The sequence below is a fragment of the Henckelia pumila genome, chromosome 1, assembly GCF_033568475.1.
Source record: "Henckelia pumila isolate YLH828 chromosome 1, ASM3356847v2, whole genome shotgun sequence".
Lineage (NCBI taxonomy): Eukaryota > Viridiplantae > Streptophyta > Magnoliopsida > Lamiales > Gesneriaceae > Henckelia > Henckelia pumila.
In genome coordinates this window covers 60,710,002-60,782,090 of record NC_133120.1, presented here as the reverse complement: position 1 = coordinate 60,782,090, position 72,089 = coordinate 60,710,002, and the positions used below count along the sequence as shown (strand labels likewise).

At 34.9% G+C, this 72,089-nt stretch overlaps 4 protein-coding genes and 1 long non-coding RNA gene across 5 annotated transcripts; 1 reads left to right on the top strand and 4 right to left on the bottom strand.

Annotated features, from left to right (window-relative positions):
- Window positions 1-3,366: 3,366 nt before the first annotated feature.
- Window positions 3,367-8,956, bottom strand: LOC140876320 (uncharacterized). The gene is made up of 2 exons (XM_073280258.1): window positions 8,446-8,956; window positions 3,367-3,505 (listed from the first exon to the last, which is right to left on the bottom strand). Exons 1-2 carry the CDS (start codon window positions 8,896-8,898, stop codon window positions 3,482-3,484), a joined length of 477 nt encoding a protein of 158 aa, XP_073136359.1. The 5' UTR covers window positions 8,899-8,956; the 3' UTR covers window positions 3,367-3,481.
- Window positions 8,957-9,864: 908 nt separating this feature from the next.
- LOC140875196 (haloacid dehalogenase-like hydrolase domain-containing protein At2g33255) lies at window positions 9,865-12,345 on the bottom strand. The gene is made up of 5 exons (XM_073278794.1): window positions 11,910-12,345; window positions 10,944-10,986; window positions 10,550-10,610; window positions 10,257-10,391; window positions 9,865-10,153 (listed from the first exon to the last, which is right to left on the bottom strand). Exons 1-5 carry the CDS (start codon window positions 12,259-12,261, stop codon window positions 9,989-9,991), a joined length of 756 nt encoding a protein of 251 aa, XP_073134895.1. The 5' UTR covers window positions 12,262-12,345; the 3' UTR covers window positions 9,865-9,988.
- A 21,228-nt stretch (window positions 12,346-33,573) lies between these two features.
- On the bottom strand, window positions 33,574-35,872 carry LOC140875936 (uncharacterized). The gene is made up of 2 exons (XR_012148615.1): window positions 35,642-35,872; window positions 33,574-33,865 (listed from the first exon to the last, which is right to left on the bottom strand). It is a non-coding gene; the product is annotated as an uncharacterized lncRNA (long non-coding RNA).
- Window positions 35,873-41,581: 5,709 nt separating this feature from the next.
- On the top strand, window positions 41,582-44,317 carry LOC140875269 (stemmadenine O-acetyltransferase-like). Its single transcript, XM_073278922.1, has 2 exons — window positions 41,582-42,077; window positions 43,276-44,317. The coding sequence occupies exons 1-2, from the start codon at window positions 41,634-41,636 to the stop codon at window positions 44,134-44,136; spliced, it is 1,305 nt and encodes a 434-aa protein (XP_073135023.1). The 5' UTR covers window positions 41,582-41,633; the 3' UTR covers window positions 44,137-44,317.
- Window positions 44,318-65,106: 20,789 nt separating this feature from the next.
- On the bottom strand, window positions 65,107-67,452 carry LOC140875603 (pentatricopeptide repeat-containing protein At3g57430, chloroplastic-like). The gene has a single exon (XM_073279329.1). It carries the CDS (start codon window positions 67,398-67,400, stop codon window positions 65,430-65,432), a length of 1,971 nt encoding a protein of 656 aa, XP_073135430.1. The 5' UTR covers window positions 67,401-67,452; the 3' UTR covers window positions 65,107-65,429.
- Window positions 67,453-72,089: the final 4,637 nt, after the last annotated feature.

Here is a 72,089-nt window from a genome sequence, read left to right as displayed (position 1 = left end):
ATTCAAATTTATCCAAAATTAATTTTAAAATTTACGGACTCGAACAATTCGATCCGAAATCTCGTGAACCAATCAAAAACAATTTTTGACCGGACCAAAAATAAAATTTTAAATATTAAAATTAATAAAAATATAATTTTTCCCGCGGGCCGCCCGGGACACTCCCGGGCCGGCCCGCACCCGGGCGCGGGCCGGGGCAGCCCGGCTGCCCCCTTAGGGCAGCAACGTTTGCTGCCCTGGCGGCGCCTGGCGCCGCCGCTGGGCGGCGCCGTGCGTCGCCCTGGGCGGCGCCGAGCGCCGCCCCTGGGCGGCGCTGTGCGCCGCCCTGGGCAGCGCCGAGCGCTGCCCTGCGCAGCGCCCAGCGCTGCGCTGGGCAGCGCACAGCGCTGCCCTGGGCAGCGCCGTGCGCCGCCCTGGGCGGCGACGGTCGCCGCCCTGGGCGGCGCCGTGCGCCCCCTTTGGGCGGCGCCGTGCGCCGCCCCTGGGGGCAGCGACCATCGCTGCCCCCTCCGGGCAGCGATCCAATCGCTGCCCGGGTTTCGCCCCCGGAAAAAAAAATTTTTTTATTAAAAATATTTATTTTGTTTCAAAAACCGAGACTCAAAAATTTTGTACAATTGATTAATTCAATCGATTGATCTGAGCAACCTGGCTCTGATACCACTGTTGTAAAACTGGCGAGTTCCCAGACCAATTACGATTGATACCCGGTGCAGCGGAAGTTTAAAAATTTTCTCATGGAACGATTCCATGGTGTGGGTATCAACCATACAACGATTGAATTATTGTGTGTAAAATTTAAATAACAATTAAATAAATTTTACCTCAAATCTCGCAACGAGATTAATGGACACCAACAGAACAATTCTGCTCTTGTTGTCTCTCCCTGGAACCGATGAACGCCTTCAATCAGGTCCACGAACAGAGGTTTAATCCCTCTGATAGATTGCACTAGAAAATCTATCAGAAGTTTTCTGCGAAGAGATTACACGAATCTGATTCGTTATTCCTGACCGCGATTCAAAATCACAGACCGGAATTTTCTCGGGCAGAGCAAAGGGAGGGGTTCGGCCGAAAACTAGAGAGAGAGGCTAGGGTTTCGTTTTCTGTCTCTCAAAAATTATGACCTGTTGTGTGTAATTTCTGTACTGAAATAACTTATTTATAATGCAGGCCACTAACACCTTAGGGCCCATTAGTCATAAGCTGGGGCCCGACAAGCAAAGCCCGCTCGTTCAGAAATTAATATAAAATTCATCGTGACTCCGATTGATGAAACGATTTCACCAATGTGCACAAAAACCATTTCTGCACATTTTAAAGTCAAAATAAATTTTCCTGAATCCGAATTCAGTGGTTTCCAAAAATGTCCATCCCTATGTCATTTTAGGAAATCCTACTCCCTTACTCTTATTTTAAGAAGTCCAACTCCTTAGTTCATTAAATTTAACTCTTTAAATTTAACTATCTCAACGGGGATTAAAACTCCATTACACTGTGTGACCCTCAATGGTTCAGGGATACAGCTAGCCGTGGGCTCACAACTCCTTGTGACTCGGAACAACACTTTCCGACTTGCCCAACGAATCATGGTAAAGCGCCTAGCAACATCGCCCCATGATTCCCTAGGTATCACTGATAGTGCCTACAAGAACCAGTAGATTTTGGTTAACGTACAGTACGGTCCCTTCATCCATATATCCCGATCGAATCAACAACCATTGGTATATCGAGAGTCGCTCAAGATTCGATAACTATGCAATGCATCTTGAAGATCAAATTAGTGACATCGCATGTGCTACTAAGAAACCATTTCTTAAATCACATCAAGTACTCTGGCCAGAGATTTGTCACACTAATATCTCCTCAGATCGCATAGGATATCCACACTCGCAAGTATGTGGTGAATCCTTGACAACAATGCATTGACTCCTATATGTGTCGTAACTGTACCCAATCTCGACACCTGATGACCCCCTCAGAGTCGGTAAACGAGTCAAAGCACAGTACTAGCATATAGAGTCTCCATGATGTTTCAAGTCGTAAGGACTAATGGTGTACAACCAAAACCGCGGACTTTATCCACTCGATAAGTGATAACCACTTGGAAAGTCCGGATAGGGTAGTTCGACTATTCATCCTATGAATATCCATTTGCATGCTTTGAACATCTCCATGTTCCCTACCAATGAAACGTGGTACTCCGCATCGCAAATGCTAGTCTCAAACTCGAGCGATCCTTATCCTTATTATCGGACGGCTCAATCGACTAGGAACGGTTTTAGAATATACAGTGACTATAAGATGTATTTCATGATAGACATCTCCATGTTCTACCACATCTTACATACACTATAGTATATTCAAGGTCTTTATCAAAACAACAATAGTATATCACAATATAACAATATGAAGTAATATAAAGTCATTGCCATAAAAGTGTAAATAATATTAAACAAAAGATTGTTTATACAAAGAGTCAACAAAGCCCATAGCCACACAGTTGGCTCACTGGGCACCCACTCTTACACAGAGAAGGGGCTACCATTATTCAAACTGTTGAGGAGTGGAAAAGGTTTTCGATGGACAGAAGAGTGCCAGCAAGCATTTGACGAGTTGAAAAGACATCTGACCTCTCCGCCGTTGTTAGTAAAACCAAAGGAGGGTGACACCCTGCTGATTTATCTAGCAATATCTGCGGAGGCGGTAAGTGCAGTATTGGTCTCTGAAGTAGGACGTGAGCACAAACCAGTTTACTATATCAGCAGAACTTTACACGGAGCAGAATTAAGATATACAAAGATCGAGAAACTGGCACTGGCTTTGGTAACTGCAGCAAGAAAACTACGTCCCTACTTTCAGTCTCATCCAATAATTGTACTCACCAATCATCCTCTCAAACAAATTATCTCGAGTCCTGAAGCATCAGGAAGAATGGTTAAGTGGGTTGTCGAATTGAGCCAATATGGAATTGAATATCGCCCGCGTCCAGCGATTAAAGCACAAATTCTGGCAGATTTTCTTGTAGAGATGACAATAACTCAAGAAGAAAGATCCACCCAGACAAGGATGGTTTATGTCGACAGGTCATCAATCTCTACAGGAAGCGGTGCAGGTATAGTTGTGAAGATCCCACAGGGAGATAATGAAACATCTACTACTAATAAATGCGGAAAAACTTTTTTTTTTATTTTATTTTAATATACTAAAAATAATACTATACATATACGCCCATACATATATGTATATAAAAATAACATACTTTTCTTAAGTAACCTAAAAAAAATATTAAATAAATAAATCCTTAAAAATATTTCATGCATCAATTTAAAATGATAAACAATACTGCTGAAAAATCTCATACGCGAAAACAATAGTAAAATAAATCATGTTTCAAAACTCAATGCAATAATCTAAATAACTGCGACGGTCACGGGGTCCACTGCCACGCTCGCTCATACGTCCTCGCCACCGGTAGGAGCTACATAGACATCATCATACTCACCTGCACCATATAAGCGTAGTGAGCCTAGAGGCTCAACATGTCTAATCCTTGATAACGAGGTTTAAAATAATGCATCACATAATTATACTAATACATATAACTTACGTGGACATGCATGCATGATCTTAAAATAAATGCATCATAAAAATTATTCATCATCAGTCGTACATACATCATAACTAATCATACATAACATAATTGAGCATGTCATAATCATAAAAACTGAGTATGGTCATATCCATGAATGTGACTAATAAATGTGCCGACTGATCAGTCTAAGAACCATCGTACGTGGCGGTGGATAAATCCACCTCTATGCTGGTAGTAAACTACCTTTGTGTCAGTGGTAAAACCACTTCTATGCCGGTAGTAAAACTACCTCTGTGCCGGTGGTAAACCACCTCTGTGCTGTCACACCACTTCAATTTCCATAAAAATATTTTTCATGCTCAATTCTTAATCATAAACACATCATAAAATATTTCATGTATGCATGCACTTAAAATATGTCCGTAATATATATTTAATTAATTTTAATAATAAATATACTTATACTTAAAATAAACTTCATGCATAAAAAAAGAATTAAATATATATTCCGGATTTAGTTAATTTTCATGGGTTGGTCCAGACTGCTGATCACTCACTCTAAGCCCATTAAACTTAAATAAAATCCAATAATCATATTTTAGCCCAAATATCTTAATTAAACTTAACTTGATCCGGCCGCCTCTGGCCGGAGCACCACCGCCCATGGATAGCCCACATCCAGGGGGTTCTAACACAATAAGAATCAGACCAAACCATGGCCCGAGGAGTGAGAACGAAGCTCTGCACCAGACGCCTTCCTCCTCCTCGCGCGCAGACTGAGCAGTAGCCAAACTTTCGTTCGTGCGGCTTCCTTCGACAACCAAAGACCGTGAAACCACTTCTCAATTTTAGCCAACATCTAAATCTTTTAAACCCAACAAACCACGCACAAATCCATGGCCTGAGGAAGGAGAACGACCCCTCTCTTCCCAAAGCCCTAACCTGCGCGTCTATGTGCATCAGAAGTGAATAGCTTCGTTTCCAGCCTATGACACCTTAAAACTCTGAACAAACTCAACCCTAAGGCACCCTGGGACCCCTCTGACTCGAGCCCTCAGCCCTGGACCGTACCATGCTTGGCAAAAACGTGAATCATGACCCAAACAAGCAAGAACATGCATCAATACAAAGCATACATGCATAAACTCTAAATTTCCATGAAAAGTCTGATATAAAACACGTCATGCATGATTAATAGCTTATATGGTGGCCAAATAAAAGTTTTAGACATGCCTTTTAAATTAAACACGAGGACTATTGCGTATTCGGGGCTCCGGGACGACGAACGAATGAAAAACCACCAAAAATCCTTGAAGAATCGGCTATGGAGGTTGAAGAAATTCTGAAAATCTGATGGTGAGGGTAGGAGAGGGTTGAAGGTGGCTAAGGGAGACAACGTAGGGTAAGGAGTGTTTTATTTTGGGTAGATATAGGTCAATAATTGGTATAAATTTATTAGGTAGATAATATAATCATAAAATATAACATTTTAAACTCCTAAAATACTTACCAATCTGATAATAAATTAAAATCCCGAAATACTAATTTATAGTATTTTTAAAAATTAATAAAAGTCATTAAAATGACTTATTTTGGTTAAAAATCAACTCTTAAATAAATATATAAATAAATACTAAAATTTTCTTGACAAAATACATTAAAATAATATTTTAAGCCTCATAAAACTCATAAAATATTTTTGGCTAAAAAATATTGGTATCTCGTCCGTCCACGGTCCTGTCTACGCGATCAACTCAATAAAATTCTTAAAAATCTAAAAATACAATAACTGTGGGTTAAATGATAAAATAAATTTAAATCATGCATATAATTCACATAATAACACATAAATGTCATTTAACCCAAATATAAATTTTTAAATAATTAATTTTCCTAATTATGCATGCGAATTTACGTATTAAAATTTTCGGGTGTTACATATAAATTTCAATATGTCATCAAATTTCTATTCCCAGCAACGAATAATGAGGCAGAATATGAAGCTTTCATCATGGGAATTAAATTGGCTCTGTCGGTAGGAGCAAAGAGACTAACGATACACAGCGACTCCCAACTTATCGTCAGTCAAGTTAATGGAAATTATGAAGCGAAGGAAGATAAAATGCTTGGGTACCTGACTCAAGTGAATGAGCTTCTCTCACGTTTGGACAGCTACGATGTGAAGCAGATACCTAGAATGGAAAATGAGTCAGCGGACCGTCTCGCCAAGTTTGCAAGCTCCTTGGCCAACATTGATAATAGGAAAATTACATTCCTAACATATGGCAAGGAAGAAACTGATGGAAGTGATGTTACAATCTTCTGTGCTGACAGCGAAGAACCTAGTTGAAAAGATGAAATAATCAACTATTTGATGCAGGGTAACCTACCTACTAACCAATTCGAAGCTCAAAAACTTAGAGTGAGAGCTGCTCGGTTCATGGTCATTGACGGAGAACTGTATAAAAGAGGTTTCTTATCACCTTACCTGAAGTGTCTAACGCCAGCCAAAGGAAACTATGTGCTCCGGTAAATTCATGAAGGAATATGTGGAAATCACTTAGCCGGCAGAGCTCTCGCAGGAAAAGCATTACGCCAAGGATACTTCTAGCCAACGATGAAGCAAGACATTATAGAGCTAGTGAAGCATTGTCATTCATGTCAGGAGCATGCTAACTTCCATCACCAGCCGGCTACAATCTTGCAGCCCCTAGAAAGTCCTTTACCCTTTGCTCAATGGGGAATGGATTTGGTCGGTCTGTTTCCTCCTGCTACCGGACATAGAAAATTTTTTATAGTAGCTGTGGATTATTTCACCAAATGGTTCGAAGCTGAACCATTGGCCAAAATATCTGAAAGAGAAGTAATCAATTTCTTATGGAAGAATATAGTATGCAGATTTGAAATTCCTCAAACCTTGGTTTCGGAAAATGGAACTCAATTCTCTGGAGCGAAGATAAAAGACTGGTGCAAAGGACTCTCTATCAAGCAGTTCTTCACTTCTGTTGGAAATTCTCAAGCAAATGGGCAAACCGAGGTCACCAACCGGATCATTCTACAACACCTCAAAACACGCCTAGGCAATGCCAAAGGAAAATGGGTGGATGAGTTGCCAAGTGTTCTATGGGCATATCGAACCACTCCACGCTCTTCAACTGGAGAATCTCCTTTCAACCTGGCCTACGGAGCGGAAGCTGTGGTTCCTGCCGAAATTGGAGCGCAATCATGGCGAGTGAAACGGTACAATTCATCTGGGAATGACCAAGCCCTCCGAATTTCATTGGACTTGATGGATGAACTGAGAGATGAAGCTTCGACACGAGCCGAGAGATATCGAGCTTGTATGACTAAAGCATACAATGACAGAGTCAAACCAAGATCTTTTCAAGTAGGAGACCTGGTTTTGAGAAAATCTGACATCTTGAAGTCTGTGGGTAAATTGGACCCAAAATGGGAAGGCCCGTACAAAGTAATTGAGATTGTGAAGATGGGAACATATCTCCTCCAACATTCAGATGGAAGAGTACTTCCCAAACCTTGGAACGTGGCCAACCTGAAGAAGTTTATGCATAAATTGCAACTCTCTCCAACATTAGGCTATATTTATCTTTTTTTTGTTATTAGCATATTTTCCTTATGTTTTCATATTATAATTTTGTGATACATTTTTCAACTAATTTGATTATTTTTGTTATATAAATAGATTAATTTGTCGAAAGCATATCATATCGCCTCTCCAATAGTAATGCTTACTTACGACATAAATGTCATAGACCCTAGCAGTCATAAAAAATTCCCAACAATAAGAGGCTTGGCCAACCCCATGGGATATTTGAACTTATGACGCTGTAAGAGGTCAAGACGAAATAATAATATTATAAGTCCCGGGATACCTCACCACGCACCAAGTGGGTTTAGGATTTTTTCATGAGACAAAATCTTGGGAGATTGATCCCCTCCCAAGTACTCCAATATTAAAGCGATAGTATTTTATTCATCAAACAAGTATGCAATAGCGACTTCAAAATGCAAAGAGATGTAATAATTGAAAAAATTGAATATATATATATAAAAGGAATAATTGTTCTTCCTTTGTTCCTCCACCAACTGCTTACGCACTCAAAAAGAACAAACAAAGTCTAAGACTTCAAAATCTTTATTATAAAAAAAAATTGCCCAAAAGTGGTAAGAAATAATAAAACTAAACAGTTCCACGGCTCCAAAAAGTAGTCTCCATTCAGTTTCGACACGCACCCTTCGGCGTTATTGATTGTATAAGCTAGAAATTGGAGCGCAAAGCTTCGATCATCTCCTCGTCACCCAGACCTCCCAATAAATCTCCTAAGGGTAGGTCCGAGTCATTCTCGATTCTTGCAGACGCAGTTCTGGGCTCCGGAATTTTAAGGTGAATCATCATAATAATTTCCTTCGGAACTAATTTAGTTTTCCGTAGTTCTTTGCGGCAATCCACTACAACTTCATCATGAATAACGATCGCCCGCTGAATCACTTCGTCCCTAAAAGCTATGGACTCTCGATAGCCTTCAATTGTTTTTTCTCTAGTACTTCGCAAAAGATTCTTGCCTACTGACGAGTTGAGAAAAGTCTCTCTAGTCTCCGATTCACGGGTATATTTTCCCCTAAGTTGCTCCATCTTCTCGCACATTGCATCATATTTTTTGGATTTTTCTTCAAGCTCCTTTTGTGACTTGAGAAAATCATATCGAGACCTCTCTTCTCGAAATGGAAAAGTGTGAGCAAGAGATAAAATTTGTAAACACCCATAGATAAAGAAAATTATTTACTACGTAAAAATCATAATAAATAACTACAAGCAAGTAATAATATACCTGGAAGGCGGACGAAGCAAGAGTCCGAGTCAACACTTCGGTAGGTTGAGGCAGTAGATGCAACCTATCATGATCTCCAATCAGGTCCGCTTCCGTTCTCCAACCAATCTCTAGATCTTTCAAATCCCAAAAAGATCCAGCATTATTTTTCTGATTCACTCCTTCCACGAATAAGTGGCGACCTTTGAGAGCATCAAGATGGACTACTCGTTCTTCATCACGTTTTCTCTTTGCATTTCTCATATCATCAACCTCCCTATCACGTGCATCGACATTGGGTCCGGCTACAACATTTTTCCTTTTGCCACCAATCTTTTTATCATGCGCGTCAGATTTTTTAGGCGGAGGGCCAGAGCGACGAGTAAGATCGAATGGCCCGGGAGACTTCCTCCTCCGAGGAAGTTCTTGAGAACCAGTGATAGCTCGATCCTTTGTTGAGTCTTTTCTTAGCATTTTTTACGCATCCTTCTCATTTTTCTCTATGCATGCCCGCATCTCCGCCAAATTTATTTTTTCGCCTGCAAAGTAAAAAATAAGAACAATACATAAATAAATTGTATAAATCCCAAAAAACACCGACCAAGGTATATTCAAGGGAAGATAAATACAATAGCATGCAAGAGAATGAAAAAAAAATACCGTCAGAAAGCAAACTTTTTGGATCAATCATCTTTTTGAAAAGACCTAAAGAGCGGCATTCAAGCTGCAATTCACGGTGATTTTTGCTAAAAATAATTCTCCTATGGCCCGGACTCCATATTATGGGAACCCCCCAACCATAATCCCAAACATAAACAAACTTTAATAATAATTCTCCTATGCTAAAGTGTTTGCTAAATATTTTATAATTACATTTTAATAAAAATTGTGTATTATGGGATGAATAGATTTAAAATTATTTTCACAGGGGTCAAATATGCATTTTTAATATTTCACAGGGGTATTTGGTGCAAAAAAAATATCAAAATCTTTGCCCAGTCGCATGAGGGGCGCGTGCGCAACAATCACTCATCCGAAGGAGCAAGTGTGCTAATTTTTTAAAAGATTAGGGTTGAAGATGCCTATTAAAATTTCACATGGGAGATGTGTGCATTTTTAATATTTCACAGGGGTGTTTGGTGCAAATAACTCAATTTTTTTCACGCGATATATGCTTATATAAATGAAATATTTAAATTTTTATTATTTTCAAATTAATAATTTTTTCATATTTTTTATTAGGATTAATTAACTGTAGAAAATTTTAAAATATAGACAAATATATTATTAAATTTTCAAATATAAATAAAGATAACATTAAAAATATAAAAATAAATATTTTTTTGAGATAATAAGGTTAAAATTTCTCATAAACGTAACTTTTTTTCAAAAAGAAAAAAATAATGAATATTACTCTAATTACATTATGAGTTTCATCAAATTAATTAAGAATCCGCGGTTTTTTAAAGAGATATCTTTTTAATTAAATAGTAAAATTACATTTGAAACACATACACATGGATGAGAGAACGTATCTTAACGTGGTAGCATGGCCACTAAAGATTTAAGGAGTAAGGTCAAAATTTGTTTCCAAAAGGGAATGAACTTCCACGAGAGACGACACACGGTAATCTGGTTCGAGTCCCATATTGTGGTATTCTGGAGAGCTGCACTGATCGGTTTCATCGAGCAAGCACGTGAACGCACCGGCTCGTTTTCCGCACGCCACCTTCAAAAACCAAAAGGAATCATATACAGATAATACTGAATGTTATATATGTGTGCATGCGTGTGTAGAGCACCATAGAAACATGTTTAAAGAATGAACTTGCATCATCTTTCAAGCTATCTCCGATCATCATGACTTCATCCGGTTGCACTCCCCAATTCGAACATATATGAAGCAAGGGAGCGGGGTCAGGTTTGTAAGGTCGAAACTCCCTGCTTAATGCAGGAGAAAATGTCATCTGCAGATATGGAAAGTTCTTCAACTTAAATTTCTTTTGATGGGATTCAATATGAAGATTAAATGTTCGATTTAAACGTGAACCCACCGAACAGAAGAACAAGTTTTTTTTGGCCGTGCATCGGTATGTTAAAAAAACATGAAGAAAGTAAAACTCACCCCAAACCGATTATGAAATAAGACAACTGAGTCCTTGACATTTCTTGTGATCAATCCTCTTCTGAAAATGGAATTAATAGGAAAAATTCAACACTTTCTGATACTTACTCTATATGTTAATAAATATATCAACAAACACGAGAATCATTTGATCATTCAAATATGTTCTCAAGATATCAACAAGATACAGATGTAAAAGTTTAAAAGGGTACTACAAGATGATGAAAGGCACTACAGGCAAATGAGTGAAGTCGTTTGTCGACCGTCGTATATGTTCAATAATGGTGCGATTCTTCAATATTTAATGACAAAATAAAAAAAGGAGACATACCAGAGTAAAACCTAAGGACATAAGAGAAACATAAGGTTAGAGCTTGAATTGGGAGATCTTTACCTAATATTTCTCGAATCCAGAAACTTACAAAGTTCCGAAGCACCTGCAACAAAATGAAACCATTAAATCTATCTTGAAGACAACGGCACATACTGATTGCAAACCTATCACCGTTTACAAAACATCCAAACCTACAAGTTCCGAAACAGGTAGGTGAATCTTTCATTGGGCAAGAAGAGTCATACTTGCAAACAAAAGGCTCAACCAAAAATGAACAAAGAGAGAACAGATTACTAAATTTCAGAATCCCTTAAATACAGATTAAAAAAAAAAAAAATGTACTGCAGTATCCCTTCCAAGAAGCACACAAAAGAAATGGTTGGTAAGTTTGAACAATACACAGTACCAGTTAGCCCACAAACCATAATTTACACAGCTTGCAACACTGGGAATGAAAAAGCCACGCAAATGCACATGATTATAACAATTTTAATCCCAATTTCTGTTGTTAATTTTGACCATTCCAACAAGAAAATCACCAAACAATGATAATTCTTTACAAGCCAAACAAATTGCACTAAATATGTGTTTCACGGGAAAAGCTACTCCAATGGAAGCAGAGGATTTCAACGAGCAACACTCAGCCTTATTTTCCACAAAACCCAAATGATATTCAGATTTTACATGTGAAATATTCCAAATTAAAGGTCTGGTCTACGGCATTTTGCTCAAATTGCGATTTTTTCTCCTAAATACACATGCTCTGACACTCGAGCTCTTTTCATTAAACTCTCTCAATCTTGCAAAAGTAACATTAACTTGAAAAGGACCAGCTTTTTCCCAAATGGGCAATCACCAAAAAAAAAAATATATTGGAGAAGAATAAAGTAGCAAAGAAAGATTCGATTTACGTACTTTGATGGTGCATTTTACACCAATGCCTACTAAAAACATTCATTCATCCAAAAATGGAGCAATCTTCGTGAACGATTCAAAATTCAAGAAATTGAGGGAATATAATCCAACCAGGCATAATCTGCAGGCGATCCGAACCGTGTTTCTCAAACTCCGCGATGATCTCATAAGCCCGTCTCTGCTTATCGGGGCTCCATTTCTCAATCTGGTGCAGAACATCGATGCCCGAAGGGTTTTCCAGTTTGATCCTCACGTACTCTTCTTCCCCGAGCACTGCTCTGTACATGGCCGGGAAATCGATGACGGGGACCGTTAGGGTTCCGTCCATGTCGAACACCACGCCCCTCAGGCGGGGCTTTGTGGTCACGGCGGAGGCGACGGAGGTCGGGGTGAGGGTGGCCATTGTCGAGAATGCCCTTCTGGGGAGGAAGGAGAGGAGGGCTCTCAGTGTAAAGGGCGGCATTGTTATTTGAATGGATAACGGGGGTGTTTTGGGAATTACGGGGCAGTGAGTATGCCGCTAGTAAATGGGTGGTGGAGAGTTCAGTTTAACATTTTTATGGCCAGTTGGGTAGAAATCACTTTATTATTTTATTTTAAAAAATTATTGATTTGACTTTAAAATAAAAATAATAATTAAAAAAAACATTTCAAAAACAAGTTGAAGTAAAATATAAATATTATGGTTTCTTTTTGGACAAATATTTTTAAAAAAAATTTAGTGTTTTATAATGATAACCGCAATCTTGAATCTGTACATCTAACTTTAGCACGAAACCAACCATGACACATCATTATTACCTCAAAATTTTAAAAAATAAAATTTTTATAACTTTTCTCTGCTAAACCCAAAAAATAACTTTTTTATGGGTCTCACTCATTCTATACACATTATTTCATTCTTATTTATTATCTATATTAAAATTTTACTTTTTATAATATAATAAAAATTATTATCTTAAATAATGCTAAATACGTAAAGTAATTTTATAATTTAAATTTTAATATAATTATGTAATTAATTCATCATTAATCAAAATTTTCTAACGTAAAGTAAATTTATTAATTATTTTAAGGGCAACTTGTAGATAACTCCCTAAATCAAACATAAGTTTCAATTTATTCCCTATATTTGTTTTTTCGAAAATGCCCTTGTCTTTATTTTAATCATTATTATTTCTTGAATTATCAAATGTGGAATCAGATTCAAAATCTGATTCACTTGATTCATCAAGATAATAAATATTTTCATCGTCGGATGAAAATTCAATTGTTTCTACTGGATAGAATCCAATAGTATATATTTCTTCAAGAAGTTTAACTTTATTTTTTTTTTCGTTTCGTTTTGGACATTCATTTGCATAATGACCTTCTTCATTGCACAACCAACATATGCAGTTCTTTCCTTTACCTTTTGGGCAAGGTGGTTTTTTATTATCAAACTTTTTATAAAATTTTCTTTTATAAGGTTTTCTGAAGAAATTCCTTCTAAATTTCTTTTTCTTATAGGGAATAAATTTCCTATTAAAAGATTTATAAGGTTTATTTAATTTATTATGTTTCTGTCGTTTTAAATGTTTGTGTGACATGTTTGTTTTACAACCGTATTCTTTTACTGTAAATTCCATTTTGTCACAACAAAGTTTATTGTTTTGTTTGTAAGATTTGGATATTCTTTTATTTAATGTTACTTCATGACATTTCTTTGTTATAACGTCTTTAATAAATTTAATAGCTCCTCCTAGTGTTTTGGCATAAGCACTAGTTAAGAATTTATTTTTACTATTTATTAGTATATTAGGTATTTTATTAAAAATACTTAATTTATAATGCTCTTTTTTATCAGCATCTATTAACTGATAATAGTTTGTTTCATAATCACATATAAATTCTTCTAGATAACATAGATTACATAATTTTATATTATCCAAAATAAAAATTGCTCTATTTTGTTCTATATTTTTGGCTACTAAATTAGCGTCATTATTAGAAACTCCTAAAAATTCTTGGTACAAGGCATCAACAAATAGTTCGAAATATCGATGTCCTGTCATTCCTTGTGGTAGATTAGTAATTACTAGGTTTTCAGCCCAAGTTCTTACTGCTCCTACCAATGTCATTTTTATCATCACATGAGTTAAAACTTGAATATTCTGACTTTTGTCTAATAATATTGTTAATTGAATTTGTACTGATAGTTTATTTGCCCAATGATCAATATTTGATTTTTTTTCTTTGACTGTTGAACAAACTAAATCTAAGATATTCTGTTTCACAAATCCTGATGTTTTTTTATTCTCTAAGAATATCTCTAACATCTTTATAAGATCCAGAGTATTGGTCTCTGTTATATTTAAATTCTTCATCATCTCTTCCACCACTACCTTCTACATTCGTTCGTAGATTTAATCATGGTCTAGAATTATCTTCAGATTCTGATTCTGAAATATCCATATCTCTGTATTGTTCTGATTCCTGATGTGAATGATATAATTCTTCTGTATTTACTCCTATTTATTCAAAATCAGATGAGTCTGTTTCACTAAACATCTCCATACTTATGTTTGCCATAACTAAGGGGATTTCTATACCATGATTTAATTTTGAATGGTGGTTCTTCTTTCATTTTCCTTTTTCCATTATCTATTGGAAGAACTTCTTTAAGATAGTTTAATATTTCATTACTATGTCTTTCCTGTTCAATTATTAATCTAGTCGTTGCTAAATCAATATATTCTTTGAAATTCTTCTCTAATTCTTGTATTGATAGATCGATCTTATTGATATTATTTTCTAAATCTCCTAGATCTTTTTCTAATTTTATTAAGGACGTCATTGCGATGAGGTTGATTCATTAACAATAGCTTGTTTAATTTTAAGAATATTTTGATTCATGGTTCCAATCTTTTCAAGAATATCTTCATCATTTCTACTAAATGATAATGATCTTCTTGGTACAGACTGTTTTGTGATTTGGAGGTCATCTGAACTCCATCTTTTATAGGAATTTATTTCTTCAATAAATGCTTTTCGAGGGTGTTCAATTCTTGTAATATTTTCAAACATTCTTTCAACAGAAATAGTTAGTTTTGTTGAAATTATTCCTGTTTGAGAATTATTACTTATTGCTAAACCGAAAACATAGTTTATATTGATCGGATGGTTTCCTGTTAACATAAGATTATTTCTATAAAAGTAATAATCTAATGTTAAAACGTCATTTATGTTTTTATCAAAAAGAGATATATTGTATTGTGGATAAATATAAAATTTCATCTTTTTGTAACATAAGTTTCCTTCAATTTTTCCAAGGATAGAATCCTCAAAATTACGTATCCTTTTGTCACGAACTGTGATTTCAATTGGTGTATCTATTTTTTCTCGCTAGTGAGCTGATACTATTATTTCGATTCCTCTAATGTGAACATATTTCAGTTCAGATTGTTCTTTTTCACTGGCTTTTGCCATGATGGTATCAATATCTTGAGTTCTTAATAACTTCAGAGTATTAGACCTTGATTCGTTATTTATTTTACAAGATCGTTCTTTTGTACTAATCGAATAATAAATTAAATTTTTTCTAGGATTAATAAAATTTGAAATCTTGCTTAATATTCCTGGTTGGTCTATTAGATTTGTTTTTGAATTAGAAAACCCTGTTTTCTGTATCTAAGCAAACTTATTCTGATTAAATATAATATTCAAATTATACTTTTGGTTATCTTCAGATTCAACAATCTGACTATTTTGATTTGGAATTGTTACTTTTGTCATTTTAACAGATGATAGAACTTCTTAATTTTCTTAAGACTATTAAAAGCCTTTTTGTTGAATCTATCTGTTCTAATAAATTCTGAAAATCTTCGAAACTATCAATTGAAGATTGACAATTTTTAAGATGTTTCAAATTGTTTTCACAATTTTCTATATCAAAATTTATATTTTGAGAATATAAATTAAAGATATTCATTTTTGTATTTTCATACATTTTCCATTTAGTAAAAATTGTTACTTTTATTATTTTGTTTTTGTTGATCGGATTTCGATAACAAAGTTTGTTCTTATTCATAACATATTGTTATGTCTTCAATTTCATCGTTTTCAGAAATTTGAATTATCATTTTTCAGTTGCTCGAAAAATATTCTTTTTTATGATTTTTGAAATAAAAGGTTTGGAGATCTTTTATTTTATTCCATAATTGATCTATTTGACGTAAATCTTTTAGTAAGATTATTTTATCAAATAAATTTTTAATCTCAATATCTAAAGTTAATCCAGGCATTAATAATCTGCTTTATTTAACCGCTCTGATACCAGGTTGCGGAATTCTTCAAATTCTTATGAAGTTTCTCATTCATGGCTTTACAGATCTGATTCATTTATAACAAATAAATGTTTTCAGATTAGTTTGGTTCCATTCATAGGTTATAATTACAAATTTTAGTTGATAAATTGATTCGAATATGGTTAAATCATAAGTATTTAAATGATATTCATGAAATGTATCATATTCATGATCATCTTCTATTTTAAACCAGTTTTTTATTATCAATCTTCCATTTCTTATAAAGGATGATGACATGATTAATGTATTTTGACTATTTTTTTAAATTAAGGGCTGCAGGAGATTTAGGAAGGTTACCTTGTTTGAATGAATCTTGGTTTTGAGCAGAGGCCAAATCCTTGCTTTCCCTTAACGATCACTTGATCAACTGGTACTTGCTCTATGGATCTCCAGGTTTACTCTAACCATGAATCTTCAATGGTTGGTTTCCAACCTTATCCTCCTTATGCCCTGCTTGTTTAGTTATTAGCCATAAGACTTATTTTTGTTTCTGATTTTATGTTTCTTAGTTTATGATAGTTTTCATACGTCTTGTATGAACCAGATTGTAAGAAACTTAAGAAGAGAGAGATACTCAAACTTCACTTATTCATTTACAACACAAACATCTCCTTTTATAGGCGTGAAGAAACGCATACAGTAGTAAAAATAAAGGAAGAGGGGGACCATACTACATAATGGAAAAAAGCTCATTTTACATCTGAGTGGATGCCTTTCACATGTGGTGTGGTCCACGATTTCATTTGTTTTTACATTGTGTCACTTTCTGAATCACTGGTACATTCGGACAATTTCTTTATTGGTTTGTCTTCTTTGATAGCTGGTTTGTCCTCTTTGACAGATGTTTCTTCTGTCTGAATGGGTTGGCAATGTCCACATTTGTGAGTGGAAATCATTGTTCTTAGTTTTTAACATAGCATTTGTTGGGTTTCTCGGGTCATGTCAACTCTTGCTTCATAGATTGGAGCTTCGTATTGAGCTAAAGTGGCTTGTTCTATCTTTTGGATTGTCTCCTTGTGTCCAGTGGTTAATAAAATTTTACTGGTTGCAAAATTTATTTTAATCTTTGAGTTTCCATCAATCTTTCCTGTCTTTGAGATCATGTCAATCAATGTCTTTATTCTTATATCAGAAAGTGTTGAGATATCCATTACTGGTTTCTCTTCATTTGATCCTTCGAATAAGAACTTGTCTTTTTGTTTTCGACATATATACCATTGGTTGAAAGAATTTGTTATCATCCCAATCTGGAAGGGTTGAGTGAATACTCAATGTTAATACTGGATCGTCCTTAAAGATTGCTTTCTTGAACTGGATGATACTATTTCTCAACTGATATGGAAATAGTTCTATTTCTTGATTGTTGGGACTGACTTCCAATCCACTTAATAATCCATTTGAAAAGAATCTTACGACTTCATGCGCTGGAGTACCTTGCAGTGTTCTTGCTCTTGATATGCTCTGTGTGTCACAAGTTTGTAGCCAAGATTCTGCAGATGGTTTGGCTATTCTTAAATAGTTTAGTGTTTCAAAGAATTCAGTCTTGAGTTTTTCTGAAAAATTTGTTTTTTCAAAAATTGGTTTTTTGTGGTCGCAGATTGACCATATTTATTTCTCTTGTTTCAAGGGCGCTTTTAAACGTCCTTTCTTCTTTTTCATTTTTCTCGGTGTTGGCTGTGACCATCGGTTCTTTCTTATTTTCTTTTTCTTTTTCTTTTTCTTTTTCTTTGTTATCAGTGTTGGCTGTGACCACTGATTGTTTTTCATTCATCTCCATTATTTTGTCAAATGGAGTTGCTAACTTGATTGTTGTTCTTGGTGAGGATGATGATGACGAGGTTGTCATCTTTTCTTTTATCCTCTGAATTTTTCCATTTATATTCTTTTTCCTTTGTTGAAGAATCTGAATTTCTTCATCTATGTCAATCAATTGTTCTTTTAATTGATCTAAGTGCTCCATCCTGCACAAGAAACATATATATATATATATATAATGGTTAGAAATTTAACTCTTTATCGTGAGTAATTCGGATAGTTTTATTATGCATATCATTGCATTTATGAATTCTTTTGCAAGAATTGAACCAATCTTCATGAGATTGATTATTGTACTCATAGAGTAATTCATGTTTCTGAATATAAATCTCATTTCATCAATTTATATTCTCCATGCTTTCTAAGGCATGTTCGGATGACTCGCAGTCATTTTCTGGATCATTTAGGATCTCTTTTGTTTTTCCGTTACTACGGATAGTATAATTTGGATGAAGTTCTCTGGTTAATGCGTCGGGTAATGAATTATCCGTTCCTTTGACATGTTGGATCTCGAACTGATAATGGTTCAATTCCAATTGCCATCTAATTAGCCTTGCTGCATTTCTCCCTGCATTTCTTGATATTTTCCTTGTCTTGAAATATGTTAAATTCATATTATCTGTTCTTACTAAAAATGGTTTAGGAATAAGATAAATTTCATAAGTCCTAATTGTGAATATTAAAGCTAATAATTCTTTTTCATTTGAATGATAATTTAATTGTGCACCTTGAAAAGTTCCTGATGTATAATTGCATAATTATTTATTTTTTTCTAGTAGCTGTTTTAGTAAGTTCTTCTAAATTTCTTTCTCCTGTATAAGCTTTTAAACATGCTCTCAAGTATTCATCTGAAGCGTCTGTTTCAATTATTATTATATCTTTATTGAAAGGAAAATATAACTCAAGAAGATTACTAATTATTTTTTTTTAATAGTATCTATATAATTAGTATCTTCTTTAGACCATTTTCACTTGTAGTCTTGTTTAAGTTTTACCTGAAGAGGTTTTCTAATTTCTGTAAGTTTCTTAATGTAATTTCCAGAATAAGTTAATAATCCTAAAAATCTTCTTAATTGATCTTTATCCTTGATTTCACTAGGAAAATCGTGAATTTTCTTAAGTATATGTTGTTGTAAACAATGTTTTCCATCTTCTATTTGTAATCTTAAATAATTTATTTTGTTTTAAACAATTGTGCTTTTTTTTCAGAAAGTATAATTCCATCTTTATGACAAATATCTAATACTGTCATGAGGTCTTTATAATGTTGATCTAGTGTTTTTGAATAAATTAATATGTCATCTATATAAACACAACAAAAATCTACATATGATTTAAAAGATTCATCCATATATCTTTGAAAGATACCTGGTTCTTGTTTAAGTCCGAAAGGTAATACAGTCCATTGATATTGTCCTTTTGGACAACTGAATGATGTAAGTAATTGTGTTTGTAGTTCTAGTTGAATTTGCCAGAATCCTGATTTACAATCTAAACTGGAGAAATATTTCATTCCTCCTATATAAGATAGTAAATCATTCTTGTTTGGGATGTAATATCCATCCATAATTGTTGCATTATTCATTTTTCGATAATCAATTACCATTCTTTTCTTATCAGTGTCTTTCTTACTGACATAAAAGGCTGGTGAAGAGTGTGGACTCTTGATTGGGATGATTATCTTAAGTTTTAGTAATTCTTGAACCTCTTTTTCGAATATTTTTACATCATCCATGTTGCATATTCTTGGTGCTTCACGGATTGTGATATTAGGGTCTTTAAGTTTTATTGAAGCAATGAATTGTTTTCTTTTCTTAATTTTGTCCTGAGGATTTTCAGAACAAATATCATGAAATTTCTTCATGATTTCTTTTTCATGATTAATTGTTAAAATATTTTCTATTTTTAGTTCTATTGGATTTGTATTTTGTTTATGAAATTTTTTTGTAAATCCTTCATTTTCTACACGAAATGTTGTTCGTATTTTAGGAATATAAATCATTGATGATCCTTTGTTTAAAGTTATGTGATTTTCAAATTGTGTAAAAGGAAGATATTCTCTTAAAAAGTTATTTCCTATTATAATGTCAATTCCTGATTCTATTTGGTATATAATGGGTATTACAAATTTTGTTTTCTCAATTTCTATTTTTAATTTTTCTGCTACTGTATCAAGCATGATTATTGATCCATCTCCTATTCGAACTTTTAATCCTTTATCATATTTTTTCCAATAATGATTTGGAAGTATATGTTTGCTTCCTAAACACATACTTGCTTCTGTATCAACATAAACATGTATATGATATGGTTTATGTTCTTTGATTTTAATTTGAATTTTTATATATATACTATTTGGATTATTTTTGTTTTTATCATCCATTCTCTCATTTTTTTTAAGAATTTTAAGAGATAAGGGTATAATTGGTATTTATAAACAAAAGTTTCTCTCTCCAGGGAGTTGAAAGTAAGTTTTATTTATGTAGGGATTTATAAATAAGTTATAAATTGGTTTAGGGAGTGATTGGCAATTAACACTTATTTTAAATATTTTTATTTATTTAAATAATTTTAATGAAAATTTAATTATTAAAAATATTCATTAATGTATTAATTAAATAAGTCATATCTGAAATAAATTTATTAAATTTATATTTTTATTTTAATAATATTAACTCTAATAATATATTAAATTACAATTTCAAGTGTTATAATGAATATTTAATAAAATAAAAATGATATAATTAAAATATTCATAATTAAAATATAGCTTGAATTCAAGAATCGCAATCGTACACAAGAAATAAAGACCAACATAAATTAAAATTAAAAAACATAAACGTGCACAAATGACAAAGATCGAGATAAATTTAAAAAACATAAATATGCACAAACGAAATATTGAATGATATAGTTGTTTCTCACTAATTACCTCCGTACCGTGCCCATATGTTTTCAACCAAGTCGGCTCCAAGTTGGTGATGTGCTTCTCTGTCACGTAGCTCGCTATAATTCTGGAGGTAATCTCGGAATTCTTGGGTAGATCCCATGACAATTCGTGCTGGTAGAGGAGAGTCTTCATCCGACCAGTTGACTGATTCATCTCCCTCGTCCTCAATAATCATATTGTGCAAAATAATACATGTGTACATGATATTCCTCAAATCATTCTTGTAATAAGATCGCGAGCTTGGAGCACTCCAAATGCCCGCTCAACGTCATTTCTTGCAGACTTTTGTCTCTCCTTGAATTTCTTCCTCTTGGGATCCTCAAGACATGGAAATCTCTTGATAAAAGCAGCTCATTCTGGATAGATTTCATCTGTAATATAATATTATTTTGTATAAGATGTTTCGTTCACTGTCAAATGAACATTCGGAGAATTTTCTTGTAGGACGGCGTTGAATAACGGTGATTCAATAAGAACATTTATATCATTACATGATCCTGCAACCTAAAAAAAAGCATGTCATATCCACAAGTCTGTAGATTCCTCCACTCTCAATGCATGCAATCAAGGCTGCCCAACATTCCAGGGAAGCTGTGTGCTTCTCTTCATGCATTTGAAGTAATCGTTGAGTGTCTGCATCATTATGTCTTCTCAAATATCATGCCCCAAACACATCAATCACACATTTACATAAGTTGATCAAACAGTCCAATGCAGTTCTTTCACCCATCCGTACGTACTCATCGAGAGAGTCGGCTAAGGATGCATATGCCAATTGACGAATAGACGCTGTACATTTTTGAAGTAGCGACAAAATTTGTCTTCCTACAGCGTCTCTTCTCCATCGAAAGTAGTCTGAATGATTTGTAAGAACATTGACTATGCGAACGAATAACTCTCTACGCATTCGAAATCGCTTCCGGAGTACTTCAGCGTGGAATGTAGGATTTTCGGAGAAATAATCTTTGACAAGGCGAGAATGCCCATCCTCACGATCCCGATTCACGTATCTCCTTGAATTTCTAGATCGTGCATTCCTTTGGGTTTTTTGGAGTTTATGCTCTTCCTCTTCAAGCAACGTAATCATCATTCGATCTACATCATCTTCCCACATCTCATTTCGCCAAAACTCACGAATGAGACGTTATGTAGCACGACGTGGATCTTCAGACATTTTTATTATAAGTGTTGAAAATTTGAAAATATTGAATGAAAGAAATGAAAGTTTCACACCATATTTATAGAGTAAAAGTTTAAATTTTAAACTATTTGTTGCACGTAATTCAATGCATTAATATCTGTTGCACGCAATTCAAAGTAATAATATCCGTTGCATGCAATTCAACGATATATTATCTGTTACACAAAAACAATGTTATACTATCTTTTGCACTGTATTGGGTTATCTTAAATCTACTTTATAATTATTTAAAAAGTTTTGAGTTAAATCATTACAATGATGTAACAAAATAAAATACAATACAATAAGATTACTACTAGTTGATAATAAAGAACACCATAATCAATCGCATTCATACACAATCGACAAGGACCGACATAACATTTAAAAACATAAACGTACACAGACAACAAACACAAACGTAAATAACATATGAAAATAAACACACAACCGATGCATCTATTGAATATCACGTCTCTTTGCAATTGCTTCAACTATTTTCAAATGCCAATGAAGCTGGGTCTCCGTCATACCAAAGGTATCCTTCATAAGTAATTCATAATATTTTTGTTCCAATTCCAGTGCTTTCTGTTGCATCTCTGCATCCTTCTGCTTAATTTCAGCTTCCTTGTTTTTTTTATTTTTTTATCTCAGCTTCCTTATTTCTTAGCTCGTCTTCCTTTATCGCCAATTTTTCTATTTGATATTCCTGCATTTGTTCCCATTTCAATGAGAAATCTCCGTCATCCGTGACCTTGGATTTGTGCTTTATTTTGGCCTTCTGTTTCCTTTTGGAAGTGATCGAGTTTCAAATACGTCATCACTATCGGGATTGGTTGAAGATGTTTGTGCCCCTGACTCGGATGTTCTCGACTTCTTGTTAGCATGATGCCCAAGTGATTGGGGAGCCCATTTCTCACACTCCATTACAATATTCCACATATGTTCGTATTTGAATGTCTTATTCTTGTTTGACGTTTTCCACATATCATGTGCAGCAGCTAAAACATCAGCGTCACTTTGACCACTAGCCCGATTGTTGAGTAAATTGTTGTATCATCCTAAAAACTTATCAACAACAGGCATAACACGATAATAATGCGATTTTATCGCATTCCATTCTCTCATTGGTGTTCCCACGGGTCGATTATCATTATAGTATGTGGTGGTACTTTTCCAGAAATGCTTACTTTTTTGTGCGTTGCCAACTTTTGGATCGTTGGTAGTAGTACCCCAAGCTCTAGCAAGAAATTTCTCTTTCTCACTTGTCCACATCACCTTACCTTTATTACGAGGAACATTCTTTTCTTTCTCACCCGTATCATCATCATCGAGGTTAATATTTTCTATGACGAGTTGCGTCGAATTTTGTGGCATTTGAGAACTAAATCTTGAAATTGGTGTTGTTGGCTCTCTGTCGGATTCAGATCCTCCGAAACCGAAGTTTTGAGATTCACTAGGTGAGATATTCCATGGTAGTGGATGAGGAAATACATGAGAATGGTGTGACATCATATAAGCTGGGCCACCCCTTGGATTATAATAATCGGTTGGGAACATTGGGTGATAATATTGAGGGATAGGAACGACATTCGAACCAGTGGGAATATTTTTTTGAAAATAAGATGAGTAAGGAAATTCAGAAGGACGAGGGTTGAGACGAGAACGAGATTGAGAATTTTGAAAGTTTGAATTTCCTTATGTATTTGGAGAACCCAAATCATTGTTGAATGAACCAGAGAATTGATCTGTCATTTGATTTATGGAGTAAAATGTACGAACATGATTCAAGGAGAAATTGGAATTAAGACATGAAATCAGATTCATGTCTTTTATAGTTGATTTTATTTTCATTTTTTATTTTTTTAATAAAATTAAATTAATTTTTTAAATGCATATCTTATCTAATCTTATCTTGTACAGATTCCCAGATTTTCTTCTCAAATTGCATTCATATCAACTTTCTTTTAAGTTTTAATTAAAATAAATTTATATAAAAAAAATTTGCATGGGTCCCAACACAAAAAAAATTTAATTTTTTTAAATAAATAAACAAGACTTGTGGATGCCAGCTACAATCTTTGGGAGCTGTACATGCAGGCTGCAATGCAGGTCCTAATTTTTTTAAAACAAAAAACAAAAAAACCCACCGTTGCGGGTACCCTAATTGAAAAGACTTAAAATATGTTTTTATAGAATAGTTGTCAAAACATATATTTATTCTTAAAAAAAACTTTTAAAATATTTTATAAAAAAATTATAAAAAAAACTTTTATAAAAAAAACGTTTTATAAATATATGTCTAAACGGAACCTTAGTGTCCAAACCGAATTTTATATTAAAAATAATGTAACACTATTAAAATAAAAAACTAAAGTTAAAGAAGAATAATAATAAAAAAAATAGAGTAAATAAATGTTAGGTCAAGGTTTTGCCTGTTTTGGGAATTTTTTTTGAAATTTATGTTAGGTTTATGTTTTTCAGTATAAATGTCATATTAATCAAAAATTTATTGATGTAGTGATGTCACCTCGTATATATATTGTGTTGATCTTATGATGCAGCATGATGGAATATATATGATATAACAATAAAGGAGTCCTAAATAATGGTGAAAATTTAATATCTATATGTTTCAGGATCGAAACAAATAAATGATACTAGTATTAATCATAAATAAAAATCGAAAACAACAAGTCTCGTGATATATATTAATCAAACCATTATATTCATTGATAATTGTTTAATTTCCAAAAATAATAAATTATGAGTATGCTTCCAGCGGGTATAAAGCACATAGTCGTTAACAGATCTTTGAATTAATCTAGAAACAAATTCCTAGAACAAATACAATGGATAACATTTTGTTCCTTTGCGGTCGTTGAAATATCACGAGAATATTTTGATAACGTGCATATTTAAACCATTGGATTTAACTGGTGATTCTCCCTGAACTCTCACAGAGATAATATTTAGTTATGTGTATCGTATCTGGTGTATTTCGTGTGTTTCTGCCAATTAAAGACTACCTATATTTATATGGTTTCTAGTCTGGCCTAACCAAAAAAATTCTTCCACTTAGAAATATGTATGTGTGAGTTATTGAATATTATTATGCTTTTGTGCATTTGGTATTTTAGATTAGATATGAGATTAAGTATTCATATATGATATTCTTATTTATTCACAACTATAGCAGAATACCGAGAACATCTGATACTGGTATTGAAAACATTGAAGGATAAAACTTGTGCACAAAATAGAAGATATGTAAATTTTGGTTGGAACAAGTAGTGGCGCTCTTGGATCATATAATTTCGAAGGATGGTGTGTCTGTGCACCCAAGTAAGATTGAAGATGTTAATAACTGGCTAGACCAGCCAATGATTTAGATGTACGTAGTTTTTTGAGTTTAGTTGGTTATTATCCTTGGTTTATAGCCGGATTTCCAAAAAAATTGTTTCCAATGAACGTCTTAACAAGGAAAGATGCGAATTTTATTTGGGATGAGGCATGTTGTCATACCCCGCGACCGAGACATGTCATCGGCATTGTTTAAAATTTAACCAAATCATAAAAGCAACAAGCCTCGTAGTACATTCTAAATCAAACCATATTTCATAAATAAACTCCAAAATAATCGTCTTTACAACTTAAAACTCCCAAAAACGAATAAAACTTGTGGAAGCGTCTTACAACTTTAAAAAATTAGAATACTAACGATTAAACTAAAAATTAACAAAAAGGTATAAATCGAAATAATCTCTTCTCATCAGCATCTCAAAAAATGTCGTGTTCTTTCTCTTCTACTTATTCCTCAGTATCATCTAGGAGGAAAGTAAGAGGTGAGTGATATAGTCGTCACTCAGCAAGTGGGAACCGATCGATCATACAAACATTAAAATATACATACATATATTCTCTTGACAGAATTCAAATTTGGCTTTAAAATATAATATAATTCATAGACATATTCATAGCATACCATATTGTATCGTGACATGGCATAAGTTATCATAACGTAACTTGACTTATCGTAACATGACTTGACATACGTGACGTGACTTGACATAACACTAAAATTCATCTCTTTATTCATGGTTAACTGATCGGTCCCCTATATGTAATCTCTCTAAGAGGTGAGATCATAGAATGATTATTATTACCCACTGCATCAGCGCCTTAACTTATCATGGTTTGAAATTTTTGTTCCACTTGCAAATCATAACAGTGCCATAAAAAAATTTGAAACAAAAAAAAATTCATGTCTTATCAAGCGTACTTTTAAAACACAAAGCCCACTTACCAAACATTCAGTCAAATTTCATAAACGTCAGAGACATATCGAACCTTCGGATCGAAGTGAGATTTGGTCAAGACATTCTTAAGGATGTTATCTAAATTGTGAACGGTGAAGATCAGGTTTCGAAGCAATTTGAATCCGTTTATGGACCACGAACAAAAGCTGCTTTTATTTTTCCAAGTTTTAACTGTTGGATCAGGATAAATTTTGGATTGAATATTGATAATATCTTATGCTACAATCGGAACGATGGAGATCAGATTTTGATTTTTGTAGCATCGGCTAAGTTCTGGATGAAGTGCCGCATTTTTGAACTTAAAGAAAATCTCTGCAACGTTTCGCCTCTTCCATAACCCTAGCTTACTCAAAAATTTAGAGAGAATTCTCGAGGTGTATTTTTCTTAAACTATGAAGTTCTATATTTTTAAACACCAATAGTAGTTGGATTCAATTAGGACACCTAGTTTTCAATGTTTAAATAGAATTCTATCTCAAATATTTGGCTCCGTCTTCATTGCATATAACTTAATAGTCCAATCTGATTATCTTGCATATATTTTATTTGGATATGCAAACTTTACAAATCCAATATTTTTATATTAATTTATCTCGATATAATAACCTTCGAGATAATCAAGATTCTCAAGAAAAATCAATATTTTATTTTCTCGTAGTCCTTAAAAATCCAGGGTTTCACACATGTGATCAAAGTTTTCAAGAAATTAACATTCGAACATGTCCTTGAAATTCCAAAAGGAACCGGAAAATTTTTAGTATACAACGATGTTTCAAAAATGAGCTAGGTGTAGTGTTGATGCAAAATGGGAAGGTTATCGCCTATTTCTCATGACAATTGAGAGAGTGTGAAAAGAATTACCAAACACATGATCTTGAATTGATTGTTGTTGTATTTACTTAGAAATTTGGAGGCATTATTTTGTAGGTGAAAATATGAAATTTACGTAGACCACAAAAACGTCATTCATTTTTCACAGATAAGGAGCTGAATATGAGGCAACAGATATGGTTGGAACTTGTGAAAGATTTGGATTGTATAATTAACTATCATTCAGGGAAAAAGTGATAGCTAGCGGATTTCATTAATTTTGATTCTGTCTGTACAAGAAAAAAAATTCTCTAAATATTTTTTGTTTCCCACTGATTTCATTAATTGTGATTGGTATTAGTTAAAGCTTTATATTTTTTATGACGTGAGCACTCACAACCACTATTTTTGGTACTGATGATGTGATAAAAATCATATCATATCTTTATTTATATTTTAGAGATATATCAGAATATTGCATGGATATGCATGGATCTAGTTGTCTTGTACATTAAAATTCTATATGGCATGAGACTCTCTTCCTATAAATAAGAGGTCTCTAAACTTTATTACGGTAAGCTTTTGCATGCTCATAAAACCTTTTCTACACGTCTTACATACGCCTTTTACCCGCTTTTACATGTATTTTATAGGGATGTAAACGAACCGAACGGTTCGTGAGCTCGGCTCGGTAGAAAGCTCGTTCGGTAAGCTTATCGAGCCGAGCCCGAGCTTGATTTTGAGCTCGAAAATTTTCACGAACCGAGCTTGAGCTTAAGGATGTTCGGCTCGTGAGCTCACAAACATGTTTTTTAATAGGCTCGGGAGCCCGAGCTCGGGCTCGGCTCGTTTAGGAGGCTCGCTAGTACGGGCTCAAGCTCGGCTCGTTTAGGAGGTTCGTGAGATCTAGCTCGGGCTTGGCTCATTTAAGAGGCTCACGAATATGTTCATTTAATTTATGTGTATTTATCTAGTTTGAGTTTGAGTGGACAAATAAAAAAAATAATATCATTAATGCAAATGACATGATTAAAACATAATACTTTGTTGAAAAAAGATGAATTTACAATACATAGGATGTAGCCACAATTTTTATTTTTTATTTTAACTTTAATATCATTGTATTAAAATTTTCTTAAAAACACAATAAATAAAATATTTATATGTGCAATATTACTACTAAATGACAATTCAATCAATACATTTTTAAAGAACTGAAATAAAAATTTTATTTAAAATGTCTTACGAGAATTAGAACTATATGCGATAGATGAATTATATTAAAAAATTTTAGTTAAAAGAAGTTATGAAATTATCTAAATTAAATTTGTTGAGTTAAAACTTGTTAACTAAACATATATATATATATATATATATATATATATATATATATATGCACAACATTTTAATAAAGTTATATAATATTATTAAATAAAATATTTCATGTACAGAAAGATCGTATTACAAGTAATGCTTATATCTCATTATAAAAAATAATAGTTTGGTGGTTTCTTAAAAAAATTTTTAATATAAATATACATTTTTTTTAATTCTAAAAATATATATTATAATAATTAAGCCACACAATAAATTTTTATATACTTGTGAAATAAGCATTGACAGTGTTGATTTTCTTCAAAGGTAAGTGCTCGAAACTTGAGTTTAGCATTTTTAGTTGGGAGCTTCAGATTTTATTTTAAAGATATATAAAAGAATAACGAAGCTTAAATTTTGAGTTTATTAATTATTTGATCGTGTGATGAAATTTTTGGAATGATGAATATAATTGTGTATAGCTATACAATAGAGGATAGTTCACATTGAACTTGTACAGATTGAAAGCAGTCGAAGAATTGTGGTTGAAATTTGCATCTAGAATTTGATCTATAATAAATTCGGAGATTTCAAGATATATCATGACTTGAGCATTTAGTAATGATGTAATAAATTCATAAAGATCGAAAACTTTGATAAATGAAATTGGTGGATTTTTTATATTGGACTGTGTTGGAGGTTGAAGTTTTAGATCATGGTAAGCTTATAAATCTAGTTATAGTAAATTTGATCGAGAAATTATAATCGCAAAAAAATCAAACTCGAGTGATGTGGTGATATTGTCTTATATTTATTTGACTTAATTTTTATGATTAGGAGAATTTACATTGATTAAATGCATTGTATAGTTCCTAATTATTGTTTTTGGTTTGATTTAGGAGAAGAAGGAGAATGAGCAAAAGGTAGATGAATTTGAGAGGAAAAGATGGAAAAACTATTGCGCAAGAATGAATTATGGAGCAGCAATGATAAAAAAATAATTTTTAATTTTAAAAGATCCAAATCCGATCTCTATCGTTCAGAATAAAGTTCAAGATGTTTTGAAGGTTCTGTCAAAATTTAAGATCAATCCGATGGCTAGATCTTGAGATATGAATTTTTCAAAAACATTGTGCGCTGGACAGAAACTTGCTCGCTCGATCCGTCATTTTTTACAGATCGAGCGAGACCTGTGCTGCGGGAAAAAAATATATTTGGACAAAAGTTTGGCTGCTCGATCCGCCATCTTTTACCGATCAAGCGAATCGGGCTGTTCGGGAAGGAATTTGTAATTTTGAAAACTCTTTTATTAAGGACTCTAGTCTTTTATTATGTTATTATTCCGTATTTCTGAGATTATTATCAGAATTTTGGGATATAGAATACCAAGTATTCCTTGGCGGCCAGGTTTTATTCCAACTTTTCTTAGATTTCTTCTCTTCTTTTGATTTTTCTTTCGTTTTTTATGAATCGTTGTGGCTAGTTTCTAGAACTTGGTTGAGGAAGACAATCCCTTGATTTGGTTTGTTTGTGAGATTCGAATTTTCATTGTTTAATTATTGAGTATCAAAAGTTGTTCTGATTTATTTCATGCTTGTATATGAGATTTTTGGATTGATCACCCTAGGATTTCGCTATACAATCTACTGCTAAATTAGAATTCAAATTCGTAATTGTTTGAATCAACTAATTTGCGAAGAAAATACGATTGATATTTTTCGCTTGTGAATTTATTAAATTGTAGGAACAACAATTGACTAGATTAAATACATCCACTTGTGTATGTGTTGTCTAGATTCATCAGTTTTACTAGTTTGCATGTTGCCTTGAGTTTAAATCTAATCGCTTGTATTGAGTTGATTTATTGGTAAGGGTTAATTTAGAACGCTTGTGTCTAGTTAACTAAGATTAAGGTGAAGCGGGAATTTAATTTTCAATTATGAATATTTGATAGAATTAATTATTTTTAGATAATCAATGATCGAATGAATGATTTCAAGGGTGTAGTCGACCGATACCAAGGCTTGTTAATCTATTGATTTATCGTATTTTTAATTTTGCATGTTAATGATAAGATTTAATTTTAAATTGCTTAAATTTTTAGTAGTTAATTTTCAAAACTCAATACCTCCTTTATTTATTTTCAGTATTTTTAAGAACATAGTTAAATTTCACTTTTCTCGTGGGAACGATCCCTACTCTCACTACTGCATATTTTATTTATCTGAATTGAGTCGGGTAATTTGGGCGCGACACGACTAAGCGATACCATCGAGCTATGTTATATGTATGACGAGTCAGAAAACGAGCCTGAAAGCAAACCCGCTAACGAGCCTATTTAACGAGCTCACTTAACGAGCCGGAGCTTTCTTAACGAGCTCGCTAACGAGCCTTGCTTAACGAGCCCGAAAACGAGCTCACTAACGAGCTTGAAAACAAGCCTGCTTAACGAGCCTGAAACGAGCCGAACTCAAGCCAAGCTCGTTTAATATGATAAATGAGCCGAGCCCGAGCTTTTATATATACTAAACGAGCCGAACCCGAGCCTTATGAAAAAAGCTCGAATCGAGCTCGAGCCGAGATCGAGCCCTTATTTCTGTCAAACGAGCCGATTCTGAGCCTGATACTGTTCGGCTTGACTCGGCTCATTTACATCCCTACTCTTTTACATGTTTTGTATCCTTTATAATTTCCATACCTTTTTTATCGAATCCTATACTGACTTGAGCGTCGAAGTGGCTTCGTCTTTGGGCGAAGTCATCTCACATGTTTTTTTATAAACAAAAATATTTTGGGATCAAATAGCTCGGCTTATTGAAAAAATTGGTCATTGATTACCGGTTATAGGTAATTTATTTGATACGAAATTTTTGAACGCATCAATTAGCGTCATATGTGGGAACGAAATATAATCCCATGATTGGATCTACCTGGTTGAGTAAAAGATATAAAAAAATAAAATTTTCAATTCATTCATCCGGTGAAAAAAGCTAGTCATGTGGTGATTATGATTCTCCATAAGTGATTCTAATAAGAAGGTCATTGCTAAAATCACTCTTATCATTTATTTATCAAACACTACCCAACTTTGATTTTTAAATTTTCACATTTGTTTCCAAATACTACCAACATTTGATTTTTCTTAACTTTTTTATAATCTATAAATTAATCACTTCTAAAAAATCTTAATCTATTACAAACACTCCCTAAAATTGGAAATTTGTGAATGGATCGTATTTCAATTAACAAAAATAATGGTACAAGAATTTGGCGAGGACAAATGTGATGCCGCTATATATATTTTAATAATGGCCACATTTTCATGCTAGGTTATTTCATCATGGCCCATGTGAATCATCCGCCTATTTGTCTCAGCTTAATTCTAAGCATTTACTAATTAGATATATTAAGTAATTTATTCATGCATCCACTTGAGAAATGAAATTAAAGCATTTTGTTTTGCCAAAATACCGTTCAAAACTTTTTTTTTAAGAGTGTTTGCAATAGATTGTGCTTTTGTAGAAGTGATTAATTTATAGATTATAAAAAAGTTAAGAAAAATCAAAAGTTGGTAGTGTTTGGAAACAAATGTGAAAATCTAAAAATCAAAGTTCGGTAGTGTTTGATAAATAAATGATTAGAGTGCTTTTAACAATGTCCTTCTTATTAGAATCACTTTTGGAGAATAATAATCACCACATGACTAGATTTTGGATTTCAATTAAGTTGAGCATAAGCTAACACATAATTTAGGTTAAAAAACACACAAAAATGATTTTTTTAAGCCAAAAGCTAAAATTCACTTTTTTTTAGTGATTGCAAACACTTCATTAGTTTAGTTGGACTTCCCTGAACTAGTCCATGCTTAAATTAATCGGGTTCATTTACCAGGGACTCAGTTGTTCGGTATATAAGAATTATGATAGCAGAAGATGTAAGTCAGAAAGACTGATAAAGTCATCGTGTATCTCACATGTAAATTAAAATATTTTGTTCGTTCTCAGTTTATGAAATTTAGGTCCAATAATTTTACCTTATGAATATAATGGTTTCAATTATGTTTTTCTTAATTGAAATTCATTAGATAGCTTTTATTAGAATATTTATGCAATAGAAGGAAGTAAAAAAAAGTAATTGATTTCTTGATAACCTCGGGTCGTCCTTTTACGCTAAAACTGATGTGTTGGTTTGGTGGTTTGATGATGACATATCCATGAATTAACACCTTTTTCATTTTGGGCTGAATTTATCAATGGGAATTGCTAAAGTTCGATACTTTTATCGTGTTGAATTAAATCATTTTTTTAGATATATTCTCATCGGTTTTGTACAACTATTTACTTTTGCATCTCAACAGAAATTTATGTGATGCATCATTTTGCGAACTAATCATCATTTTGCTAGTGTTTCGTAATATTTTACTACTCGAGTTTTGATGTCTTTTATATCTCACTTTCATTATGCCAAGTTTTACGGGTTCGGGATTTCATCATTATTTGAACAATGATATTTCATAATAAATTTCTTAGGCTTCATTATTTCAAATATCATATATTATTATTATTTTGGGTCTCTTGTGTCTTGTTTTTTGGTGTTTTATAACTCTTATTTCAGTGTTTCTTCAGACTCAGTTCACCTTGCAAGGGCTCAACTTATTGTGATTCTTACTATCAGACACCTTAGCTTGACACGATGTGATAACTTAGTCAAGCCTACTCGGCAACTCGAGAAATAAATATAAGTCTTTTAATGTTTATATTTTTAGCAAACTATTCTTGTTCTAACACATTTCCAAGCACATATTGAAATAAAGTAAATTACCTTGTATCCTTCGTGATTCTATTACGTGGAAGTGATAATTGTTGTTTCTTGCGATTACAAAAAACTATATTCGATTATTATTGAAACGACCCTAAACCTCTACTGTAAATAAACTTAAATAAAAATGCGGGTTTTTCAAAAATTTCGGCATGACCCATCTGTTTATTTTAAAACCCACCTGACAGAGATAGCAAACAACAAAAGCAACCGACAACACAGATAAACTAGCCCAGAATAAATGAAAGAGAAACTAGGGAAAAAAGTTCAACATCACAAACATCAAAATTTTACAATTTAACCCTCACAGACCAAGAAACAAATCTTAAAAATCATTTCATTTACATTTTCCAAATAAACAAAATAAATATTTCATAACATTTAAGTTTGAATAAACTTCTACGGAAGAATAACATAGGTCGAAGGGATGTGCCGTGTCCGCATCGCAGTCCACTCAAGAGTACATGCCTCTCGATCTCAACAAAGTACAACATGCACCAAGCATAGTAGTGAACCTAAAAACCCATCAAGATTTAAATAATATAGCAAGAGTTCAAAATAATGCATCATACTAAAAATAGTACTAAGTACACTTATGAATCTCACACGAAGAGGAAAAAGTCATAACATGCCCGAAGTAAGAACAATAGCAATATGCGATGGAAAACACATTCATGAATCAATTATCCTTTACTTTTACTTTTGAATTTGGATCCTCGATTGTGACTATGATTTTGATCGATCAATGACTATATTATACAATGCTGGCAAGGAAACCGAGTTCTTTTCGGCCCCACATTGCCCCTCTGATTTGGTAGGGAAGTCGAGATTTCTCCCAACCCCGATCTACACGTCTAATTTGGTAGGGAAGCCGAGATGTCTCCCGATCTACACGTCTCATTTTGGCAAGTGACCCAGGACATCCTCTGACCCATCATTGCACGTCTAAGTCACAATCAACTCACTTCATTCATTAACCTTTCCTTTCATTCAACAATTTCTCATTTCAACATTTATCTTTACAAGCATTCTTTAAATAAGACTTCGGTACTAGAATATAAATGAATTTTGAAGTCACACACGCGAATAAATGGGCGTTGAATAATTTAAATGACATAAACTCAAAAGATAGCATGACATAACTTTTGTGGATGATTGGAGTGTAGGGGAGTACTCTCGGCTTAAAGGCTTTCCTCATTCCACTTAAGTTTACGCTCACAAGGGCTTAACTCGAGCGGTTAACCCGTAAAATCCATAACTCATTCTATTAAAATTCAAAAGACTTTCCGTTCGAACCGGCACTTCAAACACACCTTAAAATACTCTATGACCTGTATTCACATTTTATTATGGCAAAAACAACCCAAAAATCTAGACTCCCGGACAGCCCATAGTCAATAGAAAAAATCTGCTCAAGACACTCCAACTTAAAAAGTACATAACTTAATCGATTTTTATCCGAAATAGGCCCAATTTACACCGAAATGATCCTAACATCACATAAATTAAGAAAATCAGAGGTAGCCCCTGTCCAAACCTCAAACACCGCCCTTATCAGACCTGTTTTCCCGAGATAAGACGAAGTGACAAAAATTTTGTTTTGGTCATCCTCCAACTATAGCTACCCAAACTCATCCCTCAAACTATTATACCTCAAAAACCTTCAAGAACAACTATTAAACATGCTCATACCACCAACTAAAGCCCTTGGACAAGACTCTAGCCCGACGCTACCTTACTTCTCCCCTAACAATAGCCCGACGCCTACAAAACTCCACGGGACGACCATCCAACCTATTTGCCCCATGACCAGCCCTATAACTCATCTCTAACACATCCAAATACACATGTTTAACCCCAAAGAACATACCAAGGCAGCCCCTCCACTCCTTTCATCCATTCATAAAAAATATTTCAATCCAATGCCACAAACTCGATTCAATTTACAACATTTCAAAGCATAAGCATTAAACAACTTGGCCAACACCATGAGGGGCTTAAAAACCATCATACACACACCTCAAGTGACCGAACAATAGCAATATACATACTGATTTTTTATCAATTCGCCAATACATTTCAATTTATGCAAGATTCCCATCTCATTTCAATCCATAAAACATTCTAGCAATGACAGAAGCAAAATTTCGAAATTCAAACCCACCCCTACTGAATTTTCGGTCCATACACACCCCACATGCACAAAATATTTCCAAAAATTTGAAATCAAGGTGAAGAACCAAGATAAATATATGTCCTATGCTTGGGTTTAAAAGAGGAGAAATTCTTGCCTAGACTTTGCAAATCCAAGAAAAGAATAGGGCGGCCAAGGGCTGTGGCTCACGACCAGCAGAAACTTTGGCTCCTCAAGGTGGTCCCAAGGCAGCTGTACGACGGCTGATGGAAGGGGAGGACGGCCGGCGTCTAGGGAGGTGAAGAAATGGTGAAAAACGTGAGAAAATGGGGAGGAGGAAGAGAAGGCGTGAAGTGAGAGAAAATGGGAGAGAGAGGCGGCTAGTGAGTATTTAGGGGCTAGGGTTTAAGTTGTGGTATGATACAATAAGTATATGTATGTATAGGTGTGAGTGTGTGAGAGTAGGGCAAGTTCAAAAGTGCTTTTTGTACTATTAAAATTTTAGCTTGTAGAATTGCCCCTATTTTAAATTTCTAAGTCTAGAATATTTAAATTTAAATGCCAAGAATAAAATTTCACAAGTCCGGGTCAAAAAAGGCTAATTTGGGAAATTAAAAAAAATTACGCGCGAAAATGCGCTTACGAGAATTTTTTCTTGAATGAAAAATTTAAAATAAAGATTTTATTTTATTTTCTTCACCTCTCATGAAATTTAGGTCACCTATATTTAAAATGAAGGATTTTTCCCGCCGTATCCGCCTTTGTCGCGCGCCGAAGCCGGAAGTCCCCAATACAAGCAATTTAAGTAATTAAATTTAAATATTGGCGAAATTAAATTCTAAGAAAACTTAAATCTTTTAAATCACCATGAATTTTATAAATTTAAATATTAAAGCTAATATAGACATGGAATTTAATTTATGAAATTTAGCCGCACAAAAACAAATAAACATTTGAAGAAATTTAAACACTAACTTAGAAATTAAAATCAATACTTTAGTTATTTTGATGTCACGATGTTAAATAAAATATTTAAATAATAAACAGAGCGATTAAAATAATTTAAATAAACTAAATGATTGTTTAAAAGTCATGTAAATAAAATACACAAGCGAAATAAAAATCTTTAAAACGACTTGGACGTTTAAAAGGTATTTAATAAATAAACTAGACATTTAAAATTATTTAAAATAACTAATCGCTAAATTTAAGTTATTTAAAATAAATAAGTTGGACAATAAATATTTAAATGAATAAGCTAAACAGTTAAAATCATTTAAATAACTATCCAATAAACTTAAATTATTTTAAATAAATAAACGAGATAGTTAGGATCATTTAAACAAATAAACTAAATAATTAAAATCATTTAATTAAGAAAATTTAAACATTTACAATATTTAAAACAATTAAGTTGCACATAAAAATCATTTTGACAAATAAATTTAAACAATTAAAAGCATTAATTAATTATTTAGTACAATAAAAATAGCTTAAATAAATAATTAATATTTTATTAACAAATAATTAAGATAAAGAATTTTAAATCGATGAAAATTAAAAATAATAATCACAATATTTATTTAATTTAATGCATGCGATTTAATAGATTGGATTTTTAGGCGCTACAATTATACATGTCATAAATACTGCTCTTACTCTTTCACCCACACTTACTTCTCAATTTTATGTCATTATCTCATGTAGATCGAGTTTCTCAAACTCTAAATCTTTTAGTAGAAATATCTTCACATCTTGACCTGCTTCACATGCTTGGAAACTGATCAATATCGGATGTGGGATATCTCATAATAATTTTATGTGAGGCCATGTGTTTAATTAATCTGATATTGTATTGTACTCCTATTGCATTGTATATTTTGTTTGAGTCTTTTTACAGATATCGTGCGTGCAATCTCGTAATAAGGCTCTATTCTACAACATCGGGCGTGCAATCTCACAGTAAGGATCTATTCTATGACATATCGGGCGTACAATCTCGCATTAAGACCTTATTTTACGATATCAGGCATGTCATATAGCAATAAGGCCCTAATCTATGGCTCAACACTTTATAAGCCCAAAAAAGCTTGACAAATTACAAAAAGCCCGACCAGCTCGGCATCATGTAAGCCCACGCCACTCGTGGTCACCCTAAAATCCCGATCCGTTCAACACCGTGTAAGCCCACATCACTCGTGGTCACCCTAAAACCCGACTATCTCGGCACTGTGTAAGCCCATGCCACTCGTGGCCACCCTAAAAATCCTGATCAGCTCGACACCATGTAAGCCCACGCCACTCGTGGCCATCTTAAAAGTTCGACAACTTGGCACTGTGTAAGCCCACGCCACTCCTGGCCACCCTAAAAAGCTCGATCCATTCGGCACTGTGTAAGCCCATGCCACTCGTGGTCACCCTAAAAAGCCCGATCCGTTCGACACCGTGTAAGTCCACTCCACTCGTGGCCCGCCCAAAATTCCAACCAGCTCGCTACTTTTTAAGCCCATGGCACTCGTGGCCACCCTAAAATCCCGACCAGCTTGACACTGTGTAACTCATGCCACTCGTGGCCACCTTAAAAGCCCTACCAGCTCTGCAAAATATAAGTATACGTCACTCGTGGCCATCCTAAAAGCTCGGCCAGCTCGGCATCATGTAAGCCCACGCGAAATGTGGCTGCCCCCAAAAGAGCCCGACTAGTTCGGCACTATGTAAGTCCACGCAAAACGTGGTTGTTCCCAAAAAAACCTGACGAACTCGGCACCTAAAGTCCATTAACTTGGCACATACATAAGCCCCACCACACGCTCGGCAACAAAAATTATTATATATGGCTCTTTATTTGAGCTCGGTTTCATCAGATTATCGTATATTGTTGTTTATTTGAGTTCAGTTTCATCAGATTGTCGTCTATTGCTCTTTATTTGAGCTTGGTTCTAGCCAAATCTTTAGATATTTATTTGAGATGGACTTTCAAACAGCTCGGATCATCGTTGTATCAGACTATATTTCTGTTTGGACTCTTAATTATGGTATTCTTAGACATGTATTTTTACTCTGGATCTCTACGGACTTCTTGCGGCAATCAGTATTTTCTTGGACTCCGTCTTATGCTCAATTTTTGTTGGTTTGGGTATCCTGACCCGAATTTTTATTGAGCGTTATAATCAATATGGGCTCTTTTGACGACTCTTTATCGACTATGCATGAAAGATCATTTTGTTATTTATTCAGTATCTGACGACTATATTAGCCACATTATTTGGCACATCTTAGTAAGATCACTCCGTCACGAACGCTCAAAAAATATTTCTAACAACCAGAATATTGTCTTACATGCTCTAAAATATAAAGTCAACAACTTTAAAGTTCCTCCATCATTTCACTCGTCGTCACTTTTTTTCGGGAGGTAGTATTGATGATATGATAAAAATCCTATCATATCTTTATTTATATTTTAGAGATATATCAGAATATTGCATTAATATGCATGGTTCTAGTTGCCTTGTACATTAAAATTTTATATGAAATGAGACTCTCTTCCTATAAATAAGGGGTCTTTAACCCCTTATTACGATAAGCTTTTGCATGCTCATAAAACCTTTTCTACACGTCTTACATACGCCTTTTACCTGCTTTTACACGTCTTTTACATATTTTCTATCCCTTTCAATTTCCATACCTTTTCTATCGAATCCTAAACTGACTTGAGCGCCGAAGTGGCTTCGCCTTTGGGCAAAGTCATCTCATATGTTTTCTTTGATACACATAAATATTTTGGGATCATTCGGCTTGGTATATTGAAGAAATTGATCATTGATTATCGGTTCGAAGTAATTTATTTGATGTAAAATTTTTGAATGCATTAAGTACCTATCGGATAAACTCCAGACTAAGCTTTATATTGGTCGAATTGGGGTGGTTGTGAAGGCTGTACACACACGCATAAACGTTCTAATACGAGAGTTTCACCTCCTGAAATTTAATAAAAATTAGTATATACTTTCTAAAAATAATTTAAAGTTCGCAGTTTGGGTATATTCAATATTTGTGTGATTATGTCTAAAACAAATATATATTTTTCTTAATTGTCGTGTATCCTAAATATATATTCATGATTGGGGATTCCAAAAAATTTAGATAAGGTCACTTCAAATTGATAATATACAGTTTTTTTGAAAAAAATAAAATAAAAAATTGATAACGTAGAATATTATTATTGAAATTTATATACATATATATAATATTATTTATTGAATATGAATATTAGTTTTCATTGTTGCAATTAGAAAAATAATGTATCTTGCATGCAATATACTTATATAGTTATATACATAAACTATTTTTGTTGGGAAACACATTATCGAATTTTTGGTATTAAACAAAATAAATAAAAATAAAAATAAAAGACTAAGTTAAGTAATTTATCTATCCATTTTTGTAAGTGGACAGAGTTGTACTATCTTTCAGAAATTGTTTCCAAGAGTTACGTACATCTCAAAACAACGGATATTTATTGAGATAAACATATACTTTTGTATGAATTTATGACCATTGAAATCAGTGCCTATAAATAAGCTTGAAAGTCAGCTGAAGAAGGCTCTTCAACTTTCTACGCATTCAAGCTATCTTTTGATATGAAACTTTCAGTCGCACATTCAAAAACACAAGTCTACACAACTAATATAGCACACTCATTCAAGTCTTATATCCGATCAATTACGATCACATCGTGCTAAGTTTTTTAAAGTGTAAAGTTCAAATTTTTAAAACCAGTCGAGGATTGTGTATTGTATTTGAGCTAGGTACTAAGAGTTTCAGTCAAGGTAGTGTTAAGTCCTTACTGAATCGGGGTCTAGCAAAACGTTTGTAACACTCAAACCTTCTAGTGTGAACCTTTCCAAAATGAAGAAGGGGTGACATCTGAACATCCAAAAACATATTTTGTGTTATTTCATTTCAGTCGAGCCATCACTTTTGTGTTTTATCTGTTAGTCGACCTCTTTTCGCATAATTAATCTGTTGGTTAATTGATATTGACAGTCAAAGAAGAACTAATAGTTCAGTTGTCATCACAACTGAACTCATCTTAAGAATAAAAATTCAAAGTGATGTATACACCTCTCTCTAAATGCACTAAACGATCCAACAGATTTCGGACACACAATTTTTTTTATGCTAATAAGTTTTTATATTATTTTCAGTATTAACACGGTGAATTAAATATTCAAAAGTTTATATTAAAATAAAAAATATTTAGTAGTTTAAATTTTTTTAATACTAGATAATATATGATAATTATAGATAAAATACAAATAAGGTACTCACTCCGTATTCTTTAGCCATATTAATATTGTGAAAAAAAAATTTGCATAGATATTGATGATACAACTATAATTTTCATTTAGATTTTACCAAATTAATTGGAAATTAGTACTAAAAGTCTAAACATATTTTATAACCAGAAACTCATGTTAAATATTTTGCTATTTCATTATTTATTTTACAATTAGAGTCTCCAGGCCTGAGTCAATTGATTAATACAAAGGAGAACTATTATAATTGTACGTATCATTTCATCGTTATATTTGTCAGGGCCAGAATTGCGTTTTAGTTTTCTCAATTGGATCGTGTAACCTGAAGAGATAGACGATCAAACAAGTGAAACGACAATTATTAACATTATCTCTCTACCATCAATACAACACAAAAATCTTACAAGATTATCTAACGAATCAACTTTCTAAACTAGATCTGCTATTCGATTTCATCTATGAAAAGTAGTACTACCTTTTATGCAAAATAATTACCTTTCAATCTAAATATAAATCGAGTCGTTCATAAAGTAACATACTCTCGATATAATCATTGCTCCCCGATAATTCTTCCTCATAATCACACGAACGATCAAATATCAAAATCGTTGGACATGAAGCATGTACGAAAACGGCATGTAACATGAGCTGAATCGGCTAGCCTTGATCAATGGGTCCACCGTGTACACAAACACATTGAATTCATGACTCATTAAATAACCCCCAACCAACACCAATCTATCCCCATCCACCCCTATTAAAACCATCCCTTCAACCATATCACCACACACTCACACACGCTAACTTACGTGAAAAAAGTGTTTCCCAAAGATGGAAGGATCAAGAAAGTGTAGCAGAGTGAAGGTGACGTCACTTTTGAGTGTGGTTTCGAGCAAGCCCATCGAGCCCGGGAAGGTCCACAAATTCTCTAAGCTGGATCAAGAGATGGGCCTGCGGAAGGTCCAAGTCATTTTCTACTACGAGTCCAACCCATTTATCCACGGCCCGATGTCGGACCAGCTCGACAATCTCCGGGTCTCGTTGTCCCAGTTGCTGAATGAATACCCGGTTGTGACGGGTCGGTTGACCCGTGACCCGGAATATGGCGGGTGGCAGATCAAGTGTAACGATGCGGGGGTTAGGATGGTTAGGGCCAGGGTGGGGACCACGCTGAACGAATGGCTGAGATCGGCCGATGCCGAGGAGGAGCAAGATCTGATGGCCTGGGAGGACATGCCCCAAGATCCGAGCTTCTGGTCTCCCTTTCGGATCCAGGTACAACAAAATGGATCCATACTGTGATTAATTTTTATTTGATTGTTATTAATATGATTTTGATATGGGTCCGGTTGAATTAATTGGGAAATATATTTGGTAGATGACTATCCACATAATTCGATTCCAAAATAGGGCCTACTTGTTTTCAAGTATAGAGGATTTCCGGTACACTCCAATTTAAAGATATGATCTTAGATCTACTCATTTTGTAGGGAATATTATTTTTCTGTTTTTTGTTGTTTTTTTCCTCGTTTTTTTTGCAATTTTGATATTTTATATTATCGAAATTGAGTTTTAGGAAAAATTGTTTTTAAATCCTTTGTTTTGTAATTAGTCATTTTTGCATGAGCGTTTATGTGTCGCTTGACACATAGCGTCATGTTAGTGCTAAACCAACTCTACGTTCACAAGATAGTGGCAAATAACTAAATGATTAAAAAAAGCAAAGATAACAAACTGAAAAGAAGAAGAAAATCACAAAGAGACCAAATTTCCCCATTTTTAAAAATATTTTCTCACGGTTAATACTTGTAAGGTGTTTTTTAGTTTCAAAAAATTCCCCTTTCTTTGGTCTAGATGACTGATTGTTAAAAAATGTTTAGTAGATATTTATCAACTTTTTAGGGCTTATGTTATTCAAGTAAAGAATTAAGGTGATCGCAAATCCTCGAATCAAAATATAAAATGGATTATCAAGTTTATTATGTGAAAAATGTTGATCGTACGCTATATTTTATGATTTATTTATCCGGCTCAATCTTTATTACGTATTTATTAATTATTTATTTAAATAGAAAGAACTAAATATTATATGACTAAAACCAAGGAACTAATTTCATATTATTCCATTGACAAATAATCTAATAAAATTTTGAAAACCAAATAATCTAATAGTTTTAATAAAAAAATATTTTAGATTTCAGATTCAATATTTTTGAATTAATAAATTAACAAAGAAAACTATTCCAATTTGACTTTGACCGGTTGACAATAATTTTCTTTAAGCCAAATAATTGATTTTGTCTTTTTTAAGCAAGCAGATAAAAATTATCTTCCCCTTTCATCTAATTAAAATTACTTGTAAATTTATAATCCACGTAGCATATATATAAAATATTATTCTTTAATTTTTAAAATTCCTAATGTAAACGAGTAAAACAATGAATTGTTATATTATAATAATTACTTTGTGCAGATAACCAATTTTGAATGTGGAGGCATGGCTATTGCCCTCAGATGCCATCACATGCATGCAGACATAACAAGTGCAACCCTACTGATCAAATCTTGGACCGACGTTAACCGCGGCCAGCCGCTCCTCCACCCTCCTGTCTTCCAACTCTCCGCGCCTCCCGCGGCCCACGGGATCCCTCCACCGGGAACCGTGCCGAAGTACCATAGGAAAATGGCAACTCTAACAATGAAATTCTCCAGCAAATCTGTCGAAAAATGCATGTCACTAGCTCGAAACGAGTGCCCAGATGCCGATCCCTTCGACGCCCTAGTGGCATTGCTATGGTCGCGCATCACGAGGTGGCTGGAGCCGACATCTTTCGATGGCCGGAAACAACGCTCCCTTTCGTTGTGCGTGGACTTGAGAAATCGAGGACCTAAGTCCGTGCCACTCGGTTATTTTGGGAATGCTATGCGTTTCTCGTCAGTTTCGGTAGACGTGGAGGATCTGACGAGCCGTGGTATCGGAAAAGTGGCGAATTCCATCCACTCGCGCGTGAAGGGAGACGACGAATTGCCCTATGGGATGTGTGATTCTGATCATGAGTTAGGATGTATTAACATGGAACACATGCTTGATGTGGATAATGGGCAGTCGCTCACATACGCCGCGAGGTTCGACCAAGGGAAGGAGCCGGTGCATGTGAGTTATAGTGTGGGGAATGAGGAAGGGAAAGGTTTGATTATAGTGATGCCTGCACGAGAACCCGGATTAGGGCGAACTGTCTCGGTTACACTGCCGGAGGAACAAATTGCGAACCTACCGACGGATCATGAGATACTAGACTTGGAACCTACGATGATAGTCAGTGGAGAGCTATGAATTGACCATTTTTTTAGTTGGATGAGTTCGATCGAGCACAACTTTAATTATTTCTTTTGATGAGTGTTTAATTTTGAGTTACGTAATTTGAACACTTTAATTGAGTTCTCCAGTCCAGAGCGACTCATCTTCAATAAGTGTTTAGAATTCTTGGTATTTGTTTTGCAATTTTTAAGATACATTTTTTACGACATTGGATAGCATTTCATCAACACCACATGGATAAAAATATCAAAAATTGCTAAAAGAGTAAAAATATCAGATTGAAATTCGATAATATAAAGAACAAAAAAGTGAAATGAAACAAAGACACGTGATATCAAAGTTGTAATTTTTCTACTAATTATACAATGAGTAGGTATTTATGAGATGGATTTATATTCGTCAGTCGAATTGATCCGATTTATATTTACAGTTAATATAATATTTTTTTTACATAAAAATTAATATTTTTTTACGAGACATCGGGCTGAGAGACATCGGGTTGAGAATATGTTTTGCAAAATTGTTATATAAGACGAAAATGCCTTAACCAATAACAAATCAACTAAGACTTACATGTATATTAAACTATACACAAGTTGTTATCATTATTATTATTTTAATTTATGGTAAAATGCTTCGTTTCGAAATTTACATGACCAAATCGGGGAAGCATGTAAGTAGGCGGTAGGCCATAACATCCCATTATGTATACTTGACCATGTGGAACCGAAGTAAGAACAATGTTGTATGATTGAGTTCTAGCGCTTGTTATTTTAGCAAAAGTTATAATTGGTGGTAATAGTGCAACTCAAATCTTAAAAAATGGGGACAATTATTGTATCTCAACAATCTCCCTCCCAATAATTGCACTCATTGCAATTAATGGCGGAACCAGAAATATCTATCTACCCGAGTTAGAATTTTAAGCCCTCAAATGCTTTAATTTTTTGAATTGAGTTACCCGAGCTAATATCAAATTAATCCAAAATTATTCAAAATAATATATAAAAGATTTCAAAAAATATTTGTGCAACCCGGGCTAAACATATGTAGTTCCGTCCTTGATTGTAATCAATGTGAATCAAACACATGTCATGGTTTCTTATACTAATTGTAGGACCGAGTGCTTGTCGTATTACCTAAAGCTATAGTGAGAACTATGACAATTATTGCATCTCAACATGTTCCTCAAAACCCAAACAAAAAATGTTTTTCAGTTTTGGTTCAGAAACGGAATCGGAAACATGGACTTGAAATTCAACATCGATTCGTGAAATTCAACATCGATTCGTAAAATAAGAAACCGAATCGTGTAGAACCATAAGTACTGAAAGGTTAGGTTAATCTTAAATTTTAAGTAGTATACAATAAATACCTTAAATTATATAAGTAAGTATGTACAAACTAAAGTTAACAATATACAAGTATTACTAGAGGCTAAATTTTACTGATTTTTTATGGCATGATTGTTGACTAATTAGTTTAAGAGAATATTTTTTTAGTCAAATAACTTTTCAAATATTGTTTATGGTACACTAACTTTTAGTTTTCGGCTATTTTGGTCCAACGACTAAGGTGACACCAAAAAATACTGATGTTACATAAAAAAATTATTATGTGACATCGAAAAATACTGACGTGCCAAGCTACCACGTCAGCAATTGAACCAAAATTATCGAAATTAAAAAGTTAATGTACTAAGAACATCCCCAATGGCAGCTCTTTTGAGCTGCCATTGGGCTTATGTGGCATATTTTTAAAGAGCTCCCCCATAGTGGGAGGAGCTCTTAAAATGTCAGAGCAAAGGCGCTCTTGCTGTCAAGAGCGCCCTTTGCTTTCTCTTTTTTTTAATTATTTTTTATTATTTAAATATATATAAATATAACCATTATTATATATATATATATTATATATATATACACTTTTCTTTTGTCCTCTACAGTTTTTTTCTTTTTTTTATCGGTTACTTTTTTTATGTTTTTAATTATTTAATATTATATATTAAAAAAACTTTGAAATTGAATTAAAATTATATTTATTTTTTTATGAAATATATTTATTAAATATTTATAAAAATTATATTTATGTTCTTTAATGATAAAAAAATACACAATTTCATTAATAAAATTAAACTATTTATATAAATTATGTATATATAAATATATAAAATAAATTGATAGTTGAGATATTTGAATTGAGTGTGGGGTCCATAAAAAAGTTGTTTAAATTTTTTGTTATAATGGAGAATTGAATGATGTTTTATGTTTTTAAGGTGGCGTTGACGTGGCGGAGTGAGAAGCATGAAAAAGCTCTCGGATAGTTGTTACTGCTGTGGATGCCCTAAAACCAAACTTTGAAAAGTTAATTGACTAAAATAAAAAAATGAAAAAGTTAATGGAGCAAAAAAATCATTTTTTCTTAGTTTAATTGCCCACATATTGTCTAGTTATTCTTTTAAACATTTTATTTTAAAAGAATAAAATTTTATAAACATGAAAGTCAATCAACCTGAATAATATTGAGGGTTAGGAACGACATTTGAACCAGTAGGAATATTTTGTGGAAAATAAGATGAGTAAGAAAATTCAGAAGGACGAGGGTTGAGACGAGAACGAGATTGCGAATTTTGAAAGTTTGAATTTCCTTTTGTATTTGGAACCCAAATCATTGTTGAATGAACCAGAGAATTGATCTGTCATTTGATTTATGGAGTAAAATGTACGAAAATATTTCAAGGAGAAATTGGAATGAAGACATGAAATCAGATTCATGCCTTTTATAGTTGATTTTATTTTTATTTTCTATTTTTTAAATAAAATTAAATTATTTTTTAAATGCATATCTTATCTAATCTTATACAGATTCCAAGATTTTCTTCTGAAATTGCATTCATATCAACTTTATTTTACCTTTTAATTAAAATAAATTTATATATAAAAAAATTTGTGTGGGGAGAGGGTGCGTAGAACGCATCCCCCAACACAAAAAAAATTAAATTTTTTAAAATAAATAAACAAGGTTATACCTGCAGGCTGCAAGCGTTGCAACCTGCAGGTCCTAAATTTTTTTTTTTTTAAAAAAACCCATCGTTGCGGGTACCCTAATTGAAAAGACTTAGTATATTTTATAGAATAGTTGTCAAAACACATATTTATTCTTCAAAAAACTTTTAAAATATTTTATAAAAAATTTTAAAAAACACTTTTATGTAAAAAAAAATATTTTATAAATATATGTCCAAACGGAACCTTAGTGTCCAAGGCACTGCCTTGATTTTTTCAGGGTTCACCTCTATTCCTCGTTGGGACACCATGTACCCTAAAACTTTTCCCCCTGGAACTCCAAAAGCGCATTTTTCAGGGTTTTAGTTTCATTCGATACTTCCTCAATATCTCAAAACTTTCACTGAGATCGTCTATATGTTTGACAGCCAAGACACTTTTTACCAGCATGTCATCGATATAAACTTCCATACTCCGCCCGATTAATTTTTCGAACATTTTGTTGACTAGCCTTTGATATATGGCCTCTGCATTCTTCAATCCGAATGGCATCACTTCGTAACAATAGATACCTTGATCGGTAATGAAGCTAGCTTTCTCTTGGTCTTTGGGTGCCAAAGCTATCTGGTTGTAACCTTGATAAGCGTCCAATAAACTGAGCAATTCATACCCGGCAGTGGAATCAACCAGTAAATCGATCCGTGGTAAGTGGAATATATCCTTGGGGCAAGTCTTGTTCAGGTCGGTAAAGTCTATACACAAACGCCATTTTCCTCCTTGTTTAGGAACGAGCACCACATTTTCCAGCCACTCGGGGTACGAAACTGGACTGATATACTTGTTCTTTACAAGCTTCTATACCTCGTCCATAATATGCTTGTTTTTTTCTGCTCCAAAAGATCGTTTCTTTTGCTTTAATGGTTTCATCCTTGGGTCCACATTGAGGTGATGGAGGGCGTATTCATATGGTATTCCTGGTCATCAGTCACCTTGCCAAGCAAATATATCCGCATTCTTTCGTAGGAAAACTGTTAGTATCTCCTCTGACTCAGGGGTCATGTCTGTGCCAATCTTAAGAGTTTTTTTGGAATTTCCTGGGGTTATCTCTATTCGCTTAAGCGCTTCGGTGGCCTCCAAATTTTTCTTGCTTTCAAGCTCTTCTTCGACGGTATGCACTTTCAAGCTCTTCTTCGACGGTATGCACTTCATTATGTGTGGATTCAATTGCACTCGGCTGCTTCCTCTTCTTCAATGAAATCTCATCCGTCCTTGTTTTTCTTTTGCAGTTGGCTGAATTCTGCAAAATGTTTGCATGACATTCGCGAGCCAGCCTGCTATCACCAACGGCCTCACCAACACCCTCAGACGTGGGGAACTTCAACTTCATGTGATAAGTTGATCCCACTGCTTGGAACATGTTTAGACTTGGGCGTCCCAATATGACATTATATGCGGAGGAAGCGTTTACTACGAGAAACTTCATCATTTTCGTAACTCTCCTTGGATAAGATCCTAGGGAAAGAGGAAGGGTAATCTCCCCTATCGCTTTCACTACTTCTCCAGAGAATCTTACTAAAGGGGTGTTAATGGGTGTTAGCTACGCATTGTCTATTCCCATTTTAGCAAATGCATTATGGAAAATGATATCCGTCGAACTTCCAGAATCAATCAGTATTTTTTTCATCCAGAAGTTGGAGATTGTAGCGGAAATAACTAATGCATCATTGTGCTCAATTAATGGAAATTCTCTATCTGAATCAGTGAATGTCATTTCTATGGAGACTTTTGACACTTCACAAATGTCTTGGTTTTGAACCTGGTGGGGAGAGTGATATGGTCTTTGGGCATTTCACAGAACGGCCTTTCTTGCTCTGTTTGAATCGCCACAGGCTGGGCCCCCAGTTATTACAGTGATAACCCCTAGTTGGCAGGTTCTCATGGGAAGCTCCGCTCCGTTTGCCTTGTGCATCTTGATTTTTTTGAGGTTCCCTGTTTCTGTGGTTATCACGGGGCTTGGCATCTCCCTGATGTTGGTGAGATTTATTCTCAAAATCTTTTAAGTAGCCATGCTTGATTAACTTCTCTATCTCCGCCCTTAAGCTGAAACAATCTTCTGTGGAGTGCCCTCTGTCTTTGTGAAAATGGCAATATTTGTCGGATTTTTGTCTCTTTGGGTTGTCTTTCATCGGCCGCGGTGGCTGCAGCAAGCCTTGCTTTTCTGCCACCATTATTATATCAGTAAGACGTGCATTTAAAGGCACGTGCTGAAGATGAGGGCCCTGGAATCCTCGTTTCTCTTCTTTTTGGTTTTTTCTCGGCTTTTCCTCCTCTCTTCTTCTTTTACCCAAATATCGCGGCTCGACAGTTTCCTCAATGCGTATGTATTTTTCGGCCCTTCCTAGTAGTTCTTCTAGGGTACTTGGGGGTTTTCCTACTATGGACTCTTTGAACTTCCGGTGTCGTAGGTTTTGTTGCATAATTCCTGCTAGCAAATCATGATTGACGTGCGGGATTTCATGGACAGCTTGAGTGAAATGTTGCACAAATTCTCTTAAGGTTTCTCCCTCCTTCTGTACTATCGAGAATAAGTAAGATGCAGTCTTTTGGTATTTTCGGTTAATAGAGAATTGATGGAGAAAACGCTGAGTGAATTGCTCCAAGCTTGCAATGGTGCCTGTTGGGAGTTTATTGAACCAGGTCAAAGCATGATCTGAAAATGTAGTCCGAAAGATCTTGCAATAGGCAGCATTGATGTGTTCGTATAGATCAGCCTTTGCGTAGAACTTATCCAAGTGATCTTGAGGGTCTCCTGTTCCATTGTATTCTGGCAGATTTGCTATCTTTACTCCTGCAGGGAGTACTTCAGCTAGAATGACAGGAGTGAACGGGCTGCGTCGGATTGGTATGATTGTCAAAGCACTCTATCCTTTCTCTTCAGTATGAAATTCTGTGCGCATGAGCCTGCTGTTATATGACTCATCTTCTTTTAACATTGTTTCCCATCTTGGATTCGAGAGTGGCACCCTGTTCATCTCAATTTCCTCTCTCTCTCTCTGTGTGCCTTATTTCTTGGTCTTAAGGGAGAGGTAGCTCGCCATTCATACTTTGATTGTTCTCCTGATTTGTCTGTTGTGCCACCAGATAATGTGTTATTGCTTCAGTCGCTGCACGTGAGGTAGCCTACTCCAACATGGCTTTCAATGCATCAGGAGTGATACGGAGCTCCTGTTGTGGCGGGGGGGGGGTGGGACAGGAGGTCGAACCTCCTGACTACCTTCATTGTTACGGGTGGTATGAGAGCGTGTTTGCATCTTCAGTGAATAGGTGACTTCCCACAGACGGCGCCAATATGATGAAGGTTACAAAATTGAGTAACCAAATCAGCAGAGTTCGGGTGATCTTTGAAAAAGAAGATATGAAGTCGTGTGGTCTCCTGCTTCTTGGGCCACCTGATAAAATTGGATGATCTCATAATCTTCTCTGGGCTGTCACCTGCTTCACGAACAAACGTTAGAGGCACCGGGTGATCCTCTCAAGTCAGTGATCTGCTCCGCGATAACAAAAGTTGAGAGATTGAGAATGAGAAACAAATCAATTACCTTCAAAATGAATCCATCCTCCGGTATTTATAGGAAAGTAATTTTCTTAATTGAAAATTAACCCCTCTAGGGTCTAAAATGACTATTCAACCCTCATTGGGTTTAAAAATTAAGAATTGGTCTTTTTAAATTTTAATTTTTACAAGTTAAGCTACTTATTTTATTTAATATATGTTTATATCCATCATAAATTTTGGAGGATGGTGTGTCTGTGAACCCAAGTAAGATTGAAGATATTAATAACTGGCTAGACCAGCCAATGTTTTAGATGTACGTAGTTTTCTGAGTTTAGTTGGTTATTATCCTTGGTTTATAGCCGGATTTCCAAAAATTTCGTTTCCATTGAACGTCTTAACAAGGAAATATGTGAATTTTATTTGGGATGAGGCATGTTGTCACATCCCGCGATCGAGACGTGTAATCGGAATTGTTTAAAATTTAACCAAATCATAAAAACAACAAGCCTCGTAGTACATTCTAAACCAAACTAGTTTATTTCATAAATAAACTCCAAAATAATCGTCTTTACAACTTAAAACTCCCAAAAATGAATAAAACTTGTGGAAGCGTCTTTCAACTTTAAAAAATCAGAATACTAACGATAAAACTCAAAATTAACAAACAGGTATAGATCAAAATAATCTCTTCTCATCAGCAATTCAAAACATGTCGTGTTCTTTCTCTTCTACTTGTTCCTCGGTATCATCTCAGAGGAAAGTAAGGGGGTGAGTGATATGGTCGTCACTCAGCAAGTGGGGACCTATCGATCATACAAACATCAAAATAGACATACATATATTCTCTTGAAAGAATTCAAGTTTGGCTTTAAAACATAATATAATTCATAGACATATTCATAACATACCATATCGTATCATGAGAAGGCATAACTTATCATAACGTAACTTGAATTATCGTAACATGACTTGACATACGTGAAGTGACTTAAATATCAATCTACCCGAGTTAGAATTTTAAGCCCTCAAATGCTTTAGTTTTTTGAATTGAGTTAACCAAGCTAATATCAAATTAATCCAAAATTATTCAAAATTAATATATAAAAAATTTCAAAAAATATTTGTGCCACCCGGGCTAAACATATGTAGTTCCGTCATTGATTGCAATCAATGTGAATCGAACACATGTCATGGCCTATTATATTAATTGTAGGACCGAGTACTTGTCGTTTTACCTAAAGCTATGCAAATCAAATCTTTAAACATCACAGCAGCTCTAACTACATGGTTCGAAAGCTGTAACAATTATTGCATCTCAACACGTTTCTCAAAATCCAAACAAAAAATGCTTTTGAGTTTTGGTTCAAAATCGGAATCGGAAACATAGAATTGAAATTCAACATCGATTCGTAAAATAATTAGAAACCGGAGCCGTGTAGAACCATAAGTACTGAAAGTTTAGGTTAATCTTAAATTTTAAGTAGTATACAATAAATACCTTAAATTATATAAGTAAGTTTGTGCAAACTAAAGTTAACAATATATTTTACTAGAGACTCATTTACTAATTTTTTATGGCATGATTGTCGACTAATTAGTTTAATAGAAAATATTTTTTTTGGTCAAATAACTTTTCAAAGATTGGTTATGGTACACTAACTTTTAGTTTTCAGCTATTTTGGTCCAACGACTAAGGTGACACCAGAAAATGCTGATGTCACATCGGAAAATGATGACGTGGCACCAAAAAATACTGACATATCAAGCTAGCTACCACGTCAACAATTGGACCAAAATCATCGAAATTAAAAGTTAGTGTAATAAAACCATAATTTGAAAAGTTAATGGACCAAAATAAAAAATAGACAAGTTAATGGACCAAAAAAAATCATTTTTTCTTAGTTTATTTGCCCACATATTGTCTCGTTATTCTTTTAAACATTTTATTTTAAAATAATAAAATTTTATAAACATGAAAGAAAATCAACCTGAATATTATGAAGCAACAACTATCTACCATTTGTCCATTTGGAGGCCAGGGAAGGGAGTTGATACGACGTTTTCAATCAACAAGAGCCCATTATTAATGAACCAACAGTTACAGATTGGGCCGAACAAAGGATAATTATGAACGAAGTGGACCAGAATAGAAATATCTAAGGCCCAAAAACATGCGCAAAGAAGAGAGTGAAATTATGTGCATCATTCTTCTTGGATGTAATAAAAGGGGTAGCGGGCATTGGGGATGAGCTCAAACCCGTTAAGGGGCTTGCGGATTAGGCCTCGAGCGGTGAGAGGGGCAGAGGGACCTTAGGGCTAAGGGGGAGAAAGAATCTTTGTGGAGTCACGTTGTATGCAGGCCCTCTTGGGACGCCCAGACCTCGGCTCTGGGGACTCGTCCTAGGCTGAATCTTGGGCACTAGCACCCGAGGTAGAAGAAGTAGGGTGAGTATGAGACATAATTGAAAAGTGGGTGAGAGAAATATGAGAATGGAGGAGAACAAGCGGAGCGAGAACCACAAAAATGGGAGATGAGGGGCAGAAGCACGAAGTGATGAAAACAAGAAAAATGCAAGGGAGAAGAGATGAAAATGAGCAAGGGACGATGCTTATATATGAGTAGGGGAGTGATCTTGAACGTCCACGTCGCCCAATATCATATGGATTCGAGGACCTTGAAAGATGTACCACTGGCCCAAAAAATCTAATGATCAGCCCATTATGATGGGTGTGTGTCATCTCGGGTAACCCTATTACATCGCAGATGTGATGCTCTGGGGAACAGCCTAGTTCAAAAAATCTTCAAAGAAGAGTGGCCGTGTTTAGGACGCACATATTGGGATCGAGACTCATTTGAATCAGGACAGCAAGTGAAACTCTAACCCGACTAAGGGAGGAGGGAACTGATGATTCCCCCATATTGTATTAGGTCCTGACCGAGGGGAAGAAATGGGTAGAGGCTCGAGGTGGTTTTGAACACCCCAAGACCTAAGATGGCAGCGAAAAGATGTCCTGTTGGTGTAAAGGGGTGACTAGGGCACCCAAGGACCTGGGATGATCAGAGTGAGAAGGCCGATATTGTGGAATGTAGGACCGAGGACTTGGGGAGACTTCCATGGGTGACCTAAAGGGTTGGTGCTGTCAAAATAAGTGTAGGAATAAAACGGGCGGATCCGAGTTACGGTGGCCCTGATCTGGAAAATGAGAGTGCTGGATGGAAAGGGCTGGGACATATGGTGTAGTGTTTTGGGGTAATAAGGTAAAGATCTAAGCCAAAAGATATAGAGTTGTAAAAAAGAAAAAATTTATATGCAAGCAAATCTAAAATGATCTTGTCAAGATTCCCTTGGATAAGGAAACAATCCTAGATAAGGAAATGAATTCAAAATGGGAAGACAATCCTTCAATCCGAGAAGGACTATTCCTAGGGTTCATCTATAAATAGAGGTATGCTCTATAATTCATGGGCACCTAATTATATTCATTCTTGAGTTTTCTTTATTTCGTGGTCCTCGTATTGACTTGGGCGTCGGAGTGTCTATGCCAAAAAACTCTTTTGATGCCTATTCACGAGTTGTTTAATGTATGTAGGTCACCGGATTAGATTCTGAGCTACGTTGAAAGGAAAGATCCCACGAAAAAAAGGTGGTCGTCTGCCGTACCTTTTTTAGTGTTAACAAGGGGTTGAATAAACACTTCAAATAATTATCTTTTCTGCTACTGAAAAACTGTGCTTCTGACTTTGTGAGAAACCGAAAGAAAATCTCTCTTGATGGTAAGTTTAGCAAACTACTTAAAAGTGCGAAATAAATATAAGACACTTTTGAAACAATGAAAAATCATTAGAAAAGAGATAACACACAAGGATTATTTCTGAAAGTTCGAAGGACAAAATACTTCTCTGTCTCTCCTTCTTCTGGAAATCCCTTTCTTCTGTTTCCAGAAGGTATCACTAGAAGACTTTGATAAGTACAACCCATATACTGTAGGACTGGGCGCTTACCGCTTTACCAAAATCTATAACTGTTGGTCATGGTGCAACTCAAATTTTTTAAACAGCACAATACCCCAATTGTCATGGTTCGATCGCTCTATCAGTAGGGACAATTATTACACCCCAACAACCTCTCTCCCAATAATTGCACTTCTTGAAATCAATGAGAATCGAACCCATGACCTTGGCTCTAATACCAACTGTAGGACCAAGCTCTTGTTGCTTTACCAAAAACTATAGCTGGTGGTAATGAGACAACTTAAATCTTTTAAACCACGTAGCAGCTCAAGCTACATGGTTCGATCGTTCTACCAGAAGGGACAATTATTGTATCCCCAAAATATACAAATCCACTTCCGCGGGTCTTATCTTTGCCTACTGAGACTCCTAGAAAATGACACACTAATATAATCAATGAATAATATGTGAAAGTTTTTTTCCACGGATTATAACTTCTTCACATTCTACAAATAATGCAATAATTGTTTGTGAGAAGCAGTAGCACAAGCAATCTTCTTGGTTAGATTAGACTTTCTTTGCGTGTTGGATTTTAAGACTTAAGATAAACTTGAGTCTCTTATGTCTTTTGAAGATGATAGATATTTGATAAGAATACATGTGAATCGGAGAGCATAATCGTATGATCTTGATGTCATATATATAGAAAATGTTTAACGTTAGGAGAGAAACAACTCCTTTCTTAAAAATGTACATGTATAACAGAAATTTGTTATTGTCTCATTCCAAAAATGGCAACAACAATAAATGATTTTTTCAAGATTCAATGAATGAATTGTAGTGAGAAAACACAACGGATTTATAAAATGAAATATTTTTTAAAAAAATACATAGGAGATATGCGACGCAGTCTATTGAAATTGATCACGTAAAATTTTTCTTTTGTAACCGAGGTATGTTTGTTAAGGACTAATACTTCTGTTTCTATGGTATGTTGATCTACTATTCTGGAAATTATGTAACACTGTTTTTACAAATGTCTACTTGTTTACTTTCTATAGGCAACAAAGTTCTTTTGAAGTACTCATTTTACTTATTTTCTAAGAGACAATAGTCTACTGATTTTCGTGAAGAAAACAAATCACCAAGAACTAGATTATATAACATTTTATCATTTTTTGGTGATGCGTAAACCTAGATTTTACTTAAAATAAGAGAAAAATATTAGTAACAACATAACATATAATTATGAAACTTGTTCACATCCAATAACAGAAAGCAGTAGAGAAATTAGGATGTTTTTATTCTTCATTTCATCTTCTTGTGAATCCATCTCTTGAAGATGTCTGTAGTTTTTGAGATTCCTGACTCTAGATGGGATAGGAAACCTTTGTCATGGTTGACTAGAAGGCTCTTCCCCTGAAGCAACATGTAGTGACTCTCTTTGGAATCACCTGCTAATAAAGAACTTAAGCATACAACTAAATCTTAAATAACATTACTCAGATAAATCAAGGGAAACTAGAATAAAAAGAAACCCAAATAAAAAACATCAATATGAAATACTGGTTAAGGTACAACCATATTGAATAAGTGTACCATAATACAACCCAAGTAAAACAACTGAACCAAGTAACCAGAATTTCAATGGCGATGCTCCTCACCTTGGGGCTGACTCCTGCTAGGATCATCCAACCTGAGGTTTTCCACACGGAATGGGGTGTTCAAGAGATAAACAAGGGTGTGAGCGTTAACGCTCAATACAAAAATATGAGTATAAAAACCTATATGTGCATGTATATGACGTGAACTGGGTAACTGGATCAACAAATAAACTCATGTTCAGACTGGAGGCGCTAGAGTGAATAGTACCAACTTGAAAAATACCCCTCTTGATGACTAGCACACTCATTCGGACGTAGATCTGGAATGTTCTAGAAACATCACAGCCCTTCCGACCCATCGGCCACTGTGACTCATGATGTCCAATCGTCCACAAACTAGGGCTGAGTGACCCTACTATATGTATGGCTATCTCTAAGGAGATCAACTCAACGGGATACATGGACATAAGAATAATACATGAATATCATGACAGATAAAATGCAACACATAAAAATGCATACTCAGCTGGATATCTCAGTCAGTACTTACGTCCCTCTATAGGTCAAGTCTAGGTGAACATTCTAGTATACAAACCTATAATCAAATGTATACCGTATCACTTATACAATTCTAAAAGTCATAACTAAGTTAGTAGATAGTCCCAAATTTATTAAGGATCTCGGAGTATTACTTGCGTCCGTCGTTAGCCCAGTGATGGTGATGACCCCAAACTCTAGGAACAACTTCGCTATGATCTCGTTAGTGCCTCGCTATTTCCTAGCCCTAGAGACAATGCCTAAAAAGACTAAAAACTAGATACTGAACGAGAGAGAAGCTGTGGAAATGAGAAACTGGAAATGGCAGCCTCATACCCTATTTACAGGCAAAATTTCGGACGTTACGAACTGGTTCAGAGCTTCCGATCTCTCATTCGGAGCTTTTGATCGCTACCCACTGAACGTATTTCCAGTTAATGGACAATTCACCATGACAATGCAGACAGAGTTCGGAGCTTTCGATATGAGGGTTCGAAGCTTCCAAACTCAACCCCGTCAAATTACCAATCAAAACCCTATGAATTCTTATCCAAAGGATATCGGATCTTTTGATTTCAAGTTCGGAGCTTCCGAACTGTACCCTCCCACTAAAATGAGTTCGAACATCCTGAATCTGATTTTCTACTTATTTTCCTCAAATAAGAGTTCTTTAATCTCATTTTATCAATTAAACATTCTTAGAAAGTTTAATTACTCAAAAAGAGTCGGGTTACTACATTTTTCCCACCTTAAAAGATTTTGTCCTCGAAATCAGAAAGATCTTAGAACATCATTTATTAAAATCAGAACTGATGTTATAACTAAAGTTTACAATGAAATGCAACATATGAATTACAATTTAAAACAACTCTGGATGCTTGGTACGCATGCGACTCTCGAGCTGCCAAGTGGCTTCTTCGGTACCTCGACATTGACTAGAACAAGAGGAATATTCTTGTTTCGCAAAACCTTGGAATTTCGGTCCTAAATGTGAATCGGTTTCTCCAAATAAGTCAGGTCCTCATTAAGTTGAACCTCTGACAGATATAGAATATGAGACTCATCCGCCACATACTGCCTTAACAGTTATACGTGAAACACATCGTGAATACTAGAATACAAGGTGGAAAAGCCAGTCGGTAAGCTAAATACCCAATGCTTTCCAGAATCTCAAATAGATCAATTAATCTCGAATAGAGCTTCTCTTTGAGACCAAATCTCAGAATTCGACAAAATGGAAAAACCTTCAGAAACAAATTTCCACTGGCTGAAACTGTAGAGGTCTATGCTTAGTTTTTGCGTAGCTTGCTTGTCTATCATGTGCAGTCTTGATTCGTTTCTTGATCTGATCGATAATATCAATAACCTATTGAATCAATTATGGTCCTTCTATCTGTCTCTCTCTGACTTGTTCCAAGAACAGTGAAGTACGACATCGTCGCCCATACAGTGCTTCAAAAGGTGTCACACCTACAGTGCGGTGATAGATGTTGTTATACGCAAACTAAATTAATGGCAAATGATCTTGAAAGCTAGACCAAAATCCATGGTACATTATTATAACATATCTTAAAGCATGCGAATTGTTCTCTCGGACTGACCATCTGTCTCAGGGTGATAAGCAGTACTCAAACTCAAAGTATTGTCCAACTCTCGTTGGAAACTTCCTCAAAATCTAGAAGTAAAACTGGGATCTCTGTCATTTTCAATACTCACAGGTACACTAGAAAATTGTACTATCTCTTGGATATACAAACGAGCCATACGATCAAAAGTGTTGTCTCAGTTATACGAAAGGAAGTGCGCTGACTTGGTGAGGCAATCCACCACTACCCAGATGGCATCACAATTCCTTGATGACAATGGAAAATGGGTCACAAATTCTATCTTGATATGCTCTCATTTACATTCAGGAATAGGTAGGCTAAGAAGAAAACCTCTAGATCTTTGGTGCTCAGCCTTAACCCTCTTACATACCAAGCACCTAGATACATACTGATAAACATCGTGCTTCATTATTTTCCACCAGAATCGAGTTCTCAGATCCTTATAAATTTTTGTGCTTCCCGAGTGGATGCTTAGTTTGCTCCGGTGAGCATGTGCTAGAATTTCATTTCTCAGCTCAGTATCTACCGGTACTACAATCCTTCTAGACAAACACAGTGTTCCGTCTACATGAACTGCGAATCCAGATGTGTTGTCTCCATTAGCTAGCCTAGATAACTTCCGCACTTTCGGATCATTAAACCAGGCTTCCATGATCTTGGAATACAAAGATGGTTCTGATAGGATTCTAGATACACGAAAACTCTCCATCCCTTTCTTGTGTCGGAAATGAAATTCCAACGAAAAAAATTCTTGGATAATAATGGCAACCACACTGTTTTGGAGAGCAGATAATATTACCTTGTGACTAAGGGCATCTACTGTGATAGTTGTTGACCCTGAATGATACTTGATCTCACAATCATAATATTTCAGTAAGTACATACATCTTCTTTGGCGCATATTCAACTCTACTTGAGTAAATATATACTTCAAGCTCTCGTGATAAGTGTAAATCTCAAATCTCTCTCGTAGAGATAATGTCGTCAAATCTTAAGAGCAAACACTTTGTTATCAGTTCCAGATCACGAAATGGATAATTTTCTTTGTGTTTCTTCAACTGTCTGGATGCATACGCAATCACATGACCATTTTGCATCAGAACACAACCCAATCCTAGTTTCGATGCATCGGTATATACAATATACCCTTCGGAACCTAACGGTAGAGCGAGCGCCGGTGCAGAAGTCAAATGCCTCCGAAGATCACCAAAACTTTCTTCGCAATTTGATGACCATTAGAATGTTACATACTTCAAGTGATTTGCGTCAAGGGTCTCGCCAACTGAGAGAAATTTGAGATAAATCATCGATAATAACTTGCTAGACCCAAAAAACTTCAGATCTCAGCCACCGTAGTTGGACGTGGCCAATTAAGTACAACCTCAATCTTGCTCGGATCCACAGAAATCCCTTCGCTGGATATAACATGACCAATGGATACCACTTGATCATTACAAAACTCACACTTACTCAAATTTTCATAGAGTCGGTTTGTTCGCATTGTTTGCAAAACAATCCCAAAATCCCTCGCCTGTTCAATTACGCTGCGTGAGTAGACCAGGATATCATCAATGAAAACCACAACAAACTTGTCCAAGTAATCCAAAAAGACACGGTTCATCATATCCATGAACACAGCTAGGCATTTGTCAAACCAAACGACATTACTATTCTTACAAAAGAACAACACTGGTGCACCCCAAGGTGACACACTCGGTCTGATGAACACCTTGTCTAGCAGTTCTTGCAACTGATCTTTCAATTCTTTCATCTCGTTCGTTGCTAACCTGTATGACACCTTAGAAACTGACGTGGTACCAGGTATCAACTCAATCCAAAACTCCACTTCTCTAGTTGGAGGTAATCCCACCACATCATCAAGGAACTCCTCTGAAAATCCCTTACCACTTCTACTTCTTCTAACTTCGGTCGAGGAAATTCTTGCTCTCCAAAGATACTCGCTAAGAAGCTTGGACACTCTTTGCTCAACAACCTTCAAGCCTTGCATACTGAAATCACATAAGGCGAACTCTCTCTCGATGCAGCATAGAATCCAAATGTCTCACCCTCTTACATCATTAAGGTGACTGTCCCCTGCCTGAAATCTATGGTAGCCTCGTGCTGAGACAATCAAAATCCATCCCAAAGATTACATCAAAATCTACCATACCCAACACAATAAAATCCGCACATAGTTTGTGACCTTGAACCTGAATCTTACATTTTCTCACAATACTTTTACTCTTCAATTCTTCTCCAGAAGGTAAAGAAACACTAAACCCCGAAATCGACTGATTTGGTACCACCCCCAACTTAGCCACAAGGTTCACAGATATAAAGAATGCGTAGAACCCGAATCAATCAAAACACAAGCAGGAAAACCAACAATAATAATTATACCTGTGACAATAGCAGAGTATCTATCCACCTGCTCCTGTGTCACTGTAAAAACTCTTCCTTTGAATGGATCCTTGGACTGGGGACAATCCTTCACAAAATATCCCTGCTTCTTGCAGAGAAAACAGACACTAGATCCCAGCATACACTGGCCTGGGTGAAACCTTCCACACTTCTGACATGTTGTTCTGTTGTCGGTCTTAGGAGCACTGTCGAATGCTGGTCGTGGACCTTGAGGCTTAGACTAAATTGCTAATTGATGCTGATGTTGCGGTATCCCATGGGACGGAGCCTGATATGGTCTCTTCATGCTAGGCCCGTGCTGGTCACGGCCCTGGTAGCTAGCCTCTTGTTTTGTGACTCCTTCAAAATGTCATCTTGTCCTTCTCCGACAGCATTTCTTGCCCCCACTCAGTCGGAAATCACGGCGGATGGCGGCATGCAGCCCCTCCATGAAATGTTTCAACTCCTCCTCCAGCCTTTCAAAAATCAAGGGCACAAAGTACCGCTCTCGCTCAAACTTCTTTACATACTCCGCTATACTCATGTTGCCCTGACAAAGCTCCAAAAAATCCCTCTCCAGCCTATTCTTGGTTCCCACAGTGAAGTAATTTCCGTTTAACACCTCCTTGAACTCGTTTCACATTAGTGTGGTTAGGTTCACTACAGATCGGGCACCCTGCCACCAGATACGAGCGTCATCCCGAAACATGAATGTAGCACACCTCACCCTATCCGCATCTGTCAGCTGCATGAACTCAAAAAAAGGTCTCCTGCAACCTAATCCACTCCTTTAACACAATTGTATCAGCCGACCCCTTGAACTCACTTGGCCCCAAATCCTTGAACTGCTTGAAGATGGATTTGGTGACTCTTGCAAGGCGGTTATTCCCACCATTGTTCGCTTGAGCCTGCAATAGCTGTTGTATCAACTTTCCCTGAGCACGACTCTGTTCTTGCATCAATGTATCTAATCCTGCCAGGAACTGGTTGTTCTGATCATTGGAATCATTATTGTTCTGTCCGCTACGTGCAGCCATAGTCCTGATATCCAATATTATCCACATCACTCATTCACGACTTTTACATAGTAAAAACGTAACCTTTAACATACCTAAATCGTAACTCTACATAATATCTTAAAACTCTATCATTGAAAACATTAAAACTTACGGACATGAAGACGAAACATCTGATTCGTTGGCGAGAAAGCATGCACGCGTTGTCTTAGTGAACTAACCTCTCTAATACCAATTGTAAAGTCCCCAAAACCCAAGGATGCTAGTAAACATACATTCTTTAAAATTTAAAAAAAAGTGAGGAAAATAAAAACATTCATTTAAAAAGAACTGTGTACCAAACAACTGTAATAAAATTTTCCACCAAACTTTTGCCGACATGCATAAAAGTTAAAAAAAATTTCTCCTCAAAAACACTTTAAATATGCACAATATAAGAAAATTCCTCTAACAGTGCGCTCGTGCATCAACCTCTCACCTGACCGGCTACTCCGCTTCTTGTCCTTCGACATACTCATCAGTAACATCGTTTAACTCATCATCACCTACACCATTAATCAAGCATTGTGAGTCTAAAGACTCAACAAAAACATACATATCTGTACATAGTAAAAACATAATGCATTGGTGTGACTAAGAACATAACATCATGCATTAAAATCATGGCATAAAACTTCTTCATCTTGTGTGATGAAATACATGCAATTGTAATAGCCACCATTTATGAGAACATGGGGCTCCCGTGATCACGATCGTTGTACAACAAGTTTATACATAGGGAATATAACATACTGGCCTTGGCCAATATGCGTCTCATCTCAGCCTTGGCCGCTTAAACTTTTATTCTTTGGAAGGGCCCCTCCGGGGCTCAATCCAGAGTACCAATCACGTACTACTACCACAAGAATACATACAACATCAAAATATTTTTCATGCATCATCATAACATCATCATTCATAACTTTCTGAAAAACAACAAAAAATCCTCATAAGCGTTAAAACATTCATAAACTTTGTCATCGTAAAATTTCCTTTCGTATCATGCTCTTAAAACTCTTCATGTTCAAATCATGCATGCTAAAATGAACTAAAAGCAAGCATGCCCTTAATAATTTCATAAAATTTCGTGTCTTTTATAATAACATAGGTTTCATGAAGAAATACTAGCTTATAATGTAATACCTAACTAAACTGATCCACGTGAGTCGTTCTTTCTATTCAAAACATCAAAACTTGAAAATCTTTCCATGAAACATCTTATAAATGGTTCCAACATCTTAAAAGACTTTAAAAATAATTTTAAGACCTTAAAATGACATTTAAAAGACAATTCGGGAAACCCCTAGCACTGAGACGCCCCCCGAAGGGCGCCTGGGCACTAAGGCCACGCCCAGGCAGCGCCTAGGCGCCCCAGCACCTCCTGCTGTGGAAAACGAAGGGTTTTCATGATTTTGGTCCCTTTTTCTATCTGTTTTTATTCCAATCCAAAAATACTCACTCACACATTGAAACTTTTGATCATACATACGAAAAACTTCAAAAAATGAAAAAGATTCAGCAAAAAACAACCATTTTCAAAAGATTTGCATCAAAACTTTACATTCAAGAATACACGAACCAAAAATCTAAGTTTCACACATCTTCTCTCATCAAATCTCAGAAATCTTTACACAAATATCAAGAACGATTCACGTTTCATAATTCTACATCATGTTCTTAAAAAAACATAAAAAATCATGCATTATACAATACATACATATCAACACGTAGAATTTTCATATCAAAATACCTATATTGTTGTATGGTGTTTTCAAAAGCATTTAAATTTTCCTGATCGTCGTAGATTGGGTATAATCTGGGCTTTGATAGCGATCTAGCCTCGAACAACGAGCAACGAAGGTTTCTTCCTAGCCTTTTGGTGCAAACTTTTGCAAGTGCGAGGGGGAAGGGAGAAGAGAGAGCGTAGACGCCGTTTGAGAGAAAATAATGAAGAGAAACTGGACGCTCACTCAGTTTGTAACTAATGGGCTTGAAAGTCGGCCCATTAGTTGCAAACATAGATTTTAAAAATTTTCCTCCCCTCAACTTAAAATTACTACTAAACATGCTTTTTAAAATAAAAATTGCACCAAACATTAAACTTGCAATAAAATATTATTTTAACCTCATTCGAATGCTATTCTTGTTCTCTCAGTCCAAAATTCATTCCAAACCTGAAAAAGTGAACTGACTTGCAACATTAAAACCTCAGACACATCTATCAACTTTTAAATCTCATAAATAAAATACATAAATTCATAAAAATCATTTAAAACCCTCATGTGTGAATTAGTGGACTACTCGACCTTACAATGGATCTCGATCTATGTGATCGTCATTAACTACCGTTGATTAAAAATCAGATTCCCAAGATATCGGAGATAGTTCAATCTCAACGCACCTCTTCGGCTTCCGTATGAGATCTGGACCATTTATTCCTAATCGATCTCAAGGTCCTTCTTCCCCGTGTAGCACTACTATAAATAGGGTGCTCACCTTCTTTATTTCGGAGATGTCGATGCTACCCACAGGATAGTGTCATGTGGATAGCATGGCGGGTTTTGATTGGTCCAAATCAGTGGGCTTCACGTGGGACCCATTAATTTGGACGAATCAGGGGGGACACGTCGCCTATAAAATAGTCCCCTATGGGCGGCATGTACAAAACCCTTCATTTCATTCTTTATTTTTCTTGAGTCAAGAGCTTTCTTCAAAATAGGAAGGGTCACGCCGGAAAAATGTGTGCAGATTTGCATCAATCCATCACTCCCGGCTCAAACATAAAAGATTTATAGTCATTGCTCACAAGACCAGACCCGGAGAAATTTTGGTATCATAAAAAAAAAAAAAAAAACTCGTCCTACATAATTTATATTAAGATTACATAAAAAAAAAAACATAAAAGGATGTTATTCAGGAAATATCCGATCAACTGGGTTGATCCTTCACTCCACTATACAATCCAAACACAGATTTCTTCGTCACACCAAACTATGTAATCAAGTCTACGCAGGATGACGTGCTTACTTCGAATGTTGAGAAATAGAAACGGAACACAGCAAGTTCTTCCGTCGCTATATCACTAATCATTGGATTTTATTTTATTTTATTTTATTTTTGTTAGCGGTAGAGGTTTTACGGATTTAAAATTTTTCTAGGGGGTCTACGAATAAGCAGAAAATAAATTATAGGCTGAATATTTCGCATGATCGTCATTCGTAGCTGGAACCAAACTGTTGAAACACCAAAACAAAAATGCTGTATTCGGAATTTTGATTGAACCATTCGAATGGGAAGTCAAAAACCATTGATTTTATATGGTTGAAATACATGCCAAATAACGAGGTTGTAGGAGCCATATTGTAATCTCGAGCCTGTTCCGAACTTTGCCAGTGGTAGAATTTTGATCGAGATTGGAGTTCCAGTAACAAATATCTTGAACAGACAGCAGGTTGAATGCAAATTTCTTCTTATGCAAGGTTGGCACGAAGCTGAATTTGAGATTCCCACGAATAAAAAATAATTGGATCAGAGTGAATGAATTTCAAATACTTCACTCTAAGCTGACCGTGTCTGTCTTGTTGGATTCTCGAGATCATTCTATCACCTCAATCAAATAAACAAAGTCTGGGATGTAATGAGATAGTTTCATGGTTGAAACTAGTTGATCCAGGATCATGTAAATTGAGTCCGAGCGAGGATGTGATTTGTCGGAAACCATAAAGCTATGTGTTGTGCTATTAATGTTGATCCAACTACACCCCGGCGATTTTCTCAACCCTCTTTCTTTCATCATCATCCGCACTTTAGCTACATTGTCCCACCTTTTCGAAGAAGCATATATGTTCGAAAGCCAGATATAGTTCGATGAGTTTTCAGGTTCTATCTGCATGAGGGATTTGTAGGCCAAATCCGCCATATAAGAATTACCATGGAGTGCAGAAGCAGACATAATGGCTCCCCAAATGCTGGGACCTGGTTCCATGGGCATGGTTTTAATAAAGTTCAGGGCTCGATCAAACTGGCCTGAGCTACTTAGCACATCGACCATACATGCACACATCTCCAATGTAGGTTCAACATCATAATTATACACACAAGATTCATAGATTCTGATTCCATCGTTAAACAATCCAGACCTACAGCAAGCCGAAAGAACTCCTACAACCACTGTTATATCGGGCTTAATTCCATTTTGAAGCATTTCATCGAAGAGCATAATTGCCTGCTGACCCTGGCCATGTAAACCATATCCGAAAATCATGGAACTCCAAGAAATTGCATCCTTATCAATACATTCGTGTTCAAATACTAGCCTCGAATAATGCAAACTTCCACATTTGGAATACATATCGATTAAAGCATTGCACAGAGAGGATTCATTATTCATCTCCCTCCTCACAGAAAAACCATGAATCTGCTTCCCACCCATTAAGCCAGTAAAGGAACTACAAGCTGGCAAGATAGTAACAAGTGATACCTTGTTCGGTTCGATTCGAGCTCCCCATTGCATTTCACGAAAATGAAGAAAGGCATCATCATAATTTTTAAACAGAACATAGCCATTGATCATAGCAGTCCAAGAAAAGACATTCTTATACTTTAATCGATCAAAAATCATTTTAGCTTCAAAAATTTTACAGTTCTTTGAGTACATATCAATCAAACAACAGCCAATATGAACTTCATCACCAAACCTAAAACTCGAATCCAACCCATTTTTCACAATGTAACAATGTAATTCCCTACCATAATCAAATCCATCAGTTTTATCACTTTTAGCATATTCGCCACACAGTGGAAGAAGCGTGGAGATAGTAAAAGCATCATATCTCAGGCCTTCAGCTTGCATTCCCTTTGCGAAGTCCCACAAACTGAAATAATCCAAAGCTTTCTCCGCTTTTTCCGAAGCCAGTTTTGCATAGCCTGCAAGCACCGTATTCCAAGAAGACACATTTCTGTGAGGCATTTCGTCGAACACCTTCATAGAATCTTCAAAGCTTCCACATCTACAATACATTGACATCAAAGAATTCCCCACTACAGTATCCAAAAGCAACCCATCTTTCAAACCCCTACCATGAACCATTTGTCCGACAAAAAAATCCCCGAATTCCCCAGCACTCTTTAAAATCACAGAGAAGGTAAATTCATCCGCCGAGGGCAAACTATAAAATCGAGACATCTCCCTGAAAATCTCAAAACTTTCGAGAAAGAGCTGGTTTTTCCCATACCCACTAAGTAACGTGTTGCAAATATGCAAGTTTTTAACAAAAAGCGAGTCGAAAAGGAGTCGGGCGTCAGCAGGTTGTTCAAAATAACAGTAGGAGAAGATGAGCTTCTGTGCAATGAGCGGGTGCTGCGTGACGCCCAAGTGGTGGGATCTGGCGTGGGATTGCAGGCTCAGACGCAGAGACTGGGTCTCAATGGAAAGAGCGAGGAGCTGGAAAATCGTGGTGAAGCATGATGTAGAATGGAGAGTGGGTGCAAAGGTATGCACCAGTGAACTTCTGTGGGTATATTTGAATAGTTTTTTCGAGGCAGAAACAATGGAGAAGGTGATCATATGACCGTAGGATTCCCCGGGTGAGCAGAAATGCGAGCGATTGTTTGTTGGCCTAACTTGAATTTGAATGTAGGATTCAAGGAAAAAAAAAAAAGGAAGATTTTGGTAAGGGGTTTATAATTAAAAAATCATCAGCAAATATTTTTCTTTAAAGTCAGTCCTTGACACACACTTATTTTTAGATTTAGCTCCATATGTCAATCATTTTAGTCAATTGCCCTCAAAGTCATGTGCAAGAGGCATTGTTCTTTCTTCAATTCTCTTCTTCTTCAATACTCGATGCGAACGAACGAGGAGTGAAATCTCAGAGGTCCGAAATCTCGTAAAAAATTACACTTGGACGAGCTGTGGTCTTCGTTTTCTGAAGAATTATGATCTCCTTCTATGGAGAACTGAGACCTCAAGTTCCCAAATAAGCAGGTTGGTGTTTTTTCTCTTTTGTTAATTTGAAATAAACTCCCAAAATTCTTCTCCGATTAAACCGATTATTTGCAGTTCTGAAATAATATAGTTCTCAATTCGTAGCTTTGAATCAGCCATGTTTAACAGTTTGTTTAAATTTGGGCCATTTTTTTATTTGGAGAAATTTTTGTAATTCTCATTAATGGTTTAAGTTTCAAAAATAATATAGTTTGAAATTTGTAGTCGGTTGTTGAATAATAGCTGAAAAATTGAGTTATTTTTATTTTCAAAATTTTTTAGAAAAACAATTGAGAAATTTTGTTTTTGCATTGAAAAGCAGCTAAGAAATTGTAAATTTTGCGTTGAAATTGAATTCTCCTTCATTATTGAATTTGTGTATAAAAGAATTCGAAATGCATAGCTTAGAAGAGATAATTGAATAGTATATGAGAAATTGGGAATTTTACAATTTTGAAAATTTTCCTATTCATTGTTGTGATGGTAGTTCATCGTTGAAATTGAATGATTCAAAATCTATTATGTTTTTGACTTCATATGTAATTGAAAGTAATTTTTTTCCATTTATCAGTTTTATTGATAGTCATGGTCAACACATCTTTATGACCTTCCCTTTATATCGCTTTTGAAAAATAAGTTTTATTTGTTATATTACAAAAATATCCCTGTTAAATAAATTATTAAAACATCTTTATTCACAAATCCAACCATTAAAATTTAAAATCAGATTTTTTACTCAAATATTTTTCCGTAAACTCCTTACCTCACAACCCATCTCGTAAACCCTCATCAGGATAGTCTCCAGAGACCATCTTCATTCCTCATGTGACCATCTTCTTCCTCCATTCTATCGTATCTTTCTCCAAAAAATATATTTCGCACTCCAGTGGCCATCTTCTTCCTCCCACAACCATCTTTTTCGAGAGCTCATCTTCTTCACCATCACACGACTATTTCTACTTCCAATGTCCAAAGAAAGATTTCTTGTAAGTTTGTTTACCTATTTTGCAAAAAAGTTGTGAAATTCGTTTGTAATAGTTTCTGGGTTGTGATGTTTTGTATGATTTGAAGATATATGTGATTTTTCATAGATCAATTTGAAACATATGTGATATGCCCTAGATTAGCAACGACTAGTTTGACAGAATTGAGATGCAAATATGTTTGAAAATTGTGAATTTAGGGCTTCTAAGGGAGGGGAGGGGGAGGTTATATTTAAAATTTTGAACTCTTTTGTTTTCGAAATTATTAATAATGAACAAATCGAAAATCGAAGAAATGTTTGAAGAAATTTTACTCGGTCAAGTCCGACAATTATCAGCTCTTTAATATGGGGTTATAGAGGTTTTGGCTTATATAGACCATTAGATGGTTTTTGGAGACCTTGGGATACTTTTTGCACTAATTTATTTACATGTTTTGGCTCAAGATTAGATATCTGATATCTTGATGGTTTCTAGAACCGTCTATGGACACCATTTCTATGTAGATCATTTTTATAATGTGCGCCTTTCCTCTTGGCCATGATTTTCCTCTGAATTTTTTTTATTTATTCAACTCTTTCATTTTTTTATTTGAAACAAAGGGAAAAAAGAAGGAAAAAAGAGGTATCTTGGAGACCATTTTTGTATGTGCACTATTTTTTTTTTTCCTAAGGAGACCATTGGATAGTTTTTGGAGACCATTAGATGGTCTACGAAGACCAATTTTATAATGTGTGGAGTCCATCTTTTGATTACAAATAGGGTGAGGCGATAATTGTTTTTTTTCCTACCATTTAATCTTAAAATTGATATCATTTTGTCTCACGAACACAGGTACACTTAGATACTCAACTATCTCCTAGAAAAGAGGTTTTCAAGTGCAAAATAACAGTTCAAGCACGTTACAAAGAAATATCGAAGATAATAATGAATAGTCTAAATCCAAAAGAGATGGAATTCATGGTAAACAACACACAATTTGGAAATTTAATAACTTGTTCAAAAGATTACAAAGCATGGAGTCAAATTTTATGGTATCTTATGGTGAGGATGGGTTCCACGAAAAACAAGGATGAATTATGGTTGGTAGTTTGTAAGAGACCAATCCGGTTTTCATTATATGAATATTGTCTGATAATAGGACTGGATTGCAGCGAGACTTTTCCACCAATCCAAGAATGTACTGATTTTCATGAAAAATATTTTCATGGGCGAGTATAGTTTTATTCAGTGATGTACGTGCGAAATTAGAAGAGTTGGTTGGTAGTTCTTTAATTGAAGTGAATATGGATAAAATCAGATTAGCTTGTTTGTTATTTGTTGGTGGACTTCAATGGCCAATTAAGGATAAAGGTGATCCATCTATAGATGACAAGCTACTTTATCTTATTAATGATATAGATGTTTTTAATAAATATCCTTGGGGTAGAGTTTCTTTCAAAGAAGCTCTTGGTAGTTTGAAAAAAATTTAGTAGACAAAGAGCAACAATTGATTGAGGCTCGAGCAAAACAAAAATGTGCAAAGAATGCCACCTTCAATATGAGTGGTTTCATCCAAACTCTTCAGGTAAATAATGTGAAACCTCGGTTCTAATAATCTAATCTCGAGTTAAATAATAACTAATCATACAGATCCAAGATTAAAAGCAATAAGAGATATAATTTTTTTATAAAAATAACAGTGCCTCGCTCGATCGGTAGAATTCAACCGATCGAGCGAGCAAGTTTTCCAAAACTTTCTGCCCGGAAGAATTCCAGCGCCGCTCGATCGGTAATATTCAACCGATCGAGCGGGCAAGCTTTTTCAAAAACAGAAACTAGGCCACAAGTCCATCGCTCGATCGATCAAACTCTACCAATCAAGCGGTGACAACTCTGAGCAAAAAAACAGCAGAAATTCACCAAAACTCAAGTCCAAAACATTCAATTCCACAATGCTACAAACTCATAAAATATGCATAAAAAGTACAAGGTAGTTTTAGAGTTATACAATCTCAAACTAGCAGAACATGCTTCAGTCTAGTTTATTCAATGCAATACAATACATAACGAGTTTGAATATAATATAATTTTGATTACATATTCGACTTCTACGATAAAAAGGCCTCACTCTATCAACTCGACCACCTAGCCATGCGATCTCTGACTCGGTCCTGCCCCACCTGTTTCCAAGCACACATACAAAGACAAGACAACAGCCGGATAATCCGGTGAGAATAATATTCCCAGTATAAGCAAAAAACATGCAATATCAATTAATACATCTGAAACGACCCTAACTCTATAATATAAATAAATATGCGGAAATTTTTTTTTTTATATACTTACTAAGTAAAGATATGTACATACATGCCCATACATATATGCACAGAATAAATAGATTTAAAAATAAATAAACTAAATAAAAATGCAACCTTTAATAAATTAAATATCTGAGTCAGACATTTAATAAAATACTGACATAAGAAAAAATAAATAAAATTTGCATGCACTGAAAATATTTAAATAAAATATTCCATACTGTCAATCACTGAAAATAAATAAATAAATATATAACATGCTAAAATATTCAAAACATGCATAAAGACTCAGACGACTATCACGGTCACGGGGTCACTGCATGTCCGCTCATATGTCCTCGCCGCCGGTGGGTACCACATCATCCTCTACGTACTCACCTGCACCATATCAGTGTAGTGAGCCTAGAGGCCCAACATGCTAACATAACAAGGGTTTAAAATAATTTAAATCACTTTAATAATAATACATAACATATACATGAATGAGCATGCTTAAAAAAAATATCATGACATAACATAACTTAAATTAACTTAAATATCATAATCATACATAATACATAAACATTGTTGAGCAAAGTATTTTCTAACATCGCATGGTTGTATCCATAGTGTAACCTTAAATCATACATTAAATACTGATCAGCATGAAAACCAACGTACGTGGCGGTGACGAATCACCTCTTAAATTGGCAGTAAACTGCCCTTCAATAGTTCACATATGGGGACGAATCCCCCTCAAATTGTCACACTACTTCAACTTCCAACATAAAAATTATTTTTCTTTTGCTCAACCTTAAACATTAAATCATGCCATAAAATTATTTCATGAATGCATGTACTTAAATAAAATGTGTATCCTTCATATATATTTAATTTAATTTTTATACTAACATATAAATACTAAAATAACATTCATGCATAAAATAATTAAATATATATTTAGGACACATGCAATTTCTCATAGTTTGTACTGACTGCTGGCCCTA

Bases quoted from the DNA above. Each gene is read 5' to 3' on its own strand.
- LOC140876320 (XM_073280258.1), bottom strand. From the start codon at position 8,898: ATGCTAAGAAAAGACTCAACAAAGGATCGAGCTATCACTGGTTCTCAA. The intron at 3,506-8,445 runs GTATATTATTAC...TATATGGTGCAG, and splicing joins TTGCTTCGTCCGCCTTCCAG to GTGAGTATGATGATGTCTAT.
- LOC140875196 (XM_073278794.1), bottom strand. From the start codon at position 12,261: ATGCCGCCCTTTACACTGAGAGCCCTCCTCTCCTTCCTCCCCAGAAGG. The intron at 10,987-11,909 runs GTTGGATTATAT...ATTTTGTTGCAG, and splicing joins TCGCCTGCAGATTATGCCTG to GTGCTTCGGAACTTTGTAAG. The intron at 10,611-10,943 runs GTAAAGATCTCC...TTCCATTTTCAG, and splicing joins CTGGATTCGAGAAATATTAG to AAGAGGATTGATCACAAGAA.
- LOC140875269 (XM_073278922.1), top strand. From the start codon at position 41,634: ATGGAAGGATCAAGAAAGTGTAGCAGAGTGAAGGTGACGTCACTTTTG. The intron at 42,078-43,275 runs GTACAACAAAAT...TACTTTGTGCAG, and splicing joins GGTCTCCCTTTCGGATCCAG to ATAACCAATTTTGAATGTGG.
- LOC140875603 (XM_073279329.1), bottom strand. From the start codon at position 67,400: ATGATCACCTTCTCCATTGTTTCTGCCTCGAAAAAACTATTCAAATAT.